Source organism: Saimiri boliviensis, chromosome 15 (genome assembly GCF_048565385.1).
Source record: "Saimiri boliviensis isolate mSaiBol1 chromosome 15, mSaiBol1.pri, whole genome shotgun sequence".
Lineage (NCBI taxonomy): Eukaryota > Metazoa > Chordata > Mammalia > Primates > Cebidae > Saimiri > Saimiri boliviensis.
Window position 1 is genome coordinate 52,953,404 of NC_133463.1, and position 72,089 is coordinate 53,025,492.

A 72,089-nucleotide genomic window follows, 5' to 3' on the forward strand; every position below is an offset into this window, starting at 1 on the left:
CCTCTCAAGGTGCTGGGATTACAGGTGTGACCAACCATGCCCAGCCTTGACCTTCTTAAATAGACAACAAGACATAGACTTTTTCTCATTTTTATTTTTTTTTCGGAGACAGTCTCCCTCTGTAGCCCAGGCTGTGGTGCAGTGGCTGTAGTGTAAGGCTGCATAGCTCACTGCAGCCTTGAACTCCTGGGCTCAGGTGTTCCTCCCACCTCAGCCTCTCAAAGTGCTGGGATTATAGGCACCTGGTCCCCTAGCTATTTTCTTTCAATGACTGGAAAATGGCACCATGGTTGCCTGTGCACCCATTCCCCTGCTACTGGCACTGTCAGCTGCTGCGGACCCGCAGCTGTAGCTCAGGGCTGCATTCTTCACTGGGAATCAGCACATTACTGTGTCCATCACTGGGAACTAGCCTCTGCCACAGGGACTGCTTATCCAAGGTTATGCCTCCTTGAAAGGAGTGGCCTATAGCCAGTGACTGGCTAATGCTGGTGTAAAGTCCCAGCTGTCCTGTCTCAATTTGGTTCCGCTCTGGAGGGCCATCCCAGCTCCAGATCTCCCATATAAACCTTAAAACTCCCATATAAACTTGGTGCCAACAATTTTTGAGGAAGTGATAAAAATGACAGCTTCAGTAGTTATACCCATAGTATTATGATTGATGATAACCGTGGAGTTGATCACTCTTTTCAGGTTTGTAGGGTTTTTAAATTTGAAAATAACAGTTAACAAGAATTTTTAAAATACGAAAGATACACAGCTTCACAGAATGTTTTGTGTCTGGGTTTTCTATCTGAATGGAACTTCCTATAGGCAGTTCAAAATGTGGGTGAAGTCTGAGTGAGTGGCATGCTGTAGGGTGATGGGGAAGAGACCAGATCCAGAGCCAACCTGCCAGGCTACAATCCTAACTCTACTGCTCACTCCTAGCTATCTATATGACCTTCTTTAAACATTTTTTTAAAAATTTTATATTTTACGGCCAGGCATGGTGGCTCACAGCTGTAATCCCAGCAGGAAGGCCAAGGTGGGTGGATCACCTGAAGTCAAGAATTCAAGACCAGCCTGACCAACATAGTGAAATCCTGTCTCTATTAAAATTACAAAAATTAGTTGGACAAGGTGGCCCACATCTGTAATCCCAGTTACTTGGGAGGCTGAGGCAGGAGAACCACTTGAACCTGGGAGGCAGAGGCTGCAGTGAGCCGAGGTTGCACCGCTGCACTCTAGTCTGGGCAACAAGATTGAAACTCCATTTCAAAAAAAATAATTTTAAAAAAATTTTAAATATTTTTATTTAACATAGAAATGGGTTTCACCATGTTGCCCAGGCTGTCTCAAATTCCTGGATGCAAGTGACCTGCCCACCTCGAGCTCCCAAAATGCTGGGATTATAAGGTGTGAGCCACCCCGCCTGGTCTGCATGAACTTAAGTTCTGAAAAATGGGACCGTGAGCCTCTATCTCTCATAGGATAGCTCTGAAGATTAAGTTCATTTAGAAAACTAAACAGAAGCAGTGTTGCAATGGCTGCGTGATCCTGCAGTCCCCTAGCTGGGCAATGGAACTTCTTTGCTGCTGTTACGTACAACTACAATAATGTTGGTCTTCTCACTGGTGTCACCGTATAGCACAGGGCTTACAGTTAAGGAAACAGGAATCCTCAGTTTTTTAAAGAGGTCAACATCAGTTAAGTTTTCTTATCACCCTTTATCCATCCTGGCCCTATGGCCTAAGTGTAAGAACATGGATTTAAGATCAAATCTTGAAATATCTAAAGATTTGGGTCATACAGATGAGAGACACTTGCTATTTTACCCCCTGAAAGGCTTGACATGAGCAACCTTGCCACACCTACTATCTCACTCCTGCAATACTTTACCTTCAAGAAGGGCCCATGATGCTTTTCCTAAAAGATTGTAATATTTGTGTATTTCTTTACCATTTAACAAGTACTAACTGCACTACATTTTTAATTAGTTTGAGTTTTGTAATGTTGCGCTGACAAAGTTTGAGTGCTGTGCCTGAACTCCATTTTTTCTATTGTACAATTTCACGATTTTTAGGAAAGCATGTGTCAAGTTACAGCAATGCATAAACAGGAGAGAGTGGTAGCATCATACCAATTGGAAAGGAGAGCACCATTTTCCTCCTCAGTGTGAACTTCTCATAAGCTCTGCACTATTATTTCCTTCCCTGACCTCCTACACATTGGTCCCAAATCCTCAGTCATATGGGGCAATAAGCAACTAATGTTACCTACACTTTTTTTTTTTTTGAGACAGTCTCGCTCTGTTACCAAGGCTGGAGTGCAGTGGTATGATCTTGGCTCATTGCAACTTTGCCACCCCCGCCACTCGGGTTCAAGCAATTCTGCCTCAGCCTGCTGAGTAGCTGGGACTACAGGTGCCTGCCATGGTGCATGGCTGATTTTTGCATTTTTAGAGACAGGGTTTCACCATCTTTGCCAGGCTGGTCTCCCCAAGTGTTAGGATTACAGGTGTGAGCCATGGTGCCTGGCCTACCTAAACCCGTTCTTATTTTAAAATGTCTTTGGGGACCACCGAAGTTCTCCTCCCTCCTCTAGCATGCTTTTAAAGTGTTGTTTACATTCTTGCCTCCAGCAGAACCATAGAATTAGAAAACTCACTTCATTTTTGTTGAGAACCTAATATGGAAGGTTAGGTTTCAATCATGAAGTAAATCTGAAAGGTATCACTCAGCACTAAAACATATAGAGAAAATGCCTTGAGTGTACTGAGGCAGGTTGTGACATAAAAACACCAGAGTAGGCTGGGTGCGGTGGCTCACGCCTGTTATTGCATCAGGCCAGGAGCTGAACACCCCCCATGGAAAGTAGAGCAATTTGAGAAACAGAGGATAGATTGGAGAAAACCAATAATTTCACAGAACTAAAATTCTTAAACATCAGCCAAGTGTCCCCTCCTCTGCATATTGCTAAAAATTGAATAGGGACAAAGTTGTAGGCACAGGTGCACACCAGATGAAGTCAGGGAACTCTGGGGTTAAAAATAATCTTAAAAAGTTATTGCAGTGTCTTTCCTACACAACCCCTCTTGCTGTATTGCCAATGCGGGACCACTTCATCTGCCACTCAATACCAGATACTTAACTCTTTAATTCCCCATAACTGATCCAGTGCTTATCTTCCCATTAGGCCATCAGCAAATCAACTGTGAAGCGTTTTGACAGACATAAGCAGTATCATGGTACAATCAGGGTTTGAAAGACCACTTAACAGTGGAATTGCTTTAAAGCTGATGCCAGTTACATATATAGGTTAAGGAACTAAAGAGTATAAAGATGTTCTTCTATATAGTACTCCAAGACCACAAAAAAGGAGCATGTTGTATAGCTTAAGCTTTCTACAAATTACCGTTATAAAACTTTTTAGTCTGTTTCCAATAAACAAAAAAAACCCCTCAACTTTGTAACACTAAAGTCACATCGCTTTTTGAGCCTAGGTGGTTTGTGTTCTTCCATCTACACTCCTTTCTGGGTGAGGACACGCAGTGTGATTTAGGAGATACGTGTAGTACAGGCCATCTGTATGCAAAGAAAAAAAACAATTCCTCGGTATGTCTGAGTAGGAACTGAGACTTTTCAGGTTAGCTTCAACAATGCAAATACCAGTCAAGACCAGAACTAGTTCATTTCTTGTTCCTAGGCCAGGTTTATCCTCATTATGAAAGCCTGCTTCTGTAATTACTTGCACCACACCTTTTTCCTTTCAGGATGGATGCGATTCATAGAATTTATTCACAATTAAAATGTGGAAGACTAAATTTTTGTTTTATATTTTGACTGACTCCTGTCAATTTAAGTTTCTACTACTACTGTGCATTTTTTTTTCCTTTTGATGGAGTCTTGCTGTTGCCCAGACTGGAGTGCAGTGAGTGGCGTAATCTCTGCCAGGTTCAAGCAATTCCCGTCTCAGCCTCAAGTAGCTAGGATTACAGGTGTGTGCCATCATATCTAGCTAATTTTTGTATTTTTAGTAGAGATAGGGTTTCACCATGTTGGCCAGGCTGGCCTCAAACTCCTGACCACAGGTGATCTGCCTGCCTCAGCCTCCCAAAGTGCTGGGATGGGATTACAGGTGTGAGCCACTGTGCCCAGCCTGTACTTGTAGATAAGTACTCTAAGGTTATAGTTAAATCAACTAATTTAAGTAACAAGCAGCAATACAAAACCTTCCTCTGATGCCCAACAAAAAAATCCAATTTCTAAGAACAAAGGAGAATGGTCAAGTACATGCTAAAGAGATGTTAACACCAAGCATCAACCACAGGCACTATTTGCCATTTGCTTCCATGCACCAGGCACTTTCAAGGCCTGGTAAAAAGTTCTAGTGTCTTCTTCTTACAGCAGAAAACCAAGGCCCAGAGCAACTTGTCTAACATAAGGTAACAGGTAATAAGAGTTGTTTTTCCCAGGCATCAAAGAGGGAAAAAAGGAACAAATAAAAAAAGTTGTTTATAGCAACACCTTACAGGTGTTACATCCTTATAACCTTATTATGAAGCTGCTACTTTTACTACCGTTTTATTTATTAGAGACAGGGTCTTACTTTGTCGCCCAGGTTGGAGTGGAGCCTCCACCTCCTGGGCTCAAGCAATCCTTCCACCTCAGCCTTTTGAGTACTAGCACTACAGGCACGCATCACACCCGGCTAATTTTACATTTTTGTGTGTGGAGACAGGTGCTCCCTGTGTTGCCCAGGCTGATCAAACTCCTGAGCTCAGGCAATCCTCTCACCTCGACCTTCCAAAGTGCCGGGACTTACAGGCATAAGCCACGGTACCTTGCCTTACCATTTTTCAGCTGGGAAAACTGAGGCACAAAAGGGTTAGGTGACTAGCCTATGTTCAGACAGACAGTAAATCAAAGAGACAGGATTTGAGTCAAGCAGACTGGAAACAAGGTCTACACCTTTACCACTCTATACTACTGTACTGCCTGAATAATGAAGTAAATCTTTAAAAGTCACTCTGAAAAATAGTCACCCAGTTAACTAAGGTGTTCAAAAGAACAGAGATGTTGCTTTTCATTTCAGCGGAGTTCAGAAGACTTCTTAAGGCCAAGACAGGTTAACAAACTAAAACTATAAAAAACAAGGAAGATAAAAGGAATTGAGCAATGTGTGGCTTTTTGAACCCAATATTTCCATTTAATGGTATTAATGTCCATGTTTACTTGGAATAAATCTAGCTTAATTTGTATCAGTCTATTCATTTAGTCTAAGTTTAAAATTGTTAGGAAGCTAGTGAACTGAAGTGTTTAGAAAAGGCTGTCCTGGAAACAGTGCTCACAAATATACTGGACTTTATCAAAATTTCATTGTTCTATATGTAACTTCCAGTATTTTTTTTAAAAGCAGAATCAATCTACTTTTCAATAAAGCAAGTCTGTTAATATACATAAAGCTGATATGTAATGTAAAATTTCACGTCTATTTTGGATAGAAGCCAAAGCAAAATGTGAGGAATAAAAACATTTATCTATGCATTCAGAATCACACACAAGTTACCTTTACAGTTCAATTTACTATATAGAAATCACTTGGGTTTTATATTTTCAGTTAACTTTTGAACTGAGATTACAATATTATAACAAAAACTTTACATTAATTCAGAACTTTTTAGCATACCAAATTGAAATACATAGGTTCAAATTTCAGATTTATGGCAAACAGTCTTCAAATACAATACAAACATTTTTTTTAAATTATCCTATCATTCACAAGTGGTATTTGCAACTCTGAGCTGTTTCACACAGCTCTCCTACAGATATGGCAAAGTTGATATGCCATGAAGTTCAAAGCCAGTATAGCCAAGCCAACGACCAAGTTGCACCATCTTTAAAAAGGTTTGGCATTTCTGGACCACGACAATGCACAACATGTAAAGAAGGTAGGAAACAGTTCCCCCTCGTTATGGTTAAAAAAATCTACAAGGTAGCTTGGAATTTTCCATAAAACTCCACATTATACCTTGGAAAAGTCCAAGGGTAATTTGATGGCGATAAATTGGGGTCCTACTTTTTTTAATTAATAGAACCCAAGAAATTCAAATGGGCATTAATCAAATCAAAAAATATTAAGCACCTACTGGTTTAAGAGAATTAATTAGAGATTCATGATCAATTTCTTTCCACCTCAAAATCAAGGTGTGAAAACCAGCTATTAAGTGCATTCCAAACTTCTCCTATGTAGTACAGGTAGAATTTTCTGTCCATTGGCACCAAAGTGAAGTCACATTTCCTCTTGGGAGACAGAAATTCTGCACCTGAACATAGAGTAAGTTAGGAAAAAAAAGACCCCTGTTATTACTATTGTTATTCTCAGATCTAGGATTATTAATATACTAGCAGTAAACAAAGCAAATTCCTGGCAACAACTGTCAGGTTAGTGATGCTAACTCCCTTTCCCAATCACCACAAAATTTTAGTAAGAAAAGAATTAAAAGTAATGACTAAGCAGAACAAATCGGGAATAACAAGAAGCTAAGGGAACAGCTCAAACCAAAAATAAAAATTCCTAAATTTGAAATCACTGCAATTGAAGAAAATAAGTGTGCTTCATCCCAACCCCACCCCAACTCTGAATTTAAACATTCCGTGCAAAAGAGCAACAGGTATCTGGATAAAGATGTAGCCCTTCTTTAAGTTTCAGTGCTCTGCAGTTTTCTGCAATTTTATTTCCCTCCCCCTAAGTTTATTCAAAGTATTTAACAGAATCTTCCATTTCAGCCAGAAGATTGTGATTCAAAGATTTACTAAGGTACTCTATGCAGTCTATCTATATAGAAACACCTATTTATTATTACAATTGATTTATGCAGGATTGACATTTTGGGTGTTAAAATTGTTAAACATCATGCTTACTGCACATCAACTCTCCATAATGAATCTGAACTTCACAATGATTTACCACTTTACTTAAATTACTAATTAAATAACTGAAAAATGCACTGAGCCAAACAAAACTTAACTGGGCTACTTAAAAAAAAACAAACAAAAAACCCTTCAAAACAGTCCGTATACACATCTATTTCAAAACTACCTTTGCTAGCTAGCCCCTTTCCCAAAGTTTTAGCCTGAAAAGACAGTAAAATCTACACAAAATTTTATTGCAATCATACAAGGGTTACATTAGGTCAAATACAACAAATACTATGATGCAATTTTACATTTATTAAACTACAGTTCAAAGCACAAATTTACACATTCTAAATACACTAAACATTACCTAATGAAGTCACACTGGTCTTCTGCTAACATTTGATATATCTGGGTGAAAGACATGAACTTTACAAGACTTTTAAACACAAATCCTTAGTATAAAAACTGTGTTCTTGTATGTAAACGGTTTAATGGGGAACCCAATTAATGGGCTTCCATCTCCACTAAGTCATCCATTTTGTTGCATATTTTATTTTAAACGCTTAAGGGGTAGGACAAACTGGTATGTTTAAATCTGGATACATTATCTAAATCTCCCATTATCCCCAATGAATTATAGATGAAAGCTGATTTTGTCTGGTCCCAAATAGCTATTACTAATAGTTTTTGTTGCCAAATAATTAAGAGAATAAGATCATTTAAATTATTTTTCCACACTGGAATGTTGACCAGACAAGCTTAACCTGCAACTTCAGATCTAAAGAAGCGTTAATGCCTGTTTAAGCTTCAGTGGAAAAGCTGTCTTCTTGGGTCAGCTGAATGCAAGAAGGCACAAAGAAGAAGTTCTTCATCATTGCATCGGAAGTAATTCCAGCATCTTGCATCTCATACCTACAAAGAAAAAAAAATAAGCTAAATTCTGAATTTAAGCCCAAGACCACACAATCATATAACAAATGGATAATGAAACAGGACCAAAACTAGTCTTCCAAAAAACCTGTCATTTTTCTATAATAGTCATGCATTGCAGAGTGATGTTTTGGTCAAAGACTAATACATGAAGGGGTGTACTTTAAGATTACAGTGGAGTTAAATTCCTATCACCTTGTTACATGGCAGCAATTATAATGTCATAGCACAATGTATTATCCTTTCTATGTTTAAGTATCTTTAGATACACAAATCTCACTGTGTTATAACTGCCAACAGTACTAAACAAAGTAACATGCTGTACAGATTTGTAGGCTAGGGGCCTAGGCATGTAGTAGGCTATGCCATTATAAAGTTAACTAATATTGCATTTGTCAGAGAAAATCCCCACCATTAAGCAATTATACTTTATAAGCAATACATAACTGTGTATCTAAGTTCAGCATTCATTACAGAATTAAAGGTTATTTGCAAGTCTTTAACAACAGTCAAATATCCCACCTGCTTTAAAATCACCTTACCAATCACTGAATGACATCATGTAATAAATGGCTGGCCTCTGAAAATCATTAAAAGCAGATGGTTCATGGAAAGAATCTGCTCCCATGTTATCAAAGATAAGCCAATCTCCCACATTCAACTCAGGAAGAAGACAGCTTTCCACAATTTGATCAAGCTCATCACAGGATGGACCCCAAAGGCTGCTTGTAAACAGAGGCTCATCTTCCTTGTATTTCTGTAGGAAAGGAATAGTCTTATCAATTTAATTTTTACTCATACCTACACAGGTATTGAATTTTTGAGTAGATTAAGTATTTTTCACTGTCTCAGATCTAATGTGCTCATGGAAAAAAGGCCTAGAGCCAAGGGCAGAGTGCTCCTTAAGCCTCAATGGTACCATTAACTTTATGCAAAGGCAACAAACTAAAAAGGAGACACCACCAGAAGAACATAGATCCTCAAAAAGGGCATTTTTCCCCATTTTAAAATGTTTTTCAAAAAATTGGGAAGCATCTTAAAAGTAACAGCTCAATTTATTAACTGCCAAACAGGTTTTGGTATTTCTGATAAAACTTGCCTTGTGAACCTCTGGAATGGTATTTAAGTCCTCAGAAAGTTTACTTGCAAAAGAACCATAAACACCATCATTCATATAATACATGAAGGCTGGTTCATCACTTCCGGTTTTTTCTACTGGAATAAAACAGGAAAGGGGAAAATGAATTTTTAGTTAGATGGCTAATATAAAACAAATTAATATAATTTTCACATTTCTCAAAATATTTAAACTTAAAAAAAGACACATAGAGCATGCATTTCACAAAAGATGATAACCAACAAGCCCAAAAGTGATCTAGGGCTGGACACAGTCGCTCATGCCTATAATCCCAGCACTTTGGGAGGCAGAGGGATCACTTGAGGCCAGGAGTTCCAAGACCAGCGTGAACTACACATGGCAAAACCTGTCTTTAATAAAAAAACAAAAATTAGCCAAGTGTGGTGGTACAAGTCTGTAATCACAGCTACTTGTGAGGCTAGAAGCATCAGAATCCCTTGAATCCGGAGGCAGAAGTTACAGTGAGCCAGGATTGAACCACTGTACTCCAGCCTGGGTGACAAAGTAAGACCCTGTCTCAAAAGAGAGAGAGAGAGAAATGTATTAAGACTCTAGAAGCCTTTCTGGTAGTTGCTGTTTCAAAAAAGAGAAAGAAGATCAAGCAGCAAGGAAAAACAATGTTTAGTTTTTTTCCACATCAGGAAGAGGAAGGCAATATATAATACATGCTCAAGGAATTAAATATATGTTTGAATGTAGAATTAAAAATAAAAGTTGAGATTGTGCCACTGCACTCCAGCCTGGGTGACAGTGAAAACCCTGTCTCCAAAAAAGAGCGGGGAGGGGGAAGAAAATAGTGCTCTATTACCACCACACACCTACTGACTGGACCAGTTTGAAGACTTAACAATACCAAACATCAGTGAGCATGAGGAGCAACCAGAGTTCACATGTGTACACTGCCAGTGGGAATCTGTGTGTATGTCTGTGTGTTTTGAGACAGGGTCTCACTGTTACTCAGGCTAGAGTGATCACAGCTCACTGCAGCCTCAAGCTTCAGGGATCAATATAGATCTTCTCACCTCACACTTTGAAAACATTCCTTCTAGAACACATCACTATTCTACTCTTAGCACAACAATACTCATTTTTGGGTTTTTTTTTTTTTTTTTTTTTTTTTTTTTTTGAGACGGAGTTTCGCTCTTGTTACCCAGGCTGGAGTGCAATGGCACAATCTCGGCTCACCGCAACCTCCGCCTCCTGGGTTCAGGCAATTCTCCTGCCTCAGCCTCCTGAGGAGCTGGGATTACAGGCACGCGCCACCATGCTCAGCTAATTTTTTTTTTTATTTTTTTTATTTTAAGTAGAGACGGGGTTTCACCATGTTGACCAGGATGGTCTCGATCTCTTGACCTCATGATCCACCTGCCTCGGCCTCCCAAAGTGCTGGGATTACAGGCTTGAGCCACCGTGCCAAGCCTCATTTTTAGGTTTTAAAAATATTGCTCTCCACAAAAACAAGTCAAGGATCCTTGGAGAAACAACTGATTACAGGACTGAGGCAGAAAAAGGTTAAAATGAGCCTAAGACATCTTGAAATAACAAAAAATGAAGTGTTGAGAGAATAACGGAGACATGTCAAGAGAAAAATGAAGAGTAATAGATTATATAAACCTACTGAATAAAGACCTATGAGTCTAAACTAATATAAACAAACAGGAGGAAGAAAAAGATTCTTTACAAGTCCAACTAATAGAAACAATAATTGAGTTAGAAATTCATCAATAGATGCTGAAAACTAATGAGGTAAAAGTGTGGTTAGAAACAGTTAATCAGTCTCTAACTTGCCATTTCACAGTGGAGAGAAACCTGCATGACATAACCTTAAACAAGTGCTCAAAACTAGCAAAAAAAAAAAAAAAAAATCTAGCCAGGTGTGGTGGCACACGCCTGTAATCCCAGTTACTAGGGAGGCTGAGGCAGGAGAATCGCTAGAACCCAGGAGGCAGAGGATGCAGTGAGTCAAGATTGTGTCACTGCACTCCAGCCTGAGCAACAAGAGCGAAACTCTGTCTTAGAGAAAAAACAAAAGTCATACAAACTCCACAAGGCCAGGCGTACTGGCTCAAGCCTGTAATCCTAGCATTTTGGGAGGCTGAGGCAGGCAGGTGATCACTTGAGCTCAGTTTAGACCAGCCTGGGAAACGTGGCAAAACCTCTACAACAAAATAAGAATAGGAAACCTAGCCAGGTGTAGTGCCAGCTATGGAAGAGGCTGAAGGTGGGAGCACTGTTTGAGCCAGGAGGTTGAGGCTGCAGTGAGCCCTGATTGAGCCACTGTAGTCCAAACTGGGCAACGAAACAAGAAAAAAACAACTAGCATTGTCAGTATTCGAACTGACCACTATCACGTACCTCCTAATGTGAGGCAGTGAAAACAGACTGACACTTTGGTGAACTTCATGCCCTAAATGCATAGCCTAAAAAATGTAATCATGAGGAAGCATCAAACAAACCCAAATTAATAATCAGCTATGAAACTTCTACTCGTTGAAAATGTCAAAGTCAAGAAATACAAAGTAATGGGCTGAGAAACTTTATCTAGATTAAAGAAGAAATGACAAATTCAATGTGGTCCTGGAGTAGATTCTAAACAAAGAAAAACAAAGCTGTAAAAGACAATATTGGGAAAATGGACCACTTTCTTAAGGACTAATCCACAACCCCCCCCTGCCCTGCCCCACCCAAAAAAAGTCTTGTTAATGTAAAACAGTATTTCCTACAATACTGGCCAACAAGACAGACTGTCTAGGGGCTTTTTGTTGGTTTGACTTGAGTCAGATCACAAGAACTCTTTGCCACCCTTATGTAAGAAATTATGAAAATAGAGCCTCCTGGTGACCCATGTGAGGTACGGAGAACAGAAGAGATCACAATAAAAGTAGTTCTGAACAATGGATGAGAATTAGTCATCTGTTAGACATTTATCTAATATAGCCATATCTAAACATCAGTCCCAAAGAAAAGTTGGATTCAGAAGTCTTATGGAATGACCTTGGCTTTAAAATTTTTTTTTTTTTTTTTTTTTTTTTTTTTTTTTTTGAGACGGAGTTTCGCTCTTGTTACCCAGGCTGGAGTGCAATGGCGCGATCTCGGCTCACCGCAACCTCCGCCTCCTGGGTTCAAGCAATTCTCCAGCCTCAGCCTCCTGAGTAGCTGGGATTACAGGCACGTGCCACCATGCCCAGCTAATTTTTTGCACTTTTAGTAGAGACGGGGTTTCACCATGTTGACCAGGATGGTCTCGATCTCTCGACCTCGTGATCCACCCGCCTCGGCCTCCCAAAGTGCTGGGATTACAGGCTTGAGCCACCGCGCCCGGCCGGCTTTAAAATTTTTAAAAGCTGAAAACCACCTACAACTTCAGGACCATCTGTTCAATTTCCAGACTAACTGCAGTTATTAACCAACAAAAATAAAACTATAAACTTCATAACTTACCTCCAGAGGAAAATTTATCATTTTCAACAACTTTCTTTGCTATGATATTAACTGCAAGTGTAAATGCAGACGACACATAGTAGCTTCCGGGTTCTGAAATGATCTTAACACCAGATCCTTCAGGAAAGTAGATATCCAACAGAGGACTGATAACATGATTAACCTATAGATTTTAAATGCCACATTATGGTTTCAATATTGAATTAGATAATTCACAATATTTAGAGATTGGTATTAATTTTCTAGGAAAATGGAGCAGTTCCAATTACAGACCATGAACCTTAGCTACTTTGAAATTATTTCTAAGCAATAAATTAGGCATGCTTTCAAGTCAATTTATTTTCTAACTATCAGAATGGCACTAATTTAAAAAAATATATAGCTCTAATAACAAATACCTACTGGTATTTGTTTTTTTAAAGTCATTTTTCTATACTTGATCACTAACAAGAGAAGCAAAATTTTCAAATCCTAGTTTCTAGGTATTACAAAAGGGAGGAAAGAGGGCAGAGCAGGAAGGTGAGAAACAGGTATGACACGCATCTGGCCTAAGTGCTAAAATTGGCTGGGAGTGGTGGCTCACACCTGTAACCCCAAAACTTTGGGAGGCTGAGGCAGGAGGATCACTTAAGGCCAGGAGTTCCAAGACCAGCCTGAGCAATATAGAAAAACTCTTATTATTTTTCTAAATAGTAAGAATTCTATGTTATTAAAAAAAAATAAGAGTCTTTCTGCTTGGGAGGCTGAGGTGAGAGGGCCGTTTGAGCCCAGGAGTTGGAGGCTGTAGTGAGCTATGATTGCACCACTCCACTCCAGCCTGGGCAAGACTTTATTTTTAAAAAGGTAGTAGTAAGGCCTGGCATGGTGGCTCATGCCTATAATCTCAGCACTCTGGGAGGCCAAGCTGGGTGGATCACCTAAGGTCAGGAGTTCGAAACCACCCTGACCAAGGTGAAACGTCATCTCTTTAAAACAAAACAAAACAAAACAAAACAACTGAGTGATTACATCTAGGTTAATGCCCCAATAATAGTAATAATAATAAAATAAAATGTAGTAAAGTTTTTTAAGTCATTAAATAATTTGTGCCATTAAGTACAGAAACACAGCTGAACTAGAAAATGTTTTATGATAATTCAAAGTTAGCTAGGTCTACTGCCTGTTCATTTTCTAAGAATAAAATTTTAAAGAGATGTTACAGGGTTCAGTTTCTGCCATCATAAAAATCCTACTCTATACCACTTAAGTAGCAAAGAAAGCAATTATTCTGATATGTCATCTACTGAAAAGTTTACCTCTTCCAATTGAAATTCAGTTCCCGTGAATCCTCCACCAATGTCTAACATGTTCATCGTAAAGCCAATTTCTCCCTGGAGATGGAAAAAAAAAATATTTAAATGCTTTTCCAAATTGTAATGGATATGAGAACATTTTAAAACCTCCCCCTAGGGAGGTAAATTTATCTTTTCTGATCTTTAGTACAACAAGTTCTTGTTTTTTTTTTTTTTTTTACTAATAGAAACAGATTGATTCAATGTTAGGTATGAAGCCTCTTTGATTCTTTTAGACTTACACAAGTCAATTACAATTTCACTCCTTTACCCATTTTAAAGTTGTGACTATATAGAGCTCTGAAAGCTTATATAATAATAAAAATGAGGTGTGTGTCATTTGGATGTAGCCAGAGTAATTCACACAGGCAGAGTAATTCACACAAGCAGAAAAAGATACTTAAAGTTTTTAACTTAATATCTTGGCTTAAATAAAATACCAAATCATTTTTAAAAAGAACTTACAGCCATGTCAAACACACATCGAGCATCAGATAGAGCATGTACATATACTTGAGATTCTTTGCAAGCACTCGAAACATGAAATCTGAAACACACAGGATAATAAATTTAAAAGAGCAGAAAGTTTTAGAGGCATTTCCTTTAATTTCTTTCAATTGTCATTCATCATACTGACACAATTAAGTATCCACATTAACCTTACCAAATATTTAAAGTTTACCAAATAAAGGATTAGCCTCTAATTACCCAAAAGTTACAGTACCAGCTTTTAAGAAAAGGCAATGCTAACATACAAGTGTAATTCTATAAACAAATTCTTAACAATAAGTAAATCATTAGTACTGTTCCACCCTATACAATAGAGTGTACTTTTATGTATGTGTGGCTTTTATGTTTATATAGTGAAGTAATAAGCAGTACCAATCAAACTGTATCACATTCAGCTGAGCATAAAATTGAACAATTTTACTCAACCAAATACAAAATGTGTCTCTTGTGAAATAAACACAAATGAGTATTAATCAAGCTGACTAATAGTATCACTATTGTTCTCTAGTATTACTAGTGATAAAATTTCAGAATAGAGTACCTCCTGATTGTGGCAGTGGTTATACAAATGTTAAAATCCATAGAACTCAACACTGTAAAGTTTCAGAAAAATGAAAAAATCAGACTTTCTTTTTTTCCCTTTATTCAAGATTACTTCATTAATTTTTATGCTAACTTAAAAAATTACAACTTAGTTAAAATATGAACAAAACTCTCAAATGTGTTAATACTGTCACCTAAGGTAGATTAAAACTAGACTGACATGGAATTTTATCTATTGTGTAGGGCACAGCATGCTCCAATTCTTTGTTTTGAATTGCCCAGAGGAATTAGAGGAGGAGAAAGTCTTCAGATAGAAAACAAAACAGAATGATACCCACAAATTAGAAGTTAAATGATACTATTTTCATAAGAATTCTAGCAAATCCCCTCCCATCCAATTTAAAGGCGGCAATTTAAGTTACCCTGCACTAACCTAATCAAAATATTATTTACTATTCTTTTTATTATGGAGAAGGACATATAGTTGCAGAACATGTGTGTTAAAAAAGAAAAATTAAATCTTAGACTTCAGGCAAATAAGGTATTAGATCGACCAGAAAGGCTATCACTATAAATGTTCACAGCTTTAAAAGTGTAAAACAAATACTCACTTAACCCCAATTATTTGGACATCAAGTTCCTTAGCACATTCCAAGAGATGCCTACAGTTCTTCAGGGTGGTGCCAAACTTCATGTTACCCTCTTCACCTCCAATATTATCTTCTGTTGCAATATGTAGTAAGACCCTAAGAGAAGGGGAGATGATTGGGGCAGAGTTGGTTTACATCATCATCAGCACATGTGAAGCCTGAAGATTGTAGGAAGTAGGTTGATTATGTTGCCAGTGCTCCCAAATCCAGCGACGGATGAATCAAGTGAACCTAATGAAAAACAATCCTGTATAGAGAAAAAACTAGCAATTAGGGCCTAAAGCATGAAGCTTACAAGGATGGGATTTTGGAAAATGCAGCAAGTTAAGACTCTGTTGTAGCATCAAGAGTCGGTTGGGCTCTGTAATGAAAGACGACATTACTTTCAAATGAAGTCCATCAGTCCATAAAGCCACCTAGAAAGACTAAATTGAATAGCAATGCCATAATTGTCTTTCAATAAGAATATCAGGGCTTTAAATGTCTTCAAACTTCTTTGATTGTGCTAACTAAACGTCCACTGCTTACTGCAAACATTCTTCCTACTAACACTGCTAAATCCCAGCAGGTTTCTAACTGGAGAAAATTAGAAAGGTTCTTTAAAATTTTTTGAAATTATTTTTATTTATTTATTTTTTGAAATGGGAGCCTTGCTCTGTCCCCCAGGTCGCAGTGCAGTGGCACAATTTCGGCTCACTGTAACCCTGGACTCAAGCAATTTGTCCTGCCTCAGCCTCTTGAGTAGCTGGGATTATAGGCACAAGCCACCATGCCTAACTAATTTTTGTATTTTTAGTGGAGACAGGGTTTCCCCATTTTGGCCAGGCTGCTCTCAAACTCCTGACCTCAAGTGATCTACCTGCCTCGGCCTCCCAAAGTGCTGGGATTACAGGTGTGAGCCACTGCACCCAACCTAGAAAGCTTTTTTTTTTTTTTTTAAATTATCTTATGTGTTTAAACAGCAGCCTTCTAGTCTACTGATTCAAATCTACTTGGTATTTCCTTCCAAACCATGACAACCAAGGCAAGATGATCAAGACTGATAAAATTTCTCTATTTTCAGGAGCTGAGCAAATTACAAACTACTAGAAGTTCCAAATAAATTTTTTCTGTATAGCTGTTTTCCCATGGATGTCTTAATTACATAAACTAAGGTGGTTAATAATGTGACCATGAAAGTATAGCTATGGCCCTAATTTGATAATCAGAGGGCAAGAATGATACAAGCAAAAATTATTCTATGGTTAGAATCAGCTCCACCAAGAACGTGCCAGTCCCCAGTCTAACATACTAACCATGAAAAATTACAGCTTGTCTTCACAGGATCACAGAACAAGATTTTTTTAGAAAAATAAGTGGTTCCCTAAAATCTTCCCAACAATGCTTTTATCCGCAAAGATTTTCCAAAGTAATCAATGCTGTCAGGATACCTTAAGTACACCCCTGAATCAGTACAAAAATTATGAACATACAAATACCGATAGGATACATTTCCAGAAACACACATAACTCATTTTTAAAAAGCCAACAACTGCATATTTCAATATGGTTTTAGTATATTCTTAAGTCCTCTTGACATACCACTTTGTGAAAACATAAATCTTGGCCTGAAAATTTAAAAAGCAAACCTTTTTTCTTTTTTTTTATTTTTTGAGGGAGTCTTGCTCTGTTGCCCAAGCTGGAGTGCAATGGCACAATTCTGGCTCACTGCAGACTCTGACTCCTGGGTTCAAGGAATTCTCCTGCCTCAGTTTCTCAAGTAGCTGGGATTACAGGCACAGGCCACCCTGACCTCAAATGATACAACCTCCTCGGCCTTCTAAAGTGTTGGATTATAGGTGTGAGGCACTGCACCCAGCCTTAAAAAAGTAAACTTTTTAAATTAAAAAAAAAAAATTCCCTGGATGCATGCAAATGCAAGTAAAAAAATTAAGTTCATGTTCAAAAAGAAAAGTATAAGCCTTAAAAACAAAACCCCCCAAACCTATCGACTAGGCTTCTAAGACACTGTCGTAAATACGAGCATTCAGGAACTATGGCCTAGGGTAGATTAAACCCTCAGCTAAACAGAGAAAAAAAGCTGACCAAAATATATCCTGTTTGTAACACATTTTCAAACTGAGTTATTGCAATAATGAAAATACAGCCATGGCCCTAATTTGATCATCACACCAATCAACTATCAAGGATTCCTTGAAGATTACAAGATTATATCCCCAAACTGCCATGCCTTTTTTTTTTTTTTTTGAGATGGAGTTTCACTCATTGCCCAGGCTGGAGTGCAATGGCGTAATCTTGGCTTACTGCAACCTTTACCTCCTGGTTCAAGAGATTCTCCTCTGTTTCAGTCTCCCAAGTAGCTGAGATTACAGGTGTGCTCCACAACGCCTGGCTAATTTACATATTTTTAGTAGAAATGAGGTTTCACCATGTTGGTCAAACTAGTCTGGAACTCCTGACCACAGGTAATCCACCTGCCTCGGCCTCCAAAAGTGCTGGGATTACAGGCACGAGCCAACTGTGCCCAGCCCCTTATTATTTTTAATCCCAATTCCACATGAAGGGTCATAAGTAGAGAGCCAATAAAATGCTACTTGGGTTTCCCATAGAGGACCTTTTAAGTTACAAATACGATACACACTATTGCCCTACCACAAATGCTCCTTCCCAGACAAAAGACAGACCCAATCCTCTAAGTGGTAAGATAACATTTTCAAGTACTTAGCTTTATACTTACTTGGCATTTGGGTGATAACGTGCAATTTTCTTCAATTCAATTTCATTGTCACATGTCATGATATTCACTCCAACTTTTGCTGCATACTTTATCTGAGACACTTGCTTGCAAGGACTTATGTAAATAATATTTTCTGGAGATACACCCAACTCTTGCACTAAAGCCATTTCATTCTGTGAAAATGAGGTTAAATTAAGAATACATAACGCCACAGTTCATATTCTGGTAACATTTCTTCTACTACTCTATTAATCCCACCACCCCCAGCCCTTTTAAAGCCAGAGTCTCACTCTGTCTCCCAGGCTAAAGTGCAGGGGCACAATCATAGCTCAATGCAGCCTCCATCTCCTGAGCTGCTCAAGTGATCCTCCTACCTCAGCCTCCCAAAGTGCTACGAGTACAGGTGTGAGTCACCGTGCCTGGCCAAACTAATTTTTAAATTTAAGGCACATGCCTGTAGTCCCTACTCAGGAGGCTGAGGCAGAAGAATCGCCTGAACCTGGAAGGTGGAGGTTTGCGGTGAACCAAGATGGCACCACTGCACTCCAGCCTGGCAACAAAGTGAGACTCCGTCTCAAAAAATAAATAGTGAGATGAGGTCTCACTTTGTTGCCCAGGCTGGTCCTGAACTCCTGGCTCAAACAACTCTTACCTCAGCCTCTCAAAGTGGTGGAATTACAGGTGTTAGTCATTTTTCCTGGCCTAAAAATTGTTAAAAAGAAGCACCAGAGAAATCTGAGTTTAGATATTTGCTGTAGTTAGTAACAGTTTGGTCTAGAAGTAGCTCTTGACTAAGAAGGAGATACAAATTAAAGTTTTCAATTAATAAAGATACAATGTTTCAAAGACTCATCACACAGAAACTTCCCTTTCACTGGTGCACTTGAAAAGCTTGTAATTTTCCAACATGAGGCTGTAGATTTAAACAATTATTTTAAAACTCCATCCAAAAAGTCAAACTTCTTTGCATTTGTTCTCCAACTGCTGTAACTACAATGTTAAATTATTAAATGTTTCCGTTTTGTTAAAATGTAAAACACTTACTTTACTGGAACAAGCAAATCCAGTTCCAAGAGCTGCCAAAATCTCAAGTACGGCTGGAGCAGAGTTGCACTTCACTGTGTAGAATGGCTTTATCTGAGCCACTACATTCTGCCATTGACTGTGCTTCTTCACAATCTTTCCGAGATCTCCCACAAAAAATGCCTTTTTCCCTGTCTATTATGGTTATATACAAAAAAAGAAAAACGAACAAAAAAACCATTGAAATTCAAGTATCAAAACAGGAAAGAATACCTCTTTTCCTCTACACACACATGGGCCAAGACATATATTTACATATAGTAGTATATTTAAAGCTTGTTAAGTGTGATTTAACTAGATTTAGTAAAAATTAAAAGAGACTCTAAACACATTTGTTCTTTCTTTTTTTTTCTTATTTTTTTATTTTAAAGATGAGGTTTCACCATGTTGGTCAGGCTGGTCTTGAGCTCCTGACTTCAGGTGATCCGCCCACCTTGGCCTCCAAAGTGCTTGGATTACAGGTGTGAGCCAGTACACCCAGCTGTTCTTTCTTGTATTTGATTACTTTTTTTGTTGTGCGACAATAGCACAGTATTATCAATTGCAGTGACAGAAGTCAGAGTAAATTCCCTTGATTTTACTTTTTGATAGCTGAAGGAAAAAAATCAATTTTCTCACATGCCTCCCCCACTGTTTAAAATACTTTGGCAGTTCAGGATGCAATTCCTAATCACCATTAAAACTGCACCTTAAGACAACATGGTAAGCCTCTTATTTTATTACTTTTTCAGAGTCGAGTGGTCACTGTAGCCCATACTGGAGGGCAGTGGTGCAATCATAGTTTACTATAGCCTCCAACTCCTGGAGCTCAAGCAATCCTCCCACCTTGGCCTTCCAAAATGCTGGGATTAAAGGTGTGAGCCACCATGCCTGACCAGGAAACTGTTTTTAAAAAGACCGGGTTAGTTTGCACATGGAGATGTCAAAATTAGATTTTAAAAGTATGAAAAAGTCTACCGAGTATCAGATAAGCCTAAATAACAATAATTTTCCTACAGCTGTGGTTATTCTAGGACTAGAGCGATGACTTACGCATGTTGAACAGAACTGGTATTACTCAGTGTTAGATGGCAGGCAAAGAAATCTTATTTAGGACATACAACATCCAAATACTGTTTGAGAAGCCATGAAGATAATTTTTTGTTGTCAACTCTTTAATTCACAGTATTGAAATTCTCCATTATTGGAACACAGTGCCCAATTGATATAAATACAAATTATATGTTATGTGCAACAGAATTTTAACAGTTGTATTAAGTTATCCATCCTCACAAGACCTGATATCTATAGTATTATATACAAGTTTGTATTTAACTTGATGGTGGAAAAAAGGTATTTATGGGTACCACCAAGAGCAATGGGATGAAACAACAAGATATTCAGCCTCTTTTCTTATCCTAGGCACAATGTGAGGTCTGGATCAGCAGGCAATGAAAAACAAATTCAGGGGGCAAGGAAGCCTTGTATTTAAATTAAGCAGGCTCTGGCAAACGAGGACAACCAGAAGGGAGATAAGTTAGGAGGGTCACTGTAAGGACACCTGCAAAGACTATAAATAATGGGAATGGAGGAGGTTCCCCTTGTATTCAAGGACATTACCGAGGCAAGACCAAGGTTAAGTGAGAGAGGACAAACAAAAGGTAGACTGAATGACAGAGAAATATCACCCCAGAGCCAGGAGAGAGAGGACTAATCCTCACTGAATGTTACTAATGTGGGACAATTTAGATGTGGACAAGAATGGATAAAAGGAATATTTCAAATATTATCCGGCCCCTGAAAAGTGTTACAGAAACTCAAAAGAATAAAGTTAAGTGACTAAGAGAAAGATCATCAAAATTTGACAAGGAGCTTCCCAGTGGCACTTAACTGAAGAATGGCTTGGCAGAAATTGGTTGGCCAGTATGACAAATTTCATGACTAATATGTCAAGTTTCAAGAAGCTGAATGGCAGAGGAAGACAGATTTTTGGATGGACGAGGGGAAGATGAACATGTCTGTAGAATGAAGGTCAAGAGAAGGAGAGATGACTTTTTGATATTCAATTACTGAACACCAGTAACATGAAAACAATTCTCTAACAAGTTTGGGGGAATATAAAAATTTTCTCCAATAAAAAAAGAAATTATATCAGTTAAGTCTAATATAAAAAAAAATGACGAGGCCGGGCATGGTGGCTTACACCTGAATCTCAGCACTTCGGGAGGCCAAGACAGGTAGATCACCTGAGGTCAGGAGTTCAAGATCAGCCTAGTCAACATGGTGAAACCCTGTCTCCACTAAAAATATAAACATTAGCCAGGTCTAACGGCAGGCACCTATAACCCCAGCTACTCAGGAGGCTGAGGCACGAGAATTGCTTGAACCAGGAAGACTAAGGTTGCAGTGAGCTGAGATTGCTCCACTGCACTCCAGCCTGGGCAACAAGAGCAAAATTTCATCAATAAAAAAGAAAAAAAACCTTAAGTAGCATTGAGTATATGATTCTGTAGAAGTTGACTCTTAAGAGCAGTAGTAAACATTCAGGATAAATTATCAAATTTTCAATGAATGTACACAACCAAGATTATCTGAAAGTAAACTTATATCCACTGAAGAATACAATTAAGACTAGGCCCAGCGGCTGCCACCTGTAATTCCAGCACCTTGGGAGGCTAAGGCAGGCAGATCACAAGGTCAGGAGTTCAAGACCAGACTGGCCAACATGGTGAAACCCATCTCTACTAAAAATACAATTAGCCAAGTGTGGTAGTGGGCACCTGTAATCCTGGCTACTCGGGAGGCTGAGGCAGGGGAAATCGCTTGAACCTGGGAGATGAAGGTTGCAGTAAGCCAAGACTGCGCCACTGCACTCCAGCCTGGGTGACAGAGCAAGACTCGGTCTCTGACTGGGGGAGTGGAATACAAAAAGTAGCCAGGCATGGTGGCATGCACCTGTTATCTAGCTACTCAGGAGGCTGAGGCAAGAGAACTGCTTGAGCTCAGGAGGCGAGGGTTGCACATGAGCCAAGATCACGCCACTGCATTCCAGCTTGGATGGCACAGTGAGACTTGTCTCCAAAAAAGAAAACAAATTGAGAAAAATGAGTAACAAGCTATGTACTGATTAGAAGGTTGGCTGGCATCACATCAACAGAATAAACAGAACACACGCGAGTGCCAGATGCTAAAAGGCATAGCAGGGAAAGGGCCATAGGGAGGATTTTTAAATGTGTAAAAGAAAGAAAAATGGATCACTAAGGGGAATGGGTGTTGGGGAGGAAGGTCAATTTAAATCAACCTGGAAAAGTTAACATCTGAACCAACTACTTTTGATCAATTACCATCTTGGAAATTAAAAAGCACTGATGTTTTAGAGCTTAGAAAATGACAAACACTGAGAAATGGCACTCACCAGGGTATGTTCATAAACATAGTTATCAATAACATTTCCAAGGTTTGTTCCTTCCTCCAACAGGCCAACGGAGTAGTTTGCATCATCAATAAATCCTTTCATCTCAGCCGTATTCCACAAAGCCGAAAGTCATAAACCAGGAAAAACAAGAGACGGGCCACCAAGCCTATGTCTGGGTCCTTAGAATATGCAACAAACTGTCAAAATAGAAGTTACATAAAAGTCTGTATTATTTCAATAGACATAATGTATAAAAGTGTTCTAAGTGCCTAATTTAGTGAGAAATGTATGCAATCATTTAACAATTTCAGAAACACCTGATTATTATCCTTTAACACCCATTTTAAAAAGCAAATACATTAATGTTTTGTACATTTATCCAAAAAGGTCAATATAATTTGAAGGAGTGAGTCACATATATGCACAATATAATACAAGCCTATCTTATCACCTTATTAACAGAGCTGCAGACTCAATCTGAATTATATTATTTTGTGCTCCTATAACACAAAATTTTACCCATTTTAAAAGTAAAGAAAGCTAGTGAAATATCTGCAGCCAAGAAATCAAAATACCAGTCTAAACTTTTAATAAATATACTGTCAGCCACATTAACAGCACTGCCAAGTAACTGCAGAAACTCCTGGATGGGCATGGTGGCCCACGCCTGCCATCCCAGCACTTTGGGAGGCCCAGGCTGGATTGCTTGAGCCCAGGAGTTTGAGATCAACCTGGACAACGCAGCAAGCTCATCTCTCCTAAAAAAGTTCCCAAGTAAATGAAAGCAATAAAAATGGGTGAGGAACAACAACAACAACAACAACAAAATTTAAAAAAAAAAAAGAATGAGAGTGGAGGATAGCTTTAGGGAACAATCTGAATCTTTGATGTATAGACTGCCTAGGCCTTACCTCAAGCTAAAATAGTACTAGCTACATCGAGTTAGCAATGTTATGAGGTGAGTTGCTTTGGTGAAATCACTGGACTAGGAGTCAGAAGACCTGGTCCTGGCTGCATAATTTCCTAGTATCTACATGAATTTCTCTAAACCTCAGTTAACTATCTTGTTTCTTCAATAGGTTGTTGTAAAACAAAAACAAAAACAAAAACACCCATAAAGCATATGAATTAAAAACATCTGTTTATGTGCTGGCTAGATAGAATAGAGCTAAAATTAAGTTGTCAGTTATCAGAAATGCAAAAACAACCTAATTACAAACTAGGCTTATAAGCTATGTATCTGTACATCTAAGCCAGTTACTAAGAAATCTGATTTTAAAAAAAGCTTTCAGCTAAATCCTAACCCTCTTCAATGAAATCAGTAAAATAAACCTGCCCACTCCCACAGAGCATTCATTCTCCTGGGACAGCACATACTGACATATAGGTTTATCTTCTTCGTTGAACTTCACTGGTCCTTAGGTTACTTTAGGAAATAACTTCAAGATAAATTAGATAAAACAAGTCCACTAGACAGAATACTACTCACTATCTGGTACTAACTTCTGATTGCCACATTAATAATGGGCATAGTCCAGCTGTCTTGGCAGCCTATTTTAAAACCTGCACAGCCTTTCCTGTGTCCTTGATTCCTCCCACCACCCCCTTTCGCCCTCTCCAATGCCCCAAGCTAGAGTTCACCCTTGGTTGATGGCCACTGTCTTGCAAGTATACTCCATTTCAACGGTTCTTAAAGTGTTAGCATTTTGGCCACCAACAAAAACAGTCCTTAATAAGCTGTATTAGTCAAATTTCATGAAATACAAATACTCAGTTTTAACTTTTAAAATACTAACAGCTTCACTTCCAGTAAGCCAACTGCATTCAGTTCCAACTCATTGGATCTCTTTCATGCTATAGCACAGACTGAAAAGTTGAGGATGTTGTTATCAATTTAATTGAGGCCTATCTGAATAGATCTAATATTTATGCAGTGAAGTCAAATCACAGTCTGCACATCCTCAAAAGGTTGCTGTAACAGGACTGCTGTAAATCTGTGCTCAGAAAATAGACATTTTAGGCTGAGAATACAAGTGTATTTTAAGCAATTTAAAACACCAATTTTGGGGGAATAGTTGGATGAGCATTAAGAACAATAAAAAAAAAATAAAGGTCACTCATTTAAATAGATAAATATAAGAAAGTAAGGTAGAAACTTCCTGTTAGGTTTAGCATCCCTAACCTTTTTGGCATAGCAGCCAATTTTCATTATTCTACTATTAACAGATATAAAATACTTTGAAATGGGGAAAAAAAAAGTAAATTGTGTCCTCACTTTATGTCAATAGCTTCTTGCAAACTGTGTCTTTTAAGCAAATGAGGTAAAACAAAACCATTTTTTCTTGACACTATAATGAAATGTTATTTGAGGGCTTGCTGTATGTCTTTTTGCTTAAAGTAGTAGTTTCCAAGAACTAATTGACTTAGTCTAATATATATGTAGTATTTGGTATTTACTTGAAAACCTCTGGTTATTGATTATATACCATCACAGGTAACTGGTGTCAAATACAGAGGGTTTAGCTTTCAAAGTCAGGGTATAAGATAAGCCACCATTTCCTAGCCCCAGTATTCTTAGGAAGAGCAATTTCCTGTAATTTCAGGATCCTCGGTACTTATAAAAACATTCAGGCCCACTGGATCAAGTCTTACTTGCTGACTACCTACATTCTTCAGAGCTTCTTCCATAGGAATATGATGATATGGATAAAGATTTGTTTCTCAAATATTTTCAAACCATGTAATTTCATAGGTTCAACTCTTACTGCCTGCTAACTTAAATGTAATAGCAAACGTTATTTATAGCAGTCTCCCAGCTGTTCTAAGTATTTCATCTATTCAATATTATCTTAACCCTTAACACCACAATGACAGTAGTATCCTTATTTATATGCTGAGGAATGGAATAATTAAGTAGGTTAGCTCTAGAGACACTAATGATCAAGCCACGTTTAAAACAAGATGAAAACTCTGCTTCCCTAGACTCCATCCCTGTTAAAACATAGGACTCCTTTTTTGGAAATCCAACACAGTTTTCAGTCTCTTTAAAAGAACTTTATAATCTCCACATAATCAACCCGTTTCAGACACATGAATACTCACTCATACTTGTTGAAAAATGCTAAGTTTATTCACACTGGTATAAAAATATTACCATGCCTACTCATAGCCTTTCTTCATATGATGTCCCTTTTGCAGCAAATCCCCAACTCTACCCCAGGCAACCACTGACCAGCTTCTTGTCACCATAAATTAGACTTTTTAAAATAAAAGCTAAATAATTGTAAACATCAACTGAAGCCTAAACCAAAACAGCTAACATATATAGTGGCATTATCAATACAAATACAGTGAAAAATATGACCTCCTCTAAAAGAAAGATACAATGCTTGTGGACTTGGTTATTCATCTTTGAAATGGAACTGTCACTTCAGAAGTAACAGCAGAATTGTTAACCAAGTCCCAGCTGAGTGACAAAATCATTCTGTTGGAAAAATGAAATAAAATTCATTTGCTATACTGGCAGTACTCGACAAAATGGATTAAGGATCACTTGAATCCACAAATGCAGTATATTAACATTTGTTTTCTTTCATTATACAGAAAACTACAATAAAATAGTTGACTGAACCCAATACTTTGGAAGCTGAGGCGGGAGGATTTTATGAGGCCAGAAGTTTGAGATCAGTCTGAGCAACACAAGGAGACTCCATCTCTAAAAGAAAAAACATAACAAAAACCAATACAATACCGATAAAGCTCTAAGGGAGGTTTATTTTCTTTGATGTTCTCTTGAAGGCTTTGGCATTGCTGTAAATTCCTAGCCCAGAGTAGGTACTCTGAAACAAATGGACAAAAGAATTCACAACAAAGAGTGAGGAGTTCCTAAACTTAGGGGTGTTGATAATGAAATCCCTGGAAGTGTACTGAAATCTCTGGAAGTGTATTGAAAAAGTAGGTCTGTTTTTCCTTTTTTTTTTTTTTTTTTTTTTTTTTTTGAGTAAAGGTGTCACTCTGTCACCCAGACCAGAGTGCAGTGGCATGATCATAGCCTACTGAAGTCTCAACCTGCTCAGGCGATCCTCCCACCACAGCCTTCAGTCCTACCTCAGCTCAGTCAGTCCCTGTAGCTTACTGTCACATGCCACCATGTCCAACTAATTTTTTTATTTTCCTTGATATGCAAGCAATCCAGATGTACAGTCATGTGTTGCATAACAATGTTGACAAGGACAGATCAAATGTATGAAAGTGGTCCCATAATACCATATTTTTACTGTGACTTTTCTATGTTTAGATATACACAATACTACTGTGTTACTACTGTCTACAGTATTCAGTACGGTAACTCGCTATACAGGTTGGTAGCCTAGGAGCAGTAAGCTACACCCATACAGCCTGGGTGTGTTGTAGGCTGTACTATCTAGGTTTCTGTACATACATTATGATGTTCAAACAACTGCAATGTCACCTAATAACACATTTCTCAGAATGTGTCTGTCATTAAGCTACAGATGCCTATGAATGCAAAGTTCCCATCAGCTACTGTTAAAGACTAAAAGGCCTGTAAGACTGGCCGTTCCAAAGAACCAATGAAAAAGGAAAAAAAAAAACAAACAAACTAAAAGGCCAAGAAAAAGCCAGTTCCCTCAAAAGAATCTGTAAAACACAAATACCTTCAACAACAGGTGTTATTTTTCCTCTTTGTGGACAATAGGGTCTCACTACATTGGCCAGGCTAGTCTCTAATTCTTGGGCTCAAGCTATCTTCCTGCCTGTGCCTCTCTAAGCGCTGATATTATCAGTATGAGCCACTATGCCTGATTAAATTTTCTAATATATCTTGAGGCAATAAACTGTTTTTCCCAATAAAATGCCACTTGGAAGCCCAATATTTCCAAAAACTGAAAAGGGATAAGTAGGTGGGTGAGGTAGGCTGCTCAAGTCTTTCCTATATGTTGTGCCCCAATCTCAATTAAAGAGTCCTAAAAAAGCAACTCAAATCACACCTCTGGGATCACTGCTTGCAGTTTTCTTAACGTATTAGCAAAAATAGTTTACAGTTCCATTGTTACAAAAAGAAAGGTTTATGTTCTGACATTTATGCCTTACTGAAAGCATTAAGTGAAGAAATATTTTGCTAAAATGTTTCAGGAAGTATTAAAGTTAATTGGCAACAATTTGTTAAACCGAGTCATAGACACAGCATGTTCTAGGATGCAAGCATAGAAGTAAGTGTGCATGTGTCAGGGGTGAGCAATTTATACCTTACACCAGATTCACTAAGTTAATCTACCTGAATCTTAAACACCACAGGGGGCAGGACACGGTGGCTCGTGCCTGTAATCCCAGCACTTTGAGAGGCTGAGGCAGGCGAATCACGAGGTCAAGAGATCAGGACCCATCCTGGCCAATATGATGAAACCCCGTCTCTACTAAAAATACAAAAATTAGCTGGGCGTGGTGGAGCACGCCGGTAGTCCCAGCTATTCCAAACGCTGAGGCAGGGGAATCACTTGAACCTGGGAGGCGGAGGTTACAGTGAGCCAACATAGTGTTACTGCACTCCAGTCTGGACAACAGAGCGAGATCTCAAAAAACAAAACAAAACACCACAGGGACTCTTTCCAGGACATCTCCATACTCTCCACTAAGAATGTAGACTCAAACCAAGGTGATACACCAACTATCCTCCCTAAAATTCTGGGTGAAAATAATTCCCAGAAGAAACTGTACCACTTCTGGCTTACATATCAGAAACTGGACTATTTACTGGCTCCAACATATTATAGTGCTATTGGACCTTGACTTAGTTAAACTTGAACAAAAAAAATCTTCTCCACGTAAATCTTAATTTCTTTTCATTAGAACTGAACAGCAAATCTTTTTTCTTTTTTGAGTTGGAGCCTCACTCCATCAGCCAGGCTGGAATGCAGTGGTGTGATATCAGCTCACTGCAACCTCTGCCTCTTGGGTTCAAGCGATTCCCCTGCCTCAGCTTCCCAAGTAGTTGGGACTATAGGCGCCTGCCACCAGGCCCATCTTTTTCTTTTTTTTTGTATTTTTAGTAGAGACGGGGTTTCACTACGTTGGCCAGGCTGGTCTCAAACTCCTGACCTCATGATCTGCCCACCTCGGCCTCCCAAAGTGCTGGGATTACAAGCGTGAGCCACTGTGCCTGGCCAGCAAATCTGTTTTTAATAAAAGCTCTGATGTCTAGCAATATCAACAGACACTAGAAAGTATTCTCTTACTCACAAGTACTTTTAAGCTATTTTCAACCACCTTGTTAACATACGGTTGAGAAAGCTCAGGTTACTTTACACTAATATAGTAGCTATAACCACAATACTATTTTATTAATAATTTCCTCTTAGACTCATAACTGAGAATAAAAAATATGTAACATTCCTTATTCACACCTTCATATTGGTGTTTTTTGTTAATACATTTTCCATGAAGAGCTGCCAAAAGAAACAAAAGGCTCCAAAGAACCACACACTGCTCCCTGGAGCCTTTCATGAGGCCGCTGAGTCCTCATGTTCATCGAGAGGTTAGCTCCAAGAGTAGTGGCTGCAGCAGCTGGGCACTTGCCTTGTTACACACCTGCTACAAAGGCTTCTACAGTTGATTGTACTTCAGAAGAAACTGATACATCTCTCAAATAATCACAAGATAATTCTGGCAGCAACAGCCCACTTGACACCAAGCTGGATGAATATGAGTCTTGGATTTCTGAAGTGAAGACCTCCCTGGAAGTAGAACAGGGAGAGCTGAAAGGTTGAGAATACTGTTTCAGAGATACCTAAGCAGGAAACCCAACCTTAATACATCAATTATTTTTCTAAAAGGATTTTTACTCATTAAAAATGAGAAATGATATTCTGAAATTTACACTATTACTGTTACTCTGAAGATGCCTAAGCACATTTCTACTTTTATTTTTACATAGGCATTTGATGATTTGGCACTCAGTTCACAGCTTTAGAAATACACAATGTTGCTTAAGTTTCCTCTGCATTCTACCTACAACAGAAAATAACGTTACTTACCGCACAGAATACCTTTAAAAGTAATTGACTAGAAGAGCACTAGAAGCTTCTTTTTTTTTTTTTTTTTTGAGACCGAGTTTTCGCTCTTGTTACCCAGGCTGGAGTGCAATGGCGCGATCTCGGCTCACCGCAACCTCCGCCTCCTGGGCTCAGGCAATTCTCCTGCCTCAGCCTCCTAAGTAGCTGGGATTACAGGCACGCGCCACCACGCCCAGCTAGTTTTTTGTATTTTTAGTAGATACGGGGTTTCACCATGTTGACCAGGATGGTCTCGATCTCTCAACCTCGTGATCCACCCGCCTCGGCCTCCCAAAGTGCTGGGATTACAGGCTTGAGCCACCGCGCCCGGCTCTACTAGAAGCTTCTAAACAATGACTCTGGTACTATAGATGTGAAGCCTCGAGTAGGTTTGAATCACTACGAAAGAGTGAAGCTACATACTGAAATTGGAAGAAAATCTCTATAAATTGGGTTATCCTAAGATCAGATAAACTTCTGCTACCCTGGACCCCAAAGTAAGTAAAAGACAGTAACAGCCTACATCGAGTACTCTGAGTAATCAAGGACAAGACTTGCTTCAATAAGAAAGCCAGTAATCACAATGCATACCCCTAAAATTATTTTTCAGGTGATAAGGTTGCAAAAAACTAGTAACCCTACAGGAAGAAAACTAAAGGTGACTGCTAAGTGATTGTTTTAAAGAAGAAGAACAAGAATGAATAGGAAACATGCAAGGGGGTGAAAAATCCTAAAGGGAACACGCCTAACAGGCTAAGTCTGATAGTGCTTGTGTAAAGACTGCCTCACTATAAATATTAAAATGTAGCTTGATGAGAAAACAAAATACACAATTCTCACAGCAATATTACTTTTGCATATGGAATTAACACAATTAGACTCTCTTAAAAATGTTGTCTTGACTATTAAATGTGTAGACTTGTTTTTTGCTGCAGAAAATGTGTGTATACTAAAGCGTGTGTTTTTCTGCACACAAGTGAAATATTTACATCCCTTCTGGCAATTTAGTAACATTAAAGATGACTATTACAATACAACATGAAGTACATAATCATTAATTTCAAGTTTTCTAGCTTTCCTAGTTTCAATCAAGCATAGGGAATAATCCTTTTAAGAGACTCACTATTTTGGTTACCTTAGGGCAGAGCTCATTGACTGCTTATCCCCTACCTACCCAAGGAAAACACAGTAATACATGTGCAATACAGTAATTGCAAAGAAGACCAGGTTAAGTAGGTTATTAAGAAATAAGATGCAGCCAGGTGCAGTGGCTCACACCTGAAATCCCAGCACTTTGGGAGGCCAAAGTGGGTGGATCACCTGGGGTCAGGAGTTCAAGACCAGCCTGTCTAACATGGTGAAACTCCGTTTCTACTAAAAATACACAAAATTAGCTGGGCGCTGGGCATGGTGGTGTACACCTGTAATCCCAGCTACTCGGATGGCTGGGGCAGGAGAATTACTTGAACCTGGGAGACAGAGGTTACAGTGAGCCGAGATCACACCATTGTAGTACAGCTTGGGCAACAAGAGTAAACCTCCATCTCAGAAAAATAAAATAAGATGCAATACCTCAGAGGCCCCTGTACATCTCTCCCAGGCGGTGATGGGTACATATTCCTTAAAATTTGTTCAGACCGTCTCTAATCATCATTCCTTTGTTAATTAATTTTTAAATTCTCTAAGTGACCCTAAAACAGTGTTGGGCAGTGTGGTACTTTACATTCCATTGACTGGCAGTTTAAGTAGTCTAGAACATATACCTGGGACTGGAACTGCTAGGCTATTTAATGTCAAACGGTTTTCAAGTCTTCTGCTCATTTTCTTGTTTTTGCCTTTTATTCATCTGTAGGAGCTCTTTATGAATTTAGGATAGCAAACCTCTAATTAGGAAGATTGTTTTGAGGGGGCGGGGGGGGGAATTTTTTTTGGTCGTAGTTTCCATGTTGAACATACCGGAGTAACACCTTTGGTCATGCCAAATATAGCATATTCATGCTGAACCTGAGCTAAGAAGATACCATACTTGTTTAGGACCTCTTTGCAAACTGGGCATCAAGGGATCCTTTCAGTAAAGATCAAGAAGTAGATAAAAAGTCATCTGGGCCCGGCGCAGTGGCTCAGGCCTGTAATTCCAGCACTTTGGGAGGCCAAGGTGGGCAGATCACGAGGTCAAGAGATCAAGACCATCCTGGCCAACATGGTGAAACCTTGTCTCTACTAAAAATATAAAAATTAGCTGGGCGTGGTGGTGCGCACCTGTAGTCCTAGCTACTCAGGAGGCTGAGGCAAGAGAATTGCTTGAACCCAGGAGGTGGAGGTTGCAGTGAGCCGAGATCGAACCACTGCACTCCAGCCTGGCACCAGGCGACGGAGGGAGACTCTGTCTCAAAAAAAAAAAAAGAAAAGAAAAAAGAAAAAAAAAGTAATCTAAGTCCGCTGGGCCCGTTGTCTCATGCCTGTAATCCCAGCACTTTGGGAGGACGAGGTGGGTGGATTTCCTCAGGTTGAGAGATTGAGACCAGCCTGACCAACATGGAGAAACCCCATCTTTACTAAAAATACAAAATTAGCCGGGCATGGTGGCTTGTGCTACTCAGGAGGCTGAGGCAGGAAAATTGCTTGAACCTGGGAGGCGGAGGTTGCAGTGAGTCGAGACTACAGCATTGCACTCCAGCCTGGGCGACAAGAGCAAAACACGTCTCAAAAAAAAAAAGTTACTTGAAGTCAACATAAAGCTCATATATATTGTCAGGCACAGTGGCTCATGCCTGTAATCCCAGCACTTTGGGAGGCGAAGGAGGGCAGATCACCTGAGGTCAGGAGACCAGCCTGACCAACATGGCAAAACTCTGTCTCTACTAAAAATACAAAATTAGCCAGGCATGGTTGCCAGTGCCTGTAATCCCAGCTGTTTGGGAGGTTGAAGCAGGGAGAATTGCTTGAACCTGGAAGGTGGAGGTTGCAGTGCGCCAAGATGGCACCGCTGCACTCCAGCCTGGGCAACAGAGTGAGACTCCATCTCAAAACAAAAAAATGGGTGGGTGGGGGGCTAAAATTAATTTTGGTCTATATGAGCAGAGTCACTATAAGGAGCTGTATCCTAAGAATACATGCTAAGCAACTAAAGAATGCAACTAGAGTATAAAACCAAAAAGCCGTTACAATTAAGCTTTTATAAGACATATCTACAGAGAAAGAACAAAGCATGCGTGACTTACACAGTTCTCATTAATGTATGTTTTAAGATTATTATAGCTAATGCTACTCTATTATCCTAGAGCAGTGTTGTCCAATAGAACTAACCACATATAGCTCCCAAACATTTTGAAATGTGGAGCTCATAAAGCAGAGGAACTGATTTCTAATTTTATTTAGTTTTAATTTAGTAAATGTGAATAGCCACCTGTCCAATGGCTACTGTTCTTAACAGAGCAGTTTTAGGGGTTACTGTTTTCCTATGTTCAAACTACTGAGATCGAGTCCATAAAAATCACAAATTAAAAAGTATTTGGGCTGGGTGTGGTGGCTCACACCTGCAATCCCAGCACTTTAGGAGGCCCCAGTGGGTTGATCATGAGGTCAGGAGTCAAGACTAGCCTGGCCAATGTGGTGAAATCCTGTCTCTACTAAAAATACAAAAATTAGCCAAGTGTCGTGGCACTTGCCTGTAGCCCCAGCTATTCAGGAGGCTGAGGCAGAAGAACTGCTTGAACCTGGGATGCAGAGTGAGCCGAGATTGTGCCACTGCCCTCCAGCCTGGGTGACAGAGTGAGACTCTGTCTCAAAAATAAAAATAAAAATAAATAACATAAAATAAAATACATGTTTGTCCCTAAAATGACTCTGCTTAAGCTAACAAGTATCAATTTACAAGTTGACAAAGACAGTATGTAATAAACTCTGTATCAAGTCTTGAACAGAGACTTGAAATATGTGCTTACATAAAATAAGGGAAAACTTTAAAGTTTAAAAGGTCTGTCTTGGCTCTTGCTGCAAGTAAGTTAAAGGCATTTTAAACCTCAGGATGGCTGGGTATGGCCTCGGCAGGTTTAACCTGACTATCCTAATCCCTTAACCCTGTATGCTATACTGTATCTTTTACTCATGCAAAATGTAAAGAACAGTGGATTAGCAAAAAGGATAGCTAAATACCTGCTTTAGTTGACATGTGACAAATTGCTTGATTTGAGTGGGCATGGATGACCCTGGAATAAAGGAAGGAGAAAATATCTGTGCTCCCTGGGCCTTACCAGTACCTAACCCCCTCACTTGAAAGAGCCTCCTTAGGCTTATCTGAACAATGGCCAGTCTAGAACAGTAGCCTACCATATACTAGATTTTACAGTTTACAAGCCTTTCTTATATGCAATATCTCATTTATTCTAATGGAAGTTAAATGCCCCAGAAGAGATTGGTTTACCTGGGTTGGCGTAGGGGTGGGGGAGGACCCAAACTGGAGAACTCTGAAACAAGACCTGACTAGGTGAAGACTGTGATGGTGATGGAGCACACAGATTGGTAGTCACTATTAATTTTCTCAGCTCAAGTAACCTTTAATAAATGCAAAAGCCATTTATCCCCTTTAAAAACTAGTCTACGATTGGGTGCAGTGGCTCAGGCCTGTAATCCCAGCACTTTGGGAGGCAGAGGAAGGTGGATCACCTGAGGTCAGGAGTTCAAGACAAGTCTGACCAACATGGTGAAACCCCCTCTCTACTAAAATAGGATATAAGCCAAGGGTGGTGGCGCATGCCTGTAATCTCAGCTACTTGGGAGGCTGATGCAGGAGAATCACTTGAACCTGGGAGGCGGAGGTTGCAGTGAGCCGAAATCATGCCACTGCATCCAGCCTGGGCAACAAGAACAAATCTCCGTCTCAAACAAGGGGCGAAAAAAACCTGGCCTACATTTCTTTCCAATCGTTTTGGCTTTCCTAGAAAAAAATGCTAAATTTGCTCAAAGCAAGAAATACCACGTTTCTAAAACCTTGTTTATCCACTAATATGCTATCATTCGCATTGTGTTTTTACAGAATATTTTTCTGCTACTTTACCCAAGCATCGACATGCCATTGACTACTACTTTGTGCATGCCAAGGGGATATACAGACTATTTCAACGATAGTGGTTTTACTCATCTTTTTGGTCAAAGAGAGTCTACACCATTAACGAATGTTCTGTTAATATGCTTGCATCGCAGTTATCTTTAAAATACCAAATATCTGTGAGGAATTAAATCTGGGACAAGGGGAGGAGAAAAGAAAAACCTAAGTACCATATATCAAAACTATTCTCTCCTTTCTCTGTAGTCAGGGTCAACAACCTCCCTTTGCTTTGAGACGGAGTCAGTCTTGCAGTCTCCTAGGCTGCAGTGCAGTGGCACCATCTTGGCTCACTGTAACCTTCACTTCCTGGGTTTAAGTGATTCTCCTGCCTCAGGCTCCCTAGTAGCTGGGATTACAGGCATGCACCACCACACCCAACAAATTTTTATATTTTCAGTAGAGACGGGGTTCTGCCAACTTGGTCTTAAACTCCTGACCTCAGGTGATATGCACTCCTGGGCCTCCCAAAGTGTTGGGTTACAGGCACAAGCCACTATACCCGTCAACAACCTCTCTTCTACTGACAAGTAACAGTGAAACATGAGAAGTACTATCTTTCCAGCCCAGCACAGTGGCTCACGCCTGTAATCTCAGCATTTGGGAGGCTGAGGCAAGTGGATCACCTAAGGTCTGGATTTTGAGACCAGCCTGGCCCAAATGGTGAAACCCCGTCTCTACAAAAATACAAAAATTAGTAGTCAGGCATGATGGCGGGTGCCTGTAGTCCCAGCTACTCAGGAGGCTGAGGCAGGAGAAATCACCTGAACCAGGGAGGCAGAAGCTGCAGTGAACTGAGATCACGCCACTGTACTCCAGCCTGGGCAAGAGAGGGAGACTGCATCTCCAAAAGTAAAATTTTAAAAATCTTTCCTAGTTAAAATAATCCTAATTAGGTAGGACAGGTCCTACTAGGAAATATATAAATACTAAAGACTGGAAGACAAAAAGGGAATATTTAAAATGCTGATGTTCTTCTAAAGTTCCCACATGTACATATAGATTTGACTAATGACAAAGAAAAAAAAAATTTTTTTAAGCAAACGTGTAAGGAATACATTAAGCAAATCAATTAACTGAACCCCTTTTCTATACTGCACAACATTAAAGGGTATCTGATAATGGTTAATTCAATCTGACCTCATCACTGGATCCACTATTAGAAGCAAACATAGCTTTTCAAGTTTTAAAATATTTTCCGTTAGGCTAATTCATTAATTATAATTGAAGGTATATCCAAAACAAATAGAAAACTACCCTACTAGAAAACCTTTACTACAGCATCAAGTCCTAAGGGATTTCTTAAAGGCATGCAAAAACTTCTTCATTAGGAGCCCATTACATTTATCTTTGATATTGACCTCAAAATATTCTGTTAAGATATTTTTGCAGTGTTCACACACTAAATCATATACATATTCTAACTTATGAAAGAAGATGATTATGTAAGCAACTTCCAAGTTTCCAGATACTTAATGGTATGAACTATCTCAAAATTGGGTGGTTGCTTTAAAACCTAACCCGGTTCTGAATGCTTGATTTAGCAGAAATACCAAAGGAAAAAAAATAATTAAAAACAAACAAACAAACAAAAAGACAACCCTAACCCGGAGGCCAATTCTGAATCTCAGACCACCTGTACAGAAATCTTAGTGGACCAGTTAAAGTAGAGTTCACATAGCTACACTCTTCGAAATGCTATGGGCCAAATAATTCTCATGAAGGCCGTTTTTACTCCTTTTAATGCTTTCCAAATAATATTGTTGATCTACGGAAAATTAACCCCAGGATTTCAGTGTCCAATAGAGCAAACTGTTATTATGTTTTTTTAAAGACGGAGTTTCGCTCATTACCCAGGCTGGAGTGCAATGGCACGATCTCGGCTCACCGCAACCTCCACCTCCTGGGTTCAGGCAATTCTCCTGCCTCAGCCTCCTGAATAGCTGGGATTACAGGCATGCACCACCATGCCCAGCTAATTTTTTGTATTTTTTTTTTTTTAGTAGAGACAGGGTTTCACCATGTTGACCAGGATGGTCTCGATCTCTTGACCTCGTGATCCACCCGCATCGGCCTCCCAAAGTGCTGGGATTACAGGCTTGAGCCACCGTGCCCAGCGAGCAAACTGTTATTAATACGTAAAGATAAACACATTTCTGGAATGCGGAATTTTCTTTTGTCAATTTTACTAATTCTAGTCAAGAAACCTTTGGGACCAGGTAACTTTTTAAATTCAGAGTTCGTTAGATTTTTGAACAATAATGTAGTACACATACTTTACATATGTTATGTAATACTCTTCAGGAGAATGAGTCAGCACCCTGCAACCACAATATTTCTGTAGCAAAATTTAGGAATATTAATACTAAATGGGATAAGTAAAGACAAAAATAGCCTCAAATCAGCACATATTCAGGTCAAGTCCCATCGTCCCCCACCCCTGCCAAATCAGTTCAGGTCACATCAAGGAAGTCAAAAAATTTTTTCTGTTAAGATTTTTTGGGTCGGGCGTGGTGGCTCAAGCCTGTAATCCCAGCACTTTGGGAGGCCGAGGCGGGTGGATCACGAGGTCGAGAGATCGAGACCATCCTGGTCAACGTGGTGAAACCCCGTCTCTACTAAAAATACAAAAAAAAAAATTAGCTGGGCATGGTGGCGCGTGCCTGTAGTCCCAGCTACTCAGGAGGCTGAGGCAGGAGAATTGCTTGAACCCAGGAGGCGGAGGTTGCGGTGAGCCGAGATCGTGCCATTGCACTCCAGCCTGGGTAACAAGAGCGACACTCTGTCTCAAAAAAAAACAAAAAAAAAACAAAAAAACAAAAAAATTTTTTTTGTTAAGACTTTTTGGGCCGGGCGCGGTGGCTCAAGCCTGTAATCCCAGCACTTTGGGAGGTCGAGAGATCGAGACCAACCTGGTCAACATGGTGAAACCCCGTCTCTACTAAAAATACAAAAAATTAGCTGGGCATGGTGGTGCGTGCCTATAATCCCAGCTACTCAGGAGGCTGAGGCAGGAGAATTGCCTGAACCCAGGAGGCGGAGGTTGCGGTGAGCCGAGATCGCGCCATTGCACTCCAGCCTGGGTAACAAGAGCGAAACTCCGTCTCAAAGAAAAAAAAAAAAAAAAGATTTTTTGGATTTCACAATTTTATGAAAAAGGTATTGTGGACCTGTATCTTTATAGCAAAGCATCAAATACCAGACATGCAAAATTAGAAAACTAAATGTAAATATTTAAACAAGTTATATTTATTTGGCATAATATACATTGTACCTGGGCATAATAAAGTTAAAAGCCAGTCACTCTGCCAGAACCTGCAGAATAATCTTTAGCTTCTACCTGCTTCCATTCCCTCCAACCCAAAAGGAGGGAGACACTACAGGCTTTTTGAATTCTATGTTATTAATCTAAAGACTATTTTTCCCTGATTTTGCGGACTCATTCAGCTCACTGACAACAGTCTCACGTGTTTAAGAGGAAACACCAGTAGAAATATTAAACATAATGCAAGGTAAGTTTTCTTTAAAGCAAGAAACTTGAACAGAAGGATTATACTCTATTATGGTCTTCCCAACAGAAATGAAGCTTGTTCTTAAATTACTGCCTTAGATTCTATTTGTGACTATGATGGTAACATAACTGTAATAGATCCTACCACCCAAAAAGGTTTTAAATCTCCAAGCCAACTTGAGACAAAAACATCAGGTATGCTGCAAATAGAACAAATGGACTAACAAAAAAAATTAGGCAACCAATGACCCTGCTTCTCTTTAATATGCACATAAGCCACCTGGATATAGATTTCTGATTCAGGTATGGGTGAGGATGAGATTCTGCATTTCTGTTCTAGGTGAGGATGCTAATGCAATTCATCTGAAGACTATACGGCATAACTAAACATAGCAATGCACTCAAAAAAGAAACTATGCCAGTACAACATTATGTTATAGCTGGGATTCAAAATACTCGTATTTGCTCAAATTTACACAGGTAGAAGGCGGCCAGTATGGGAAACCTTCTCATCAGCATTCTACATCAAAGCCTTCAAGAAACCTTACGTTTTTTAAAAAATTAATTAATTAATTTTTTTTTTATTTTTGGGACAGATTTTCGCTGTTGTTACCCAGGCTGGAGTGCAATGGCGCGATCTCGGCTCACCGCAACCTCCACCTCCTGGGTTCAGGCAATTCTCCTGCCTCAGCCTCCTGAGTACCTGGGATTACAGGCTCGCACCACCATGCCCAGCTAATTTTTCGTATTTTTAGTAGAGACGGGGTTTCACCACATTGACCAGAATGGTCTCGATCTGTTGACCTTGTGATCCACCCGCCTCGGCCTCCCAAAGTGCTGGGATTACAGGCTTGAGCCACCGCGCCCGGCCGAAACCTTACTATTTAAACTGTGCTTCCTTCTCCTTAGCCTTAAAAATCTGAGTCTAAAATTCTAATTTGCATTACCATCAAATGTTTAACATACTCTACTTAGAGCAAACATTTTTATCCAGTAGGGATCTGTTTAACAAGATCAGATTAAACCAACACTAAAACTGATACCCTCAGCTTTCTTGAAAACTTCAAATGCTATCATTCCCTCCAACTTTCTGACCAAACTCAAAAACACTTAAATTTTAATACCAAAATCCAAATTTCCATAATAAGTCGACATACTACAAAATTTTTTAATAAACCCACACAAATCTAGCAGCTCAAATTCAGTTTACTGTGGAATTACATTTTGCACAGGGGCTTAATTCTAAAGTCAAATCCACACACAGAAAACCAGGTACAGTCAAAAACTAACCTTGAAAATCTGTTTGGAAGGTGGCATGTTGGGAGACATACATATATCATCTTTCAGTAAGTCCACAAAAAACAATCCATTTTTCCTACCAGCTGAGTATTAACAATCATTTCACTATTAAGTGGTTGAATGATGTGATAAACTGCAACTTAAATTACCAAGCCTTCTTCAACTTGTATTTTCTAAGTTATGCATTCAAGATAATGTTTTAAATGATCCAGTCATTGGTAAACAATACACACAACTAAATTGGTCAAGTCTGTAACTGGGAACTGTCATATCTCTATTTTAGAAATTTAAAAGTCACTGCACTTTAAGAGGTAAATGCAATTTCAAATTCTGAAAAATACTAACCAATGCAGCACTCTTCTTTCAATTTTTAAGACCCCTTCACCCCCAACAGAAGTGCAAATACTTACATGGACAAGTTGGGAGATGGAACCCCCCTATCATCAGCTAGGTTCCCAAGGTGGCTCAGCGTTGAAGTCGAACTGCTCTCTATACAGCACTTCTCCTAGGCCCTCTGGGTAGTTGTATACTTGGTCAGAAAGTTCGCCCTAAATGAAGGAAATAGAAGTAGCAGAAGACAGTCCTATGTTAAAAAAAAAAAACGTTTAGGCTGACTTAAAAACGTTTCATTAAAGTCGTATTACACAAATGATGTTTTCAAAGACTTTACCAAAGTAGTAAGTACTTTATGTAGCAAACACTTCCAAGCTGCTGTACTATAAAACTCATAGAAGCTGACGTCATGGCCATCTTTCCAAATTGTTTTATCTGCTTACTCATGAGTTTCCAGCCTTCATTTTTGAAAATTAAAAAAAAAAAAAAAACTTCATTTTTGCTATCATTGGTCCTGTAAAACTCCATATTTTTAAGTGGACCAGAATTTAAAAATTCCAAGTACCCTCACCAACTTAGTGAACATGCAAGCCTTTATATGAATAATGTACTAGCATGACCTAATAGTTTGAAACCACCCGGAACACTCTTACTTCTCAAATACTTCTTTGCTTTTTATATTTTTGTTTTGTTTCATTTTCGTTTTTTTTGTTTTTATTTTTTGCTTTTTATATTTTAAGTGTAAAATTCCACTACAATACCAAAAGAAGACTTTATAACTTAGCTAATGCATTATATACATAAGTAACTTTTGAAAAAAATAACTTGAGAACTACCTTATAATATTAAGCAAGTATTCTCTTATGGTTTATCTCCTCATACCTAACTTCCTTAGACATAACTCATTTTATTATCACCAGCAGCAAATAAATGTGATAAGTGCACAACACACTAAGCAACATGCTAGATGAGCTTTAGACATTGTTACCACTCATCACTTCTACTACATAAAAATGATATACCTGTTTCTATTTAAAATTCAATGGTTACTGTTTTAAAGTAATATAATCTCACAGTATTTCCTAGAAAGGGGTGGTAAGAAGGAAGCTAGAAAACCACAAACTGTTAAGTTTAAGAGCTGGAGGGATTTCAAAAGCATTGTAGGCATACCTAATGTGTATCTCACCAGGATCAAGGCATTCCTGGTGGAGGCAAAATGTTCCATCTGTCTAGAAGGAGAAACTGATCACATGCTCAATGAATGACATTTATGGATGATGAGGAAAGAACTCCTACAAACATGCGATGATAATAATCCTATATTAGATTCCAAATAATGTACTACTCCATAACATTCTGATTCTTTCAGTATCAACATAATTTTTAAAATAAATAAAAAGTTGAGTCATGCTAGGACAGATCATTCTCAATGATCCTAAAGAATAGGATAAGATACCCTGGGTCAGGCATTACTCATCTTTTCCTCAATACTATATCCACAGCTATTTTGCTTCTTAATGCAACCCAAGAGCAATGATGTGAAACATTAAGGACATTAAACTTCAGACATTCCAGAATGTTCCTCAGTGAGAACCCTCCAATATTTCCATTTAACAAAGAGATACTAGCAGGGAATGAAAGCTCTAGAATTTGAGAGGCATTATCTGAATAGAAAAAATAAGGCTGGGTACAGTGGCTCCAAGCCAGCAGATCAATTCAGGCCAGGAGTTTAAGATCCATCTGGCCAACACGGTGAAATCCCATCTTCTACTTACTAAAAGTACAAAAATTAGCTGGGCATGGTGGAGCACACCTGTGATCTTAGTTACTTGGGAGGCTGAAGTATGAGAATTGCTTGAACCCAGGAGACGGAGGTTGCAGTGAGCAGAGATCGTGCCACTGTACTTCAGCCCAGGCCACAGAGGGAGATGAAAGAAAAAAAGAAAAGAGAGAGATAAAGAGAGAGAGGAAAGGAGGGAAGGAAAGAAAGGGAAGAAAAAGAAAAACGAAAGAAAGGAGCCAGGTGTGGCAGGATGCATGTATCTATGATTTCAGCTACTGAGGAGGCTGAGGCAGGAGGACTGCTTGAGCCCATGAATTTACGTCCAGCCTGGGCAACACAACAAGACCCTGTATATTGAAAAAGCACATAGGATAAACACTTCTTATAAGCAGTTACCTACAGGATAATCAAAAGTTTTTTGTTGTTGTTGAGGCAGTCTTGCTCTATCAACAAGCTGGAGTGCAGTGGCGGGATCTCAGTTCACTATAACCTCTGTCTCTCAGGTTCAAGTGATTGTCCTGCCTCAGTCTCACAAGTAGCTAGGACTACAGGTGCACGCCACTATGCCTAGCTAATTTTTGCATTTTTAGTAGAGACGGAGCTTCACCACATTGGTCAGGATAGTCTTTATCTCTTGACCTGGTGATGCGCCCACTGAGGCCTCCCTAAGTGCTGGGATTACAGGCACACCGCACAGATAAACACTTCTTGTAAGCACTTACATACAGTATAGAAAGAATGTTTATCTGGATAGTTAAGATAATAAAGCATGGCCAGTGCGGTGGCTCAGGCCTATAATCCCAGCACTTTGGGAGGCCCAGGCAGGTGGATCACAAGGTCAGGAGATGGAGACCATCCTGGCTAACATGGTGAAACCCCATCTGTACTAGAAATACAAAAAATTAGCCAGGCATGGTGGCATGTACCTATAGTCCCACCTATTCAGGAGGCTGAGGCAGGAGACTTGAACCTGGGAGGTGGAGGTTGCAGTGAGCCAAGATTGCTCCACTGGACTCCAGCCTGGGAAACAGAGAAAGACTCTGTCTCCAAAAAAAAAAGATAATAAAGCAACAATGAGTTGTTAAATGTAGAAAAGGCACTATGGAAAAAGATAAATTATTTTCATTTAGAATGGTGTATGTAAGCCCTGCAAATTCTCAAACAACACCTTAGAGAATAGCAAGCACACAGAGAGCTCAGTTGGTCAGTAACATACAAGAAGTATTTTACGCAATTATTTATTTTTGCTTTCTTAAAAATTAGAGACGGGGGTCTCACCATGTTGCTCAAGCTGGTCTCGAATTCCTGAGCTCAAGTGATCTACCTGCATCAGCCTCCCAAAGAGTTAGGATTACAGGTGCAAGCCACCGTGCAACTACAAAAAACTTCTTATTCCAAACTTAGTATCTCAAAATTATCGGTATGTCTCTGAAAACACAATGCCTTCAACAGTGATTTTTAAAATTGTTCAGTGGTATTCTTTATAAAAACCCTAAACCCCAGTCTAATCATAAGAAAAACTTCGCGTTAACCCAAGTTTAGGGGAGGGGAGTATGCTACCAAATACCTGACAGCACTTTTCTAGACTGATGGTAATGAAAAACAAGGGAAAACAGAGAAATTGTCACAGACAAAAGAAAACTGGGGAAGACATGGCAACTAAATACAATGTGGTAACTTGGATTCCGGAACAGAAAAGACATTAAAGAAAAACTGGCAAGTCCCGAATGTAGTTAATAGTGCCAATGTCCGTTTCTTTTTCTTTTCTTTTTTTTTTTTTTTGAGAGAGTCTTGCTCTGTTGCTCAGGCTGGAGTGCAATACCCAATCTCTGCTCACTGCAACCTCCACCTCCCAAGTTCAAGCAATTCTCCTGCCTCAGCCTGGGAGTAGCTGGGATTACAGGCGCCCACCAGCATGCCTGGATAGTTTTTGTATTTTTAGTAGGGACGGGGTTTCGTCATATTGGCCAGGCTGGTCTCGAACTGGTCACTGACCTGTGATCTGCCTGCCAGGGCCTCCCAAAGTGTTGGGATCTCAGCCAGCCTAGTTTCTTAGTTTTAACAAATGTACTGTAATAATGTAAAATGTTACTAATAAAATAACTGGGTGGAAAGTATACAGAAACTGTATCTTTGCGATTGCTGTGCAACTAAAATATGCCAAAATAAAGTTGATTAAAAAAAAAAAAAAACAAGCATCGGAGAGTCACCTAATGGACTACTGCTGAGCAACACAATCTACTGATAAAGGCAACAGGAATATTAAAAATGTGCTGAGTTAGAGGCCTTTTACACCGAAGAAGGTATACTGTATGAGTCCATTTATATAGAAATTCTAGAACAAGCGAAAAGTCTGGCCTTTTTAAAAAAATCAAGATCGTGGTTGGCTCTGTGGTTAGTGGGATACAACCTGAAAAACCAAAACTTTTAAGGGTGTTGGCGATGTTCTATATCTTGGTAAGAGATTTAGGTTACACAGCTGTATTTGTCAAAGCTTATCAAATTGCATACTTAAGATTGTGGATTCATACTGATGTGAACTTTACCCTCTAAGACCTAAAAAATAAATAAGCGGTACTGAGCCCTATTTAACATGCACATACTAAAGTTCGAGGGGTGAAGTGTTCTGGCGTCTCCAACTTACTTTGAAATGCATCAACAAATAAGGCAAAACGTTAACTGCAAAAACTAGATAGAGGTATCATTCTACCTTCCGTTTGGAAATGTAAGTAATGAAACCTTGGGGGAGAAAGGCACTGACTACTTGACTTCACTTATCACCACCGATAATCATTTTCTTTTGGACTCTATCTTTCCTACTTAAACTCCTTGGGCTTTCTCTTCATGATCAGCATATGCACGCTCTCATATATGTAAAAGAAATTAATGAATTATGACGGCCTTTCTAGACAATCAAGAGCCATACTTCTGCCAACCCTTGCTGTGTTTGATGTGCTTTGATGTATTTCTACAACAACCTTTGCTGAGTACACAGCAATTCTCCCTCCTTGGAGTCCCTGAGATTATCACCCAGTCTGGGAAATCACGATAGAAACACGACGGGACACAGAACGAACATAACCAAGATGCCACCAAGAAATCCAGTTAAATGTGCTGAAACACCTTGGGACAGTAAACTGTGTTCCGGACTGTTTTGTGTTTCCGAATCAACAACTTAAGTCTACGAAACACACGTTCAGGAGAGATACATTGTTAAGGGTTAGGACACGTCACCACCAATAACTGTTGGCAATAAAGACAGTACTTGATAAGCCACTCATCTACCAATCTCCCTTTCAGCCCAGGAATCGTGGCGCGGACGGAAAAACGAAGCCATGGTGACTAATCCTCAGGCCCCAGGAGGTGACTGGGGTGAGTGAAGGCGACTTGACCCAATCAGGAGCGCCGCAGGGGCGGAGCAGCAGCCCGAGGCTTCCAGAAGGGGCCAAAGGCCTGTCGCTCGCTACCTGACACCGGGACTTCCCCGCCGCCAGGCCCCAAGTGGCGTCAACTTTCCTCCACCAGAGGGGGAGCGCGCTCCCCACACCCCCCAGGAAATACGACTTCCTCTGCAGCTGTCACCAGCGGCCGACGCGGGGCCCGCCCCGCTCCATTCATAACCAGGACCCCAGCCGTTGCAGCCCACGGCGCCGCCCGCCCGCCAGCCGGGCTCCGGGAGACGAAGGCGGAGGCGGCGCAGAGCGCAGTAGGGGCTGCGGGACCCCGGCCCCTAAGGGCTGCGGCCGGGCCCCCTCCCCGGAAACAGCAATGCACCACGGGAGAGGGGTGGGGGCCGCACGCCGCCAGAAGGAACGACGACCCCCGGCGGCAAGACCCCCACACGCGGCCCCACTCGTACACGCCCCCTCGCCCCAACCGCGGTGGCTCCGGGTCGGCCGAGCGTCCAGCGGTCGCCCGAAGGTCCCGTGGCTCGGCCCGCCTCCGCCGCCGCCGGGGGCACCGACAGCCGCCACACATGCCGCCGCCGCCATGTTCGAGGCGGCCGGCCGCGGGGCACTGCGGGGACGCCTGTGGGCGGCGGGGCCCAACCGGAGCCCCCCGAGGTCGACCCCGCGTCCCAGACCCTCCTGCACCCCTTGGCTCGGTACTCACGTGAGATAACGGCCCAAAGAGTCGGGTAAAGCGTCTTCTCTTTTTTGGCGGAATTTTTAAAGAGGGATGTGGTTACCTTGAGCAGAAATACCCAAGGCGGCCTGGGCCATAGGCTGCGGGAACGACGTGGGGGTAAAAGCGCGGCACCGACACCAGCTGTGCAGCAGTGGCGGCGGCGGCCGAAGGAGAGAAATAGAACAGCGCAAGGAAAAGAAGAAAGGCGCGGGCTGGGTGGCGAGAGGATTCCGACTCGTCACACCGCAGAACAGCCGAGAGAGAAAGGATGAGAAGAGGCAGAAAAGGCGACGACAGGAGAAAAAAAAGGTAAACCGGCGGCCGCGACGGGAGCCTGAGAATGTGAGAAGGCGGTGCCGCCGACGCCAGTATTTACAGCAGGGGGCGTGGCCTGGTGACATCACAGCCGGCCGGACAGCCGCGCGAGCGGGGTGGAGCCCGGCTGTCGCCCGGAGAGAAGGGAGGGGGCGGAAGAGGAAGGAGGAATGAGCCCGGGAGAAAAAGGGGAGGGGGCGGCGCGCGACCGGGTCATGCAGGTGCAGACTGGCCGGCTGCTTCCCGCCCTCCCGCCACCCGCAGCTCCCGGGCAGGCGGAGGGCGGCCCCGCGGGTGTGGGCCGGGAGAGGGAGGAGGCTGGGTCAGAGCACGCCGTCAGCCCGACCTCCCCCCACCCCCGCGCCCGCCTCTCGGGCGCCTACGCTCACGCTGCGGGGCCCAGAGCGTGGTGAGCGGAGTCGGGCTCCACGCTGGCCGCGTTTGAGATCTGTCCTGGGCCTGAGGTGGCGCGACCCCTCTGCGGCCTACAGTGGGCGTGGGGGAAGCCTGTGGGCGCGTCGGAGCCTTCCCGTCGAGCTCCCTTGGCTTTGTGAGGCCTGTAATCCACCCTGGGGACAGGCCTTTCAGGCTGAGGCGCCAGCACTCGGGGATGCGGTGCTCCTTTGGGGAAGCGAGTTCCTCGTGGCCAGAAACGACCTGCCCAGTGTTCGAGTGTCAAAAGGGGTTGTGAAAATGTCCTCAGTGCTCATACGTTGCAATATGGTGCAGTGGAAATTTTTTAAAGGAATAGGGCTTTTGTTTTCATTTTTAAAAAGGATTGGTGCAGTCAGTCCCAAATAGGACCAGAGTTGGCGAGGGGATTACTGATGTGACAAGCGTGCATTATTTCAATCTCCTAGGTGTCATTTTTGCGATCGTTTTAATTTTTCTACTCCACAACAGACTTTTTTACTAGGGGGACGAAGATGATATATATAGCTTTTAATTTATTTCCACCGTTTTTAGATGCCTTAGCACTAGTGATCGTTATCAGAGACCCCAAGTTCTCTCGTGCTACGCTTTGCAACCCAGACACATAGCACAAATGGAATTTGAATTGGCACATCCTTCCAGAGTTAAGGTCTTTAATATTAGGACCCTTCTCCCCCCCCCCGCCCTTCATTCTTCTGAACACTCTGTGTACTTTAAGCAGCACTGTGGTTGATTAATAAATCACCAAATATGAAAGGAAGAAAGCGGCCTTCCTAAGTGGAAAGGAGGATATCTTGGAGACTAAACTGTAGTCTCTCAGATGAGAGAGTATTCAGTAGAAATCAGGAGCTGTGGATACATTCCTGATTTTGTTTTTCCTTATTTTGCTCAGCTCTGTCTTGGCTTTCTATCTTTCATTTCTTGAAAGTTTTGTTCTATTCAGGGCCGGGCGCGGTGGCTCACGCCTGTAATTCCAGCACTTTGGGAGGCCAAGGTGGGCGGATCACGAGGTCAGGAGACCATCCTGGCCAACATGGTGAAACCCCGTCTCTACTAAAAATACAAAAAAAAATCAGCTGAGCGTGGTGGCGCACGCCTGTAGTTCCATCTACTCGGGAGACTGAGGTAGGAGAATTACTTGAACCCAGGAGGCGAAGATTACAGTAAGCCGAGATCCTGCCACTGCACTCCAGCCTGGGCGACAGTGCAAGACTCCATCTCAAAAAAAAAAAAAAAAAACAACTGGTCTATTCAGAACATTTAAAAGCACAGCAATTTCACTAGACCCTCTCTGGTGGAAGAGGGAAAATAGCAATGAATACATTTGAAACCTTGTTTACAATCTTGCAGGGGAAATAAGACAGTGATACAAAATAACTAAATTGTTGACAGATGCAAATAAAACGTTGCAAAGACCTAGTGGAAGGAAGAGATGATTGCAGCTAAGTGAGAGAAAGGCTGCTGGGGAAAGGTACAGAGTGATTTTGAGAAAAGCCATTCCAAAGGTGCTTCCTGTTTCACTAAACTCACTTGTTAGGTGATTTTGAGAGCAGATGTTCCAGTGTTCCAGGCAAGGGAAACAGATGAGAGAAGGCACAGAAGTAGGTGGGTTTAGAGAATTGTGAGTAACCTTTCTGGTTCCATCATAGGGGTATGGCTGCAAATGAGATTGAAAAGGTAGATTAGGGGACATCAAGATGACACTGGAGAGGGGAGGGGAAGGAGGGAGGGAGAAAAAAAAGGATGACGTTGGAACTTGGATTTTATTCTGGAACCATATAAACAGGAACATGATATACTCAAAAGATACGGGTTTTGGTTTTTTTGTTTGTATGTCTTGTTTTTTATTTTTGTTTTTGTTGAGAATGGAGTCTCACTCTGTCACTCAGGCTGGAGTGCAGTGGCGTGAACTCGGCTCACTGCAATCTCTGCTGCCCTAGTTCAAGCGATTCTCCTGCCTCAGCCTCCTGAGTAGCTGGGATTACAGGCACCTGCTACTGCGCCTGACTAATTTTTATGGTTTTAGTAGAGATGGGGTTTCACCTTCTTGGCCAGGCTGGTCTTGAACTCCTGACCTTGTGATCCGTCCATCTCAGTCTCCCAAAGAGTTGGGATTACAGACGTGAGCCACCGTGCCCAGCCAAAAATACGTTTTTTTAAAAGATTACTCTGGCACCAGTGGATGGGATTGAAAAGAGGTAGAAAGTTTAGAAGTGAAGGAAACTCTTACAGCAGTTTTGTGGGGGTTTTTTGGTGGTGGTTTTTTTTTTTTTTTTTTTTTAGTACTAAGGGGACCGGGCATGGTGGCTTACTTGGTAGCCTAGTGATGGCATGGTGGCCTAGCACTTTGGGAGGCTGAGGTGGATGGATCACTTGAGGCCAGAAGTTCGACAGCCTGCCCAACGTAGTGAAACCTGACTGCCCGACAGCAAAACCCTGTCTTTACTAAAACTACAAAAATTGGCTGGGCGTGGTGGCTCATGCCTGTAATCGTAGCACTTTGGGAGGCTGTGGTGGGTGGATCATCTGAGGTCAGGAGTTCAAGACCAGCCTGGCCAACATGAAACCCCATCTTTATTTCTGTCTTAAATTTAAAAAAAAGAAGAAGAAACTGCAAAAATTAGCTAGGCATGCTAGTGTATGCATGTAGTCCCAGCTACCTGAGAGGTGGTGGCAATGGAATTGCTTGAACCCAGGAGGCAGAGGTTTCAGTGAGCTGTGATCGCGCCGCTGCACTCCAGCCTGGGCAACAGAGCTGGACTCTGTCTCAAATAATAATTATTATTAATAAAATTACTAAGGGAATTCAGAATGGATGGGAGGGAAAAGGCACAGAGAGAGTAGAGGTAACTTGACTTTCAAAGATGAGAAGGTGTCATGATTTGGCAATAGTAAGCTTATCAACAGGGAGAATTCTGGAGCTGTAAACAGAGATAGAAATACAAGGACTCAGTTTGGAGGGAATAAGATGAGCTTGGAGTTTTTTGCTTTTTGGGTGTGTGTGAGACAACATGTCACTCGGTTGCTCAGGCTGAAGTGAAGAGGCACAATCTCGGCTCACTGCAACCTCCAGTTCCTGAGCCTAAGTGATCGTCCCACCTCAGCCTCTGGAGTAGCTGGAACTACTGGTGCAGCACCATGCCTGACTAATTTTTTTGTATTTTTTGTGAAGATAGGTCTTGCCATGTTGCCCAGATTGGTTTTAAGCTTCTGGACTCAAGTATTCCACCCACTTTGGACTTGGAAAATGCTGGGATTATAGACATGAGCCACCACACCAGGCCTGAGGCTGCTCTGATACAGAGTTTGAGCTGTTGAAGAAATATTCAGGATTGGCTCGGTGCAGTGGTTTACGCCTGTAATCCCAGCACTTTGGGAGGCCAAGATGGGTGGATCATGAGGTCAAGAGATCGAGACCATCCTGGACAACATGGTAAAACCCTGTCTCTACTGCAAATACAAAAATTAGCCGGGTGTGGTGGCACATACCTGTAGTACCAGCTACCTGGGAGACTGAGGCAGGAGAACCACTTGAACCCGGTAGGCAGAGATTGCAGTGAGCTGAGATCACGCCACTGCACTACAGCCTGGCAACAGAGCGAGACTCTATCTCAAAAAAAAAAAAAAAAAGAAAAGAAAAGAAAAAAGAAAGAAATAGCCGGTAAAAATGGTCCAGAGGCCTTAAAAATGGGGAGATCTGGGACCTTTTGGGTGTAAATTTGGGAGCCTTTCCTACAGACATGATCATTAAGGAATTGTTGAGGTATACAAGAAAAGGGTCAAAGCATAGGATCTAGAGAATGCCAGAGAGAAAAGACAGCAGCAGAGAAGACCAAGAAGCCAAAGAAAATCATGATAGTGTAATCCTGTGCTATTCAAGAAAGAGGGTGCTTATTCCAAAATGGAATGAGTGATCAGGGTTGTCATATCCTCAAACAGGTTGGAAAAGCTATTCTGATTTTGGCAAATGGCAAATCATTGGTAAACTCTAATCTCATATTGAGTTTGGGTTTATCAATGCTACAGGAACTATATGCCATAGGACTCTAACTCTTATTTAAATCAATTAGTCTCTGGCAAAATTGATTTTGTTATACAGTACATGGTTTGACTTAAGTTACAGTTTCCAAGAACTATGGATGACATCAAGTGAATATTTACCGTATTAAGTACAACTGTATATAGTAGATTATGGCATTGTAGCATTATATAGTATATTATTGTAGTCTAAACATTTAGGAGTATATTGTGTTTTAGTTCTCTGCCAGCCCACAGAATTATTCAGACAAACCAATAACATTTTGTTTTGAAATTCAAGGAGCATCTCACTTTCTTTTCTTTTTTTTTTTTTCTCCTCCTAAGAGACAGGGTCTCACTGTGTTTCCCAGGCCGGAGTGCAGTGGCATGATTATTGCTCACTGCAGCCTCTAACTCCTAGGCTCAAGCAGTTGTCTCACTTCAGCCTCTCGAATAGTTAGGACTACAGGTGTGCACCACCATGGATAATTAAAAATTTTTTTGTACACACGGGGTTCCACTATGTTGCTATAGAGCTAATCTTGAACTCCTGGGATCAAGCAATCCTCCCACTTTAACTTCCCAAAATGTTGGGATTACAGGCATGAGCCCACACCCAGCCCATCTCACCTTGATACTACAAAACCTTCCTCAGACCCCCTGTTTGTTCTCTCTGCTCCCAAGTGCAGTCTCTATGCGAGCCTGTGTAGCTTATACTACTTTCCTCCTCTTGTCTTGGGTAATGTGTAACTAATAAACTGTTGTCGATCTTTAAAGGAAAAAAGTTTGGATTTATATACCAAAGGCACTGGAAAGGTTTCAATCAGGGAAATGATTTACATTTTAGAACAGGTGAGAAAGTGGGGCTGGGAAGATAAAATACTCTTGTTTTTGGCAGGGAGAGCACATGAGAAGCCGTTGTAGTCATTTATGGAGAATGGTAAGGGCCTGGGAAGAATTTTTTCTATAACCTTTAACAGAGTAGTATCAGTAGGCTGGGAGAAATGGGAAGTTGTACAGGGTCGAGTGAGGAGCAGTTGAATGTTGACCTCTCTTTAAGTGGATGATACTGGACTGGGGCCTAAGCCAACGTCATTTACACCATGAAGCAACTCAACAAAATTTATGTGCCCACATAATTAGTATTTGTGTACTCAGATTTAAAGAATAATGCTAGCTTTACATGAATATAATAGAGCCTTGAAAACTATACTACAGGGCGGGCGTGGTGGCTCATGCCTGTAATCCCAGCACTTTGGGAGGCCAAGGTGGGTGGCTCACTAGAGGTTAGGAATTCGAGACTAGCCTGGCCAACATGGTGAAACTCCATCTTAAAAAAAAAAAAAAAAAAAAAAATTATGGCTTCTAACTTCCAAGCTGTCCTTGTTAAAAGAAAAAAATATATATATAATATAAAAAAAAGAAAACTATACTACATATAGGCAACGAAGTGTAACTTCAATGGAATGATAGCTGTCTAATGAGAATGATGTAATTTGGGGTTTGGGGTTTTGATTATTTTGCCGAGTCAGGTTACTCATACACTAATATGCAGGTAGTACCAGCAAAAATGCTATCATTAAATGGAGCCCTAAGTTAAAATGATACAGTACTGTTGCTACTTAGGTCACCTTGGTCCATTGATTCAAACTCATATGCTGTTGTGCCAATAGATATGAAAGATTGAGTGAATTAGATGATTGATAAGGGTAAGTCATACTGTTCTTTTAACTAAATAGAAAAAAATAATAGATAAGGTTGGGCATGGTGGGTCATGCCTATAGTTCCAGCACTTTGGAAGGCTGATGTGGGAGGATCCCTTGAGCCTAATAGTTTAAGACCAGCCTGGGCAACATGGTGAAATGTTGTTTGTACAAAAAATACGAAAATTAGCCAAGCATGGTGGTATGCACGTGTAGTCCTGACTGCTTGAGAGGCTGAGGCAGGAGAATCACTTGAGGAGTCCAGGAGGTTGAGGCTGTAGTGAGCTGGGATAGTACTACTGAACTCCAGCCTGAGTGACAGAGCAAGACCCTGTCTCAAAAAAAAAAAAAAAAAAAAAGCAAAAACTGGCCGGGCGTGGTGGCTCACACCTGTAATCCCAGCACTTTGGGAGGCCGAGGCGGGTGGATCACGAGGTCAAGAGATCGAGACCATCCTGGTCAACATGGTGAACCCCCATTTCTACTAAAAAAAAAAATACAAAAAAATTAGTTGGGCATGGTGGTGCGTGCCTGTAATCCCAGCTACTCAGGAGGCTGAGGCAGGAGAATTGCCTGAACCCAGGAGGCGGAGGTTGCAGTGAGCCGAGATCGCACCATTGCACTCCAGCCTGAGTAACAAGAGCGAAACTCCATCTCAAAAAAAAAAAAGCAAAAACAAAACAACAACAACAACAACAACAAAACAACTGGGCATGGTGGCAGGCATCTGTAATCCCAGCTACTTGGGAGGTGGAGACAGGAAAATCACTTAAACCCAGGAGGCAGAGGTTGCAGTGAGCTGAGTTTAGACTATATACTGTTCTCTCTTTTAACTGAATAGATATAAAAAGCCTAACAGATACTCCTTTATTTGCTGCGTATTTATTTGCTTTATTAAAATCCTGGCCGGAGCAGGTGACTCACACTTGTAATCTCAGTACTTTGGGAAGCCAACGAGAGCAGATCACTTGAGGTCAGGAGTTCGAGAGCAGCCTGGCCAACACTGTGAAACCTCATCTCTACTAAAAACACACACACGAAAAGTCAAAAATTAGCTGCAGTCCCAGCTACTCAGGAGGCTGAGGCATGAGAATCACTTGAAACCCAGAGGCAAGGCCGGGCGCGGTGGCTCAAGCCTGTAATCCCAGCACTTTGGGAGGCCGAGGCGGGTGGATCACGAGGTCAAGAGATCGAGACCATCCTGGTCAACATAGTGAAACCCCGTCTCTACTAAAAATACAAAAAATTAGCTGGGCGTGGTGGCGCGTGCCTGTAATCCCAGCTACTCAGGAGTCCGAGACAGGAGAATTGCCTGAACCCAGGAGGCGGAGGTTGCAGTGAGCCGAGATCGCGCCATTGCACTCCAGCCTGGGTAACAAGAGCGAAACTCCGTCTCAAAAAAAAAAAAAAAAAAAAAAAAAAAAAAAAAGAAACCCAGAGGCAGAGGTTGCAGTGAGCCAAGACTGTGCCACTGCACTCTAGCCTGGGCAACACAGTAAGACTCTGTCTCAAACGCACACATATACAAGTTTTTGGAGTAATTTTTTTTTCTTTTAAAAAAGTTTTTGGAGGCAGAGTCTTGTACCTCAGCCTCCCATGTACCTGGGATTAGAGGTATGTGCCAACATGCCTGGTTAATTTTTGTATTTTTATATTTTTATAGAGATAGGTTTTCACCATGTTGGCCAGGCTGGTCTTGAACTCCTGACCTCAAGTGATACACCCACCTTGGACTCCCAAAATTCTGGGATTACAGGCGTGAGGCACTGCTCCAGCCTGGCGTTGTAATTTCTTTCTTTTAATTTTTATTTAATTTTTTTTCTTTTATTTTATACAGCCTTGTTGCATGTAATATACAGCAAAATGGAGTTATAATTTCTTTACCTGGATTGGCTTTCACCTCAGATGAGAAATCATTTTATTTATTGTCATGTTTAATTCTTTTCACAAAATGTAGCAGTAGGTCAATAGGGTTCCATGCCATTTCAGTCTAGAGGTGCCCTGCATCCTAGCACTGGCTCATATCTGTCACCTGTATCTTTGTCCACAGGATAATTCAACCTATGGAATGGTGTGCACGGCAAACAAAGGGTGATAGAGTCTAGATTAAAATCCACATGTAAGGGAAAAGAAAAACATTTTTCCTATTTTCGTTTCAGTAGCCCTGTATGCCAGTAGATGAGGGTCAGCATTTTCCCTCTTCTGAGTGACTTGGGAGATTTCTGCAATAACCAAGTCATAAGCATACACTGATGTCTTTTATTACTTCCAGAAACAACAAATTACACACTGTTGATTTAAGAGGACAGCTTCAGAAACCTCTGTAAGAGGCCAAAGCAAGAATCCAGTTTTACAAGTTAAATGTAACTTAGGTGATATGTAGGATAAAATTTATGATTTTTTTCTACTTTCACACCACAACAACAATCAACAACACAAGAAGAGTTCTGTGACCAAATGTGGGTTTGTTTTATTTTGTTTTTTTGTTTTTTTCCCCATGCACCAAGCCGGAGACACCAGCTAGGTGTTCTCATTCAGTTCTGACGCTGTCTACCCAATGATACTGTCAGAACCCATAGGTTGAGGGCTCAGTCCTCAAGACTGCCTACCCCCAACTCCAGTCATTAAGTCCAGGCCTCCAGAACTTCTGACCTACAGGCTTCAAGTTGAGGTTTCCATGACCTCCTCTTTGAGTTCAATTAATTTGCTAGTGTGGCTCAGAGAACTCTGGGAAACACGTACCTATGTTTACTGATTTCTTATAAAGGATGCCAATGAAGAGACACATAGGGCAAGATGTGGGGGAAGGGACGTGTAACTTCCATGCCTGCCCTGGGCCGGCCACTCTCCAGGAACCTCCATGTGTTCAGCTATCTAGAAGTTCTCTGAACTCAGTTCTCTTGGGTGTCTATGGAGGCTTCTTGACATCAGCATTCCTTCCCCCAGGGTATAGGCAAACCCTTTCTGAGAAAGCTCTTAAAACCCACAATCAGAAAGATAGAAGATTAGAGTCCTGCCTTAGGGCAGGTGAAAGGAGTGCAGGAGAAGGTCAGAGGCCTGCTCTTGAGGCTTAACACACCTCACATTATAACAGAAGATTGTAACAAGGGCTATAGGAGTTATGAACCAGGAATTATGGATAAAAACCAATGTATATAGCATAACACCACAGATGATTAGAATAAACAATGGACAGATCCATGAGCTTGCTTTAGAAGTTAGTAAATCCTTGTGACATTAATTTCATTTTCACTTGCATTTTCTGATGCAAGTATATTGTTTATTGGATAATATATTGTAAGATAGGTTTGTATCTCTCTATCTCAAAATAGCTACCTGGCGGCCAGCCTAAAATTTTGGTTGACAGCTTAGAAAATGGGAGCTCTAGCCGGGCGCGGGGATTACAGCACTTTGGGAGGCCGAGGTGGGTGGATCACGATGTCAAGAGATCGAGACCATCCTGGTCAACATGGTGAAACCCCGTCTCTACTAAAAAAAAAAAAAAAAAAAAAAAAAAAAATCAGCTGGGCATGGTGGTGCGTGCCTGTAATCCCAGCTACTCAGGAGGCTGAGGCAGGAGAATTGCCTGAACCCAGGAGGTGGAGGTTTCGGTGAGCTGAGATCGTGCCATTGCACTCCAGCCTGGGTAACAAGAGTGAAACTCCGTCTCAAAAAAAAAAAAAAAAGAAAAAAAAAGAAAATGGGAGCTCTGAAGTTGAGTCTTGTTGGGTTTGAATTGTGGTTTACTCTATATTCTTTAATAATGTGGCCGGGATGTTGTCACATGAGCTAATTCTGCTTCCTAAATGAGTGTTGATAATGGTAACTGCAGGCTGCATTTTATTGAATGAGACTTTTAAGATTACTTTGTCATTTAATTTGATGTTTTGCAAGTTTGCTTGTTAACCTTTTTATCAATCTAAATTTGCCTTCTTTGTAACTGGAGGGAGAAAAATCCAGGAAATAAAGACAATAAAAAGATTAGTTCTTTATCAAAATGGGGAGAAGAAACAAAAACAACTTTCTTTCACAAAAATAATCTTTTTGTATAGGACTCAAAAAGATTATCAGGCCAGGTGCAGTGGCTGGCATCTGTAATCCTAGCACTGAGAATTCAAGACCAGCCTGGCCAATATTGTGAAACTCCATCTTTACGAAAAAATAAAAATAAAAAATAGCTGGACATGGTGGCATTTGCCTATAATCCCAACTACTTGGGAGGTTGAGGCACAAGAATTGTTTGAACCCAGAAGGTGGAAGTTGCAGTGAACTGAGATGGTGCTATTTTGCTCCAGCCTGGTAGTTGAAAGAGAAAGACCTTGTCTCAAAAAAAAAAAAAAAAAAAAAAAAAAAAAAGATTATCCAGTCACCTATAGTATAATAGCAGTTAAAGACCTCAGTCAGTCCTAGCTGTACATGGCTAAGTGACTTAACTGTAAACCACCTCCATTTCTTTCAGAAAATGTATTTTCTATTCCTCTGGAAGTACTTTCCCCCTGCTATACCCTGAGTTCTGCTGTGAGCTATCATCATAACCTGGGCCAACCAGACTAAGTAATTGGTATAAGGGCTGACAACTTCTAATCTTGCCCAATCTTGGGAGTCGGTGCAGCTCAATAATGATTGGCACATGTTTGATTCAAACCATTCTTTCCCTGGGATTTTTCTTTCTTTCTTTGTGTGTGTGTGTGTGTGTGTGTGTGTGTGTGTGTGTGTGTGTGTGTTGTTTGTGTTTTTTTGAGACGGAGTTTCGCTGTTGTTACCCAGGCTGGAGTGCAATGGCGCGATCTCGGCTCACCGCAACCTCCGCCTCCTGGGTTCAGGCAATTCTCCTGCCTCAGCCTCCTGAGTAGCTGGGATTACACGTGCCACCATGCCCAGCTAATTTTTTTTTTTAGTAGAGACGGGGTTTCACCATGTTGACCAGGATGGTCTCAATTTCTTGACCTCGTGATCCACCCGCCTCGGCCTCCCAAAGTGCTGGGATTACAGGCTTGAGCCACCGCGCCTGGCTCCCTGGGATTTTTCTATTAATACATGGTTGCAGGAAGGAGGACTTGAAGAGGGACTCATTTCTTCTCTGGCTCAGCTTATGACAATATGAGTCAGGAGCTGCCAGTAACTGGGGTCCCAGAAGAAACTGATGTGAGAAGATGAACCCACCACTTGTCATCATAAGGGGTGGGTCAGCATTCCAGTAGTCCCATTTTTCTTGTTCTTCCGTTATCCACACAAAGAAATTTTTCTTTTTTATCTAAGGTAAATCTAGCTAGCTTTCTGTCACTTGCAACCAAAAGTCCAGGTCTACACGAGAGAGAGAAACAAAAAGGTATTTAGGTTCAAAAAATCAGTTGTTCAAGTAAAAGACACAAGAAGCTTGATTGTTGACAGCTTACATACTACCTAGAAATATTAGTTAACCACAAGCCTGCCATGAACCAATGAAGGCACAGAATTGCTTAAAACAAAACAAAACTTGAATCCAATTTGGATTGCAATAGTAAAAGTATAGGTCAGCAGGGAGGTATCAGTTTCATTTACTATGTTTGGTCAGATCCTTGTTGTAGCTTTTCTGTTTTCGAGAAAAGTTGTGTTGTTGTAAAGTTCTAGACAGCACATTGTACAGGAGAATGAAAACTAGGTGGTTTGAAGGAGGAAAGCCATAAAGGTGAGGAGATTTAGGGGGGAAAATGTATTATTAGTAATGATAAAAATTCTAGAGAAAGATTGGTGAAAAATCACAAGGGAAATGGAAAAAACTAAAAGCAAAAGCTACCATCTTTAAACACCAAGTACCAGGCACTATGCTCATGTACTTTATATTGTTGTTTAATCCTCAGTAAACTGCTCATGCAGATAGGTCTTACTATGCCCATTTTACAGATGAGAAAACAGAAGTACAGTGAGGTTATGTAATTTGCTCAAGGTCATCTGGCTAGACAGAGAGGGTCCACATTCATATCCAAACATGTCTAATGCCAAAAGCCAAGCCCTTTAGCTATACCACCTCCTTGGATAACTTTCACTGAAGAATATATCAAGCTCTGACAGGTACATGAAATAAATTAGCATCAGTGCAGACAGAGCTAGGAAGACCAGTGGTTCCCTCAGCCACACAGGCTATCTTGTCGTCTCTCCCTCTGAGTTTCCATGAGGTTTGGTTGGTGCCTTTCTAATGCCCTTTGAATTTCTTTCTTCTTTCTTTCTTTCTTTTTTTTTAATCCAGTCTAAAACATCCTGTTACAGCATGCCCTTTGAATTTCTTGTCTGATGTTGTTATATTATTTTTCTTTTCTTTCTTTCTTTCTTTCTTTTTTTTTTTTTTAAATAAATAAAGATGGGGTTTCACCATGATGGCCAGGCTCGTCTTGAACTCCTGACCTCAGGTGATCCACCCACCTCGGCCTCCCAAAGTGCTAGGATTACAGGCGTGAGCCACCGTGCCCTGCCTATTTTTCTTTCTTTCTTTCTTTTTTCTTTTTTTTTTCTTTCTCTTTCTCTTTCTCTTTCTCTCTCTCTCTCTCTCTCTCTCTCTCTCTCTCTCTCTCTCTCTCTTTTGAGACAGGGTCTCATGCAGGGTCTCACTGGCGTGCAGTGGCTATTCACAGGCACAGTCCCACTACTGATCAGCATGGGAGTTTTGACTTGCTCCTTTCTGACCTGGGTCAGTTCACCCCTCCTTAGGCAAACTGGTGGTCCCCTGATCCCAGAAGGTCACCGTATTGATGCCGAACTTAGTACAGACACCTGATAGGCATAGCGCACTACAGCCCAGAACTGCTGGGCTCAAGCGATCCTCCCACCTCAACCTCCTGAGTATCGGGACTACAGGTACTCGCCACCACACCCAGCTGTTATATTATTGTCTGAACTCTGTGAACAAGGTATTAAGTTTTTTTAGGGCAAAAACTTCGGATTTTTTTTTTTCTTTTCTTTTCTTTTTTTTTTTTTTTTTAAGATGGGGTTTCACCATGATGGCCAGGCTGGTCTTGAACTCCTGACCTCAGGTGATCCACCCACCTCAGCCTCCCAAAGTGCTAGGATTATAGGCGTGAGCCACCGCACCCGGCTTGGATTTTTTTTTTTTTTTTTTTTTTTAAATCTCACAGAACACTCAATACAGTGCCTTCTACACAGACTTCTAGTGACTTCCTGACCATGAGGTAACTAACTGACAATGGAATGGGATGTCTCATGGAGCAGAAAGATAGTATGTCACTAGATTTGTTCAGAGATACAGAGGGAATGTCTACATTGAATGTTGGACCAGAGGAACTCCTTAAACACTTTACTTCCTTAACCCCAGTGTTCATTACATATTACATTTTTCAAAATGTAATAAGCTTTAATTTTAAATATGATGATTTCATATTCACATATAAAGAAGTTGTATTTCTTTATAGTGCCTTCTTATCTATACTAAAATTAAGATGCTTTTTAATCAGTGTTGGCCATTTTGTTGTCTCCTCCTCCATGTAGGAGGAGGCTGTAGGAAATCAGCAGCCTACAACAGAAAAAAAAAATGCCTATGGCTGGGTACAGTGGCTCATACCTGTAATCCCAGCACATTGGGAGGCCAAAGCAGGTGGATCACTTGAGGCCAGTTCGAGACTAGCCTGACCAACATGTGGAAACCCTTCTCTACTTAAAAAATACAAAAATTGCCAGGCACAGTGGCTCATACCTGTAATCCCAGCATTTTGGGAGGCTGAGGTGGGCAGATTACCTGAGATCAGATGTTGAAGACCAGCCTGGCCAACAGGAGGAAACCCCATCTCTACAAAATACAGAAAAATTAGCTGAGCGTGGTGGTGTGTGCCTATAGTCCTAGCTATTCAGGAGGCTGAGGCAAGAGAATCACTTGAAACTGGGAGGTAGAGGTTGCAGTGAGCCGAGATTGTGCCACTGTACTCCAGCCTGGACAGTAGAGTGAGACACTGTTGTCTCTCAAAAAGAAAGACAAAAAAAGATGAAAAAAGAAAAGAAAAGAAGAAAGAAAGAAAAGAAGAAAATGCTTATATTGACTGTACACGATGGCTCACACCTGTAAACCCAGCACTTTGGGAGGCTGAGGCAGATGGATAGCCTGAGCTCAGGTGTTCAAGACCAACCTCGGCAATAGGATGAAACCCTGTCTCTATCAAAAATACAGAAATTAGCCAGGAGTGGTGGGGTATGCCTGTGGTCCCAGCTACTTGGGAGGCTGAGGTAGAAAGATCCCTTGAGCCCAGGAGGTCAAGGCTGTAGTGAGCTATAGTTGTTTCACTGTACTCTAGCCTGGGCAACATAGTGAGACCTTGTCTCAAAAAAAGGAGAGGGGTTGCTGGGCATGGTGGCACACACCTGTAATCCCAGCTACTGGGGAGGCTGAGGCAGGAGAATCGCTTGAACCCAGGAAGGAGAGGTTGCAATGAGCTGAGATCATGCCACTGTACTCTGTCTTGGGTGACAGAGCTGTTTTTTTGAGACTCTGTCTCAAAACAAACAAACAAAACATGCCTAATTTGAGAGAAATTTATATAATTTTAAGTTTTTAGTCAGGAAAGTGAAAATGAACTGTCAAAAATGGGATGTTTTATATTTATTTTTGTTCCTAGTTACTAAGACAAGAGTGCTATTCAAAGAAAGTGAATGAATAGAAAATGGGAGACACTATAATAGTATAACATCAAGAATGCTTAAAAAAACAGTCTCAGAATTGTTCTTTGTCCACAAAACAATGATGCTTAACAATATATTGGTTCCTAAATCAAATTTCCAGCTGCCAGCAGCCACTCTTGAGTGGGAGGTGATTTACTGTGAGCAAGTCAGTTACAGCATGCCTCCTGCTTCCCAGGCACCAAAACCACTGACAGCAGAGCTACAGGTCTTTTGAGCACTTAGATCCAACATCTTACTGCTCATAGTGCCATAAAATCATGAACTAACCTTTTAATTGTTAGAGAAAAATGGTTGGAAAAGCAAAATCGATGTTCTTCCAGATGGTATGAGCTGACATTACTTGGGGTCTCCACTGCTGCTTGCTCCTGCCTTCTGGTTGCTTAGATCTTGGGGAGCCTGGTTAGATGGGTCAAAGCCTGTGTAATCTGACAGCCTTAGTGAGCAAGCCAGATTTGCAGGGGAGAATATGGGACAACATATTCTATAGCGATGGCCTTACTATTAGGAGAGAAGCTGTAGGGGAACCTACTTCATGTTCTGTCATTTTTGCCATTTTGGAAAACTGCCAAACCTGCTTATTTGAAGTTCATTCAGATTCTTCTTCATTTCAAGCTTCTAGAATACCAAATAAAAATGTGAGGAAATCAGGAAGATACTAGAATGTGTGGCAAATATGGGGGCTTTCAAAGCTCACAGAATTCATAAAGTTAACAATAAAAAATACAACTAGATTTTCAGCTTTATCAATTATAATGGCCATGAAAATGGGAGAATAGCCTGTGTGTTTTTTCTAGATGCATTCTAAATAGTACTGTTAAAGAAGTTTCTGAACTATTACATATAAGTTTTTAGTTGGTCATTGGGCTCATAAAAATATTTTTAGAAAACAGATGAAACAGCCAGGCATGGTGGCTTATGCGTGTAATTCCAGCACTTTGGGAGACTGAGACAGGCGGATCACATGAGGTCAGGAGTTGGAGACCAGCCTGGCCAACATGGTGAAACCCCATCTCTACTAAAAATATAAAAATTAGCCAGGTGTGGTGGCAGGTACCTGTAATCTCAGCTACTCAGTAGGCTGACGCAGGAGAATTGCTTGAACTCAGTGAGGGAGAGGTTGCAGTGAGCCGAGATCACATCATTGCATTCCAGGCTGGGCAACAAGAGAGAAACTCCATCTCAAAAAAAGAAAAAGAAATCAGATGAAATTTAGGAGTGCTAGTTTAATGAAATGGCTGTCAAGATCTGGCAGACTGCTGAGTGCCATGGCTTATGCCTGTAATCCCAGCTTTTTGGGAGGCCAAGGTGGGAGGATTGCTTGCTTAAGCCTAGGAGTTCAAGGACAGCTTGGACAACATAGTGAGACTCCCATCTCCACAAAAAAAAATAATAATTAGCTGGGCATGTTGGTACACACCTGTAGTCCCAGCTGCTGGGGAGGCTGAACTAGGAGGATCAACTGAGCCCAGAAGGTTGAGAGTGTGTTGTAGTGTGTTGTGATCGCACCATTGCACTCCAGCCTGGTTGACAGAGTGAGACCCTCTTTCAAAAAGAAAAAAAATGATGCAGTACACTGAGTTAGATTATTAGGATTTCTTTTTTTTTTTTTTTTTTTTGAGATGGAGTTTTCGCTCTTGTTACCCAGGCTGGAGTGCAATGGCGTGATCTCGGCTCACCGCAACCTCCACCTCCTGGGTTGAGGCAATTCTCCTGCCTCAGCCTCCTGAGTAGCTGGGATTACAGGCACACGCCACCATGCCCAGCTAATTTTTTGTATTTTTAGTAGAGACGGGGTTTCACCATGTTGACCAGGATGGTCTCGATCTCTTGACCTCGTGATCCACCCGCCTCGGCCTCCCAAAGTGCTGGGATTACAGGCTTGAACCACCGCACCCGGCGATTATTAGGATTTCTAAAGATACATTTGAAATCAAATTATAAAATCCTATGAGTTGCTCAGTATTTTACATTTTAATAAGATTGGAGATTTTTCAAATTATGAAATATTTTCTTCATGTCTGTGGTATTTTCACTCAGCCTTAAAAATCAGTACAAAAGAATGCCGATCCAAATTATAATCATTGGATAACCTTTAAACTTTCCCGTCTTGTCCCCTGATAACCTGCTGTTTATTCTTTAAAAATCAGCATAAGCATAATTTTCTCCTATGGAAATTTCCATGAATATTTCCCATAGGTAAAGTTATTTTTGCCTTCCTTGTGCCCAGATTCTGTGTGTCCTAGCTCAGTGGATTCAATATTTATTGAATTGCCCAGCATGGGTGAACTAATTACAAAAATAAGTTTGAATGTCCCCTTCTAAACTCATGCTGAAACTTAACCCCTCATGTGGCAGTATTGAGAGGTGGGGCCTTTAAGAGGATTAATAAGTTCATTGATTAATGGATTAGTAGATTATCAAGGGAGAAAAACTCATGGTTTTATAACAAGAAAAGAGACCTAGCTACCATGTGAGAGCACGCTCCCCCACTCACCATGTGATGCCCTGCACTACCTCAGAACACTGCAGAGTCACCAGAAAGAAAGCTCTCACCAGATTTGGCCCCTCAACCTTAGACTTCCCAGCCTCTAAAGCTGTGGGAATTAAATTTCATTTCTTATAAATTACCCAGATTCAGGCCAGGTGTGGTGGCTCATTCCTATAATCCCAACACTTTGGAAGGCTAAGGCAGGAGGATTGCTTAAGGCTGGGAGGAGTTAGAAACCAGCCTAGTCAACGTAGCAAGACTCTGTCTCTATAAAACAAAAAATTAACAATTTTAATGTAGCTTAGATGTGATGTTGTGTACCCGTAGTCCCAGCTACTCATGAGACAGGCAGAGGATTACTTGAGCACAGGAGTTTGACGCTGCAGTTTGCTATGATTTGCTGCTGCACTCCATCCTGGGTGAGACAGCAAGACCCTATCACTAAATAAATAAATAAATAAATAACCAACCCAGTTTCAAGTATTGTTATAAGCAACAAAAAATAGATATCTAAGAATATAACAGATATTGTGGCAGGCATCCTGTACCATGGTCCCCAGTGATCCTGCCTTTTGGTGTACAATGTCTTCTCCTTGAATATGGGCTGGACTTATTGACTTGTTTCTAATGAATAAAATTTGGCAAAGGTGATGGAATGTCACTTTTGAGATTAGGTTATAAACCAACTAGGGCTTTTTCTGGAGCACCTTCTCTCTCACACACACACTCTCACTGTGAAGGAAGCCAGTTGCCATATTGGGAATGCCCTCTGGAGGGGCCTGCATGGCAAGCAACCAATGTTTCCAGCCAGCAGCCAGCAAGAACTGCAGGCCTTGTGAATGAGCTTGGATGCAGATCCCCCCTCACTCAAGCCTTGATATAACTACAGCCTGAGACCTAGAGGTCAGTAAATTGTCAACTTTGTATAGCTAGCCAATAGCAGAGCCAAAATTCCTGTCTCTCAAACTCAAATTTTTTCATCTATAAAATGTGATAGTTGTTCCACATGGCCAGATGCAAAGTGTCATTTAGCTATAAGAGTCTAATGAATTGGCTGGGCGCGGTGGCTCAAGCCTGTAATCCCAGCACTTTGGGAGGCCGAGGTGGGTGGATCACGAGGTCAAGAGATCGAGACCATCCTGGTCAACATGGTGAAACCCCGTCTCTACTAAAAATACAAAAAAATTAGCTGGGCATGGTGGCGTGTGCCTGTAATCCCAGCTATTCAGGAGGCTGAGGCAGGAGAATTGCTTGAACCCAGGAGGCGGAGGTTGCGGTGAGCCGAGATCGCGCCATTGCACTCCAGCCTGGGTAACAAGAGCGAAACTCCGTCTAAAAAAAAAAAGAGTCTAATGAATCTAGGTCCCAAACTAAGTTCCTTATTGTCCCTTCCTTCTCCCTACACTGATCCTCTACTTTCTTTTTCTTCTTCTTCTTCTTCTTTTGATCCTCTTCTTTCAGGCTCCCTGCTCATGTTTTGTGTTTTTTTTTGTTTTTGTTTGTTTTTCTTTCCTTCTTTCTTTCTTTCTTTCTTATTTTCCTTTGTTTCTTTTTTCTCCCCTGCCCATGTTCTTAACTCTCTAATCAGCCAGGCTCAAAATTTTGAAAATTTTAACACCCTCTTTTCTCCTACCCCACATACATAAAATGAGTTCCGTATGGTTTTATCTTGAAATCATCTTTTTCTGCTCCCTAGTTCAAGCTTCCACCATACCATGTTTGGATAGTTGAAACCTACAGAGTGTCCAATTTTTCCTGACCCAATCCACTTTGCATGGATGCTTCTCACACTAATGTTCTTCAAATGCTATTTTCATCAATTCCTCCAAAAACCGTAACAATCCCCTGTTTCTTATAAATCATGTCCCACTCCTTTCCCAGTTTAGCTCTCCAAAAGCCAGCGCCACCCTTGGAAGCCAGTCTTCTTTTTTTTTTTTTTCGAGATGGAGTTTCGCTCTTGTTACCCAGGCTGGAGTGCAATGGCATGATCTCGGCTCACCGCAACCTCCACCTCCTGGGTTCAGGCAATTCTCCTGCCTCAGCCTCCTGAGTAGCTGGGATTACAGGCACACACCACCATGCCCAGCTAATTTTTTTGTATTTTTAGTAGAGACGGGGTTTCACCATGTTGACCAGGATGGTCTCGATCTCTCGACCTCGTGATCCACCCGCCTCAGCCTCCCAAAGTGCTGGGATTACAGGCTTGAGCCACCACGCCCGGCCTGGAAGCCAGCCTTCTAATCCCCAACACAAACCTTCTGCTTCAGTCTGTCTGGCTTGCTCTTGGGCCCTTGAGTTATCCATGCTACTGTCTGCCTCTGGGACTTTGTATTGTCTTTGGATTGTTGTTTACCCAAATTCTGCCATCCATAGCATCTCAGTTAAATCCAACATCCTGCTCAGATCCCAAGAGGCCTGTTTCACAGGTCTTTCTAGGCCCATAAGGGCTACTCTTCCCTATTAAACTTCCCTATTCCCTTTCCATACAAGTACCTAAAATGTAAGCGTCCCCACTCATCCATCTTATCCTGTACACTGGTCCCCAGACCACTTTGTGCCTCCCTAAACTCATTCCCCCACTGCTTTATCCCTCCTCACACCTTTCTGCTATACTCTCTGTAACCCCCATTTTATGGAGAGCAAACCATCCTACACCCCCAGCTTGTCTCCCACTCCTTGCCTTAACTGAAACTTGGATATCTTACGAGAACATAGCTTCCCCTGCTGCTGTCTTGAATTGAAGGGTGTTTACTTTACCAGTCTTCATATACTGCAGGGTTGGGAGCAGGGTTGGCCTTCGCCCAGCTTCGAAATGCTACTGCCACACCATTGCTCTGAAAATAAGTAAGAGATTAAGCCAGCTGGCATGCCCGCCCCCAATCCGTCCATGCCTCTATCATCTAACACCTTCCTGTCACTCCTACGATGATTTTTTTTTAAAGGCACCTGGTTTATAATATTTCTCTCCTAGATTAAAGATTTTAAGTTACAGCTTTAAAACAATGTTTTTTATTATTCTTTCTCCTTAAATATATACTATAATAGGCCATGCAGGGTGGCTCACACCTGTAATCCCAGTGCACTGGAGGGCTGAAGCAGGACATTGCATGAGGCCAGGAGTTTGAGATGAGCCTAGACAACATAGTGAGATCCCATATCTACAAAAAATAAATACTAAAAAAATTAGCCTTGCAGGATGGCACATGTTTGCAGTCGCAGCTACAAGGGAGGCTGAAGTGTGAGGATTGCTTGAGCCCAGTTTGAGGCTGCAGTAAGTTATGATCACACCTGTAAATAGCCACTACACTTCATCCTGGACAACAGAGTGAAACTATCTTTTAACAAAAGTACTATAGGGCTTGGCATGGGGGCTCACATCTGTAATCCCAGCACTTTGGGATTCTGAGGTGGGTGGATCATGAGATCAGGAGTCTGAGACCAGCCTGGCCAACATGGTGAAACCCAGTCTTTACTAAAAATACAAAATAATAATAATAAAAAAATAGCTGGGCATAGTGGCAGGTACCTGTAATCTCAGCTACTCAGGAGGCTGAGGGAGGAGAATTGTTTGAACCCAGGAGGCAGAGGTTGCAGTGAGCTGAGATCGTACCGTTGTACTCCAGCCTGGGTGACAGGGCAAGACTCCATCTCGAAAAATAAAATAAAATAAAATAAAAGTACTATAATAAAATCCCTCTATAATCTTATCTATCCACACCCTACTCCAGTGATGACCACCATGCACAGCTTGGTGTGTACACTTTTGAAACTGCAGTCTTGAATCTATTTTAGAAGCCATTGTCTTTGTGGATTACCTTTAAAGCACTCTACCCTTCCTGCACTTTTATCTGCTTAACTCCAGGGACCTTCACCTGCCCCCAGCTATTCTCTATTAGAGGTCTTAAACTCCAGTCTTCCTCCCTCTAACTACAACCTCCTTTCCCTTCTAGTTGCCTCATGCTGTCCCTACATCGGATTTTGAGGTGTAATCACCCAATCTTTTCTTTTTAATTAAGCTGAAATTCACATAACATACAATTAACCATTTTAAAGTATACAATTCAGTGGCATTTAGTGCATTCCAAGTGCTGTGTAAATACTATACTACCCAGTCTACAGATTCAATGCAATCCCTATGAAAATATCAATTTTTCTTTTTTTTTTTTCAGAAATAGAAAAACCCATCCTAAAATTTATATGAAATCTCAGCCGGGTGCAGTGGCTCATGCCTGTAATCCCAGCACTTTGGAAGGCTGAGGCGGGCACATCACAAAGTAAGGAGATTGAGAGCATCCTGGCCAACATGGTGAAACCCTGTCTCTACAAAAAAAAGAAAAAAATAAATAAAAGAAAGAAATCTCAAGGGATCCTGAATAGCGAAAACAACTGATGAACAAAGTTAGAGGGTTCACACTTTCTGATTTCAAAACTTACTACAAATCTGCAGTAGTCAAAACAGCATAGTACTGGTGTAAGGAACATATAGAACAATGGAATAGAATGGAGAGCCCAGAAATAAACCCTCGCACGTATGGTCAATTGATTTTCAAGAAGGGTGCCAAGACCATCCAATGGGGAAAGGACAGTCTTTGTAACAAATGGTGTTGGGAAAACTGCATAGCCATATGCAAAAGAATGAAGTCGGATTCTTACCTTACACAATATATGAAAATTAACTCAAAATGGATCAAAGATCTAAACGTAAGACCCACTCTTAGAAGAAAACGCAGGAGAAAATATGGCATTGGATTTGGCAACAATTTATTGGATATGATACCAAAGACACAGGTAGCAAAATAAAAACAAACAGTGGACCCCATGAAAACTAAAAACTTTTGTGCATCAAAAAGATACTGTCAACAGGGTAAAAAGACAACTTATATAATGGGAGAAAATATCTGCAAATCATATATCTGATAAGGGATATGTTTGGGATATTTCCAGAATATATAAATTACTTTTTTTTTTTTTTTTGAGGCGGAGTTTCGCTCTTGTTACCCAGGCTGGAGTGCAATGGCGCGATCTCGGCTCACCGCAACCTCCGCCTCCTGGGTTCAAGCAGTTCTCCTGCCTCAGCCTCCTGAGTAGCTGGGATTACAGGCGTAGGCCACCATGCCCAGCTAATTTTTGTATTTTTAATAGAGATGGGGTTTCACCATGTTGACCAGAATGGTCTCGATCTCTTGACCTCGTGATCCACCCGCCTCAGCCTCCTCAGATTATAGGCGTGAGCCACTGCGCCTGGCTGTAAACGCATTTTCGAGTTACACTGTTTTCCATTTACAATGGGTTTATTGGGATGTAATCCCATTGTAAGTTGAGCATCATTTATAGAGTATATATGTTGAGGAAGACATTTATAAGCTTCATGAGATTAGGGGCCACATCTAGCTTATGTAATATTTTTTTCTACAGTGCCTTGTAACAAGATTTTGACCCGCAGTAAGTTTTCAATAATTTTTAAAATTAAAAGACAGAGAAATAATAGTCTGTCTAATCCCTATATTACCACCAGCATTATTTTTCTAAAATTCAGATCTGATTGTGCTGTTCCTGGTTTAGAAATCTTGTGCGACCTCACAGTGCCTTCAGAATCTGGTGTGAACTCCTTAGATGGTAGGCAGACCTTCCTTCCATCTGTTCTCACCCTCAGCTCCCACATGGTACAGTGAAGGAGTGGCTTTGGTCTTCATGTACCCTGGCAAAACAGAGACAATAGAGACTACCTTAAGGATTGTTGAAAGGATTAAGTGAGGCTGGGTGTGGTGGCTCATGCCTGTAATCCCAGCTCTTTGGGAGGCAGAGGTGGGCAGATCACTCGAGCTCAGGAGTTTGAGACCAGCCTGACCAAGATGGTGAAACCCGAAGTCTACAAAAAATATAAAAGTTACCGGGGTGTGGTGGCACGTGCTTGTAATCCCAGCTACTCAGGAGGCTGAGGCAAGAGAATTGCTTGAACGCAGGAGATGGAAGTTAGAGGTTGCAGTGAGCCAAAATGGTATCACTGCAGTTCAGTATGGGTGAGCAAGAGAGACTTTGTCTCAAAAACAAAACAAAACAAAATACTGATTAAATGAGGTGTCACCTGAGAATGTCCAGTGTATAGTTGGGATGAGTCAATTAACATGTTTCCTCTTTACCCTCCTGCATGCTGCTCTTCAGTGCACTATACTGTTCACACTTTCAGAGTGTACATGTAATTTCACTTCTCCAATTTTTGCTCATGCTTTCCCTGCTGCTTCACGTGTGTCTTCCCCATCTTCCACCTCTCTCTATGAAAATTAAATGAATGCTTCAAGACAAGTCTCAAATTGCACTTAGTAAAAGCTTTCTGACTCCTCCAGGAGTGCTTACCTCTTTTTTTTTTATGCTTTCATGTAATTTTGACTATTTCTAAGAAACTTTCATAGACTATCTTATATTACAGTGATTTGTGGACATAACTTGTGGACATATGTATGTTTCTTAAGAGCCCAATACAATATTAATTAAACTGAGTTGATTTTGTTGACCAGGAAATTTGGATCTTAAATCTCATAACTGAAATACATCATGAAATCATCCAAAGCACTCTCTCTCTATAAATAGTTCCTCTCTTTATGTGATAACACCCAGCCTTGCAATATAGCACCCTTGCCACCCACGGCTCTCTGGAAGATACAGCTGTACAAGATAAGATGAGGTAATGTGACTTCTAGGGATGGGTGATGGTGGTGGTGTGGGGAAGCCTGTCACTGCTTGGACCATCATCAAACATGCCTGACCCAGGTGGAGCAGATTATTTGCTCAAAAATGACTTGCATGGCCCAGGTTATCTCAGAGAAGCCAGGCTGGTTTATGTGTGTATTCCCAATTGATTGTGAGTGCTGGAACTCAGTGGTCTTCCTGATCTAGATCCAGGGAGAACAGCCATGTTGTGCCTCACACAGGATGAAGGAGCAGAGGAAGAGAGACAGAATGTGGGAGAGGCTGGAGCTGACTCAGAAGCAAAGACATGGGGGACACAGAGGAACAACCACCCTGTCCCTGAGAATTCCCCAGTTCTCTGGCCAATTTGAATGAAACCCAGCAACTCTTTGTGTTCCATCCTTCAATATTGTGAGGTCTCTCTATATACTTAGTAAATGCTCCTTTTTACCTCAGTGGACTAATGCTTTTTAGTCACATGCATCCTGACTTCAACAAAACAAATTGCTTATCTGAATCAACTCTGGCCTGTACCATGCCCAGTCATTTGAATTAATATTTTATCCTTCTAATCAATAAATCCAGGAGCTGGTTTTTTGAAAAGATCAACAAAATAGACCACTAGCCAGATTAATAAAAAAGAAAAGAGAGAATAACCAAATTGATGCAATAAAAAATGATAAAGGGGATATCACCACAGATTCCACAGAAATTCAAACCATCATCAGAGATTATTACAAACAACTCTATGCACATAAACTAGTAAACCTGGAAGAAATGGATAAATTCCTGGACACCTGCATCCTTCCAAGCCTAAACCAGGAAGAAGTTGAAACCCTGAGTAGACCAATAACAAGAGCTGAAGTTGAGGCAGCAATTAAAAGCCTACCACCCAAAAAAAGCCCAGGTCCAGATGGGTTCACAGCCAAATTCTACCAGACATACAAAGAGGAGCTGGTACCATTCCTTCTGAAACTATTCCAAATAATCCAAAAAGAGGGGAACCCTTCCCAAATCATTTTATGAGACAAACATCATCCTGATTCCAAAACCCAGCAGAGACTCAACAAGAAAAGAATACTTCAGGCCAATATCCATGATGAACATAGATGCAAAAATCTTCAATAAAATACTGGCAAGCCGATTGCAACAACACATCAAAAACTTATCCACCATGATCAAGTAGGATTCATCCCAGGGATGCAAGGCTGGTTCAATATATGCGAGTCCATAAACGTAATTCATCACATAAACAGAACCAAAGACAAAAACCACATGATTATCTCAATTGATGCAGAGAAGGCCTTTGACAAAATTCAACAGCCCTTTATGCTAAAAACCCTCAATAAACTAGGTATTGATGGAATGTATCTCAAAATAATAAAAGCTATTTATGACAAACCAACAGCCAATATCATACTGAATGGGGCAAAAACTGGAAGCATTCCCTTTGAAATCTGGCACTAGACAAGGATGCCCTCTCTCACCACTCCTATTCAATATAGTACTTGAAGTTCTAGCCAGAGCAATCAGGCAAGAAAAAGAAATAAAGGGTATTCAAATAGGAAAGGAGGAAATCAAATTGTCTCTATTTGCAGATGATATGATTGTATATCTAGAAGACCCCATTGTCTCAGCCCAAAATCTCCTGAAACTGATAAGTGACTTCAGCAAAGTCTCAGGATACAAAATCAATGTGCAAAAATCACAAACTTTCCTATACACCAATAACAGACTTAAAGAGAGCCAAATCAAGAATGAACTGCCATTCACAACTGCTACAAAGAGAATAAAATACCTAGGAATACAACTAACAAGGAATGTAAAGGACCTCTTCAAGGAGAACTACAAGCCACTGCTCAACGAAATAAGAGAGGACACAAACAGATGGAGAAACAT

The 72,089-nt window shown here is 41.0% G+C and overlaps 1 protein-coding gene across 9 annotated transcripts; it reads right to left on the reverse strand.

The window, feature by feature from the left end:
* Positions 1-5,456: 5,456 nt before the first annotated feature.
* AZIN1 (antizyme inhibitor 1) lies at positions 5,457-46,291 on the reverse strand. Of its 9 annotated transcripts, none has more exons than NM_001291497.1 (13): positions 45,873-46,291; positions 40,054-40,191; positions 29,266-29,411; positions 22,660-22,856; positions 19,227-19,400; positions 18,183-18,355; positions 15,407-15,541; positions 14,208-14,289; positions 13,707-13,781; positions 12,412-12,574; positions 8,932-9,047; positions 8,375-8,589; positions 5,457-7,814 (listed from the first exon to the last, which is right to left on the reverse strand). In NM_001291497.1, the coding sequence occupies exons 4-13, from the start codon at positions 22,759-22,761 to the stop codon at positions 7,703-7,705; spliced, it is 1,347 nt and encodes a 448-aa protein (NP_001278426.1). In that variant the 5' UTR covers positions 22,762-22,856; positions 29,266-29,411; positions 40,054-40,191; positions 45,873-46,291; the 3' UTR covers positions 5,457-7,702. The 9 variants fall into 9 exon arrangements, with proteins under 9 accessions (NP_001278426.1, NP_001288660.1, XP_039320274.1 ...); XM_039464340.2 differs by having other exon boundaries at positions 5,502-7,814; positions 8,932-9,044; positions 45,873-46,263; XM_074386615.1 differs by having other exon boundaries at positions 5,502-7,814; positions 15,407-15,692; positions 45,873-46,263.
* Positions 46,292-72,089: the final 25,798 nt, after the last annotated feature.

Excerpts from the sequence above, each read along its gene's own strand:
- AZIN1 (NM_001301731.1), bottom strand. The coding sequence starts at position 22,761 with ATGAAAGGATTTATTGATGATGCAAACTACTCCGTTGGCCTGTTGGAG. Across the intron at positions 15,542-18,182 it reads CGTTATCACCCAAATGCCAA|GGTCTTACTACATATTGCAA; the intron begins GTAAGTATAAAG and ends CCCTTCTCTTAG. Across the intron at positions 13,782-14,207 it reads GATGTGTGTTTGACATGGCT|GGAGAAATTGGCTTTACGAT; the intron begins GTAAGTTCTTTT and ends TTCCATCTCCAG.